At 37.3% G+C, this 71,244-nt stretch overlaps 4 protein-coding genes across 8 annotated transcripts; 3 read left to right on the top strand and 1 right to left on the bottom strand.

The window, feature by feature from the left end:
- The first annotated feature begins 14,715 nt into the window (after positions 1–14,715).
- Positions 14,716–18,582, top strand: LOC104879303 (28 kDa ribonucleoprotein, chloroplastic). Its single transcript, XM_010651854.3, has 4 exons — positions 14,716–15,255; positions 17,516–17,617; positions 17,801–18,073; positions 18,210–18,582. Exons 1-4 carry the CDS (start codon positions 14,833–14,835, stop codon positions 18,261–18,263), a joined length of 852 nt encoding a protein of 283 aa, XP_010650156.1. The 5' UTR covers positions 14,716–14,832; the 3' UTR covers positions 18,264–18,582.
- A 2,555-nt stretch (positions 18,583–21,137) lies between these two features.
- On the top strand, positions 21,138–37,216 carry LOC100261382 (nuclear transport factor 2). Of its 2 annotated transcripts, XM_010651857.3 has the most exons (10): positions 21,138–21,530; positions 21,615–21,749; positions 31,955–32,261; positions 32,804–33,069; positions 33,180–33,369; positions 33,618–33,739; positions 33,823–33,891; positions 35,201–35,282; positions 36,656–36,748; positions 36,794–37,216. In XM_010651857.3, exons 1-10 carry the CDS (start codon positions 21,492–21,494, stop codon positions 36,916–36,918), a joined length of 1,428 nt encoding a protein of 475 aa, XP_010650159.1. In that variant the 5' UTR covers positions 21,138–21,491; the 3' UTR covers positions 36,919–37,216. The 2 variants fall into 2 exon arrangements, with proteins under 2 accessions (XP_010650159.1, XP_010650157.1); XM_010651855.3 differs by having other exon boundaries at positions 36,656–37,216.
- Positions 37,217–38,929: 1,713 nt separating this feature from the next.
- LOC100261301 (uncharacterized) lies at positions 38,930–42,768 on the bottom strand. Of its 4 annotated transcripts, none has more exons than XM_010651859.3 (7): positions 42,657–42,768; positions 41,610–42,464; positions 40,991–41,163; positions 40,668–40,752; positions 40,328–40,570; positions 39,769–39,941; positions 38,930–39,337 (listed from the first exon to the last, which is right to left on the bottom strand). In XM_010651859.3, exons 2-7 carry the CDS (start codon positions 42,399–42,401, stop codon positions 39,208–39,210), a joined length of 1,596 nt encoding a protein of 531 aa, XP_010650161.1. In that variant the 5' UTR covers positions 42,402–42,464; positions 42,657–42,768; the 3' UTR covers positions 38,930–39,207. The 4 variants fall into 4 exon arrangements, with proteins under 4 accessions (XP_010650161.1, XP_010650162.1, XP_010650163.1 ...); XM_010651860.3 differs by having other exon boundaries at positions 41,610–42,457; positions 42,657–42,755; XM_010651861.3 differs by having other exon boundaries at positions 41,610–42,457; positions 42,537–42,671.
- Positions 42,769–43,579: 811 nt separating this feature from the next.
- On the top strand, positions 43,580–45,800 carry LOC100256206 (uncharacterized). Its single transcript, XM_002282108.5, has one exon. The coding sequence runs from the start codon at positions 44,003–44,005 to the stop codon at positions 45,485–45,487; it is 1,485 nt and encodes a 494-aa protein (XP_002282144.1). The 5' UTR covers positions 43,580–44,002; the 3' UTR covers positions 45,488–45,800.
- The last annotated feature ends 25,444 nt before the right edge of the window (positions 45,801–71,244 follow it).

Genomic DNA, 71,244 nt, shown 5'->3' on the forward strand with positions numbered 1-71,244 from the left:
AATATGCCCCGGTATGACATCAGATGTACCCGATCTGTCTTGATGACCCGAGAATAACACCAATGGGACGCGTAACAGATCTGATATGTACCCCTCTGAGATGATAACGGGGGAAATCCAAGCACCAGAGACAACTCCATCCAGGAATCGCGACTATATAAAAGAGTATGAATCTGGCTGAATGACTCAAGAGAGGCTCCTCGGAGTATTCGGACAAAATGAAGTCGAACATCGACCTTACGCGTATCCCATAACCGTGGATGATCATGTAAACCAATGGGGATCTATAAATCTCGATCAATGATGGGGAATATGCCCCAGTGTGGCATCGAGAATGTAACATGTCGGAAAATCAGATGAGCTCAGGTCATCCATGCCTGGCTAGATGGCTCTCGATAGGCTCCACTAAGGAATCATCGTGAGGATAGCGAATATATCATCATCTCTACATACATCTCGCCAAATAAGGATAGGCACGCGACTCCCCTATGATCTGTAAATCTCATCCGAACCGAAATATGCCCCTGTATGGCATCGAAATGTATGATAGGTCGGAGATCAGATAGCATGGGATCATCTATCCTCGAACATGTGACCTCTGCGAAGATCCATAAAGATCCTCCGAAACGGAATATGCCCCAATATGGCATCAGGTGCGCGACAGGTCTGAAGAACAAATGTCATGAAATCATCCATCATCGCACATGTGACCTCCATGAAAGTCCGTAAATATCATCCGAAACGGAAAATATGCCCCAGTATGGGCGTCGGATGCAAGACAGGTCAGAAATCGAGTGACGTGAAATCATCTGTCATCAAACATGAAACAATGGTCGTCCGAATCCATAACTGAATCATGCACACATATCCAAGATGTACCTCCCAGATGGAGAGGCATGATGGAATCCAAGTTTCGAGAAGTGCGGAACTAGCTGGATGGATCTCAGGGGCCCCGTAAGGTAACGACCATGTCCACGTCTCAGTGAGCATCCAGTAAGTGATAATGATCGTGCAGATCTGTGAGGATCCGTAAACCTCCAAATGAAATGGGATATGCCCCAGTGTGGCACCAGAGGTATGATAGGTCGAAAATCAAACATCATCAAACTCACGATCCTGGTAATCCGAACACAACTGAATCAGACCTACACATCAAAGAGGCGACCCCCAGAAGAAGAAGCATGACAATATCTAAATATCAACCAGATCTCAATCACCTGTCCAAGTAGAGGCTGCTGAAGACGACATCTGATCCCATGGCCTTAGGGTGGTCTTAAGACACGGGACGTAACGTAGGCCAAGGTGATAGGGTGATAGAAACGAAAGAAAACTAGGCTCAAATACCCAATGATCAAAACTCATGCCCTCATATATGAAATGCAACATGTATAGTGAAACCCATGAGCCATGGACCTGAGAATGCCTAACGTGAATATGATATCGATAAAGAGACAAATGAAACAGGATGAACTGATAGTGATATGTGTAATGATGATGAGAAATGAGCATCGAACCTGAGATGGGTCGCTGTAAGGAGAGAAGAAGACGCGAAGGGAATGAGATGAATCACAAGCAACGATAAAAACGATAGCAAAACAATGAATACGTGAAGAAAAGTGGTGATCGACTCAGATCAAACATGAAGTGAAGTCACATCAATAATGAATGTAATGATGGAAAGGACAATGACTCGGAGTCCTTAGGAGAGGGTCACTCATCTCTCTCACAAATAGATATGACGAAGCAATACAAATAACATGGGATCTCAGAGAGTTCACATACGAACTCCCAATAACGAACATACTTGATAAAAATGACCCCCAGACATCAATATACATACTCAATGATCGAAAACACTATGCACATACACACATGTGCTAATAATAATTATTATTATTTTTTTTTTCTTTCATTTTTTTTCATTTTTTTTTATTTTTTTTATTTTTTTTTTTTACATATATACAAATACACATACCCTGAACATGAACAAACGAACCCCAAAGATGATATGAATAACAAATGGACACACTCCCAAGTGATAAGGTAATAAACAAACTCTCTCTAACGAGATGACCTTCTCAAACCAAGGATCTCTAAACCAGTGTCCGTGAGATAGATGATGGGAATGATGTGACTATCCTCCATGTGATGAACTGAGGAGGCTCACCACTCCGGGTGGAGAGAATATGAGACAAACAAATAGTAGATAGGATAAGGAAGAAGAGATGAATAACATAACCAATAAGATGAGATGAAAATGCAGAGGTGTAGTGATAGGAAAAGATAATGAGAAAAACATGCCTCTAGGTCCAAAGCTCATGAAACTACCAAACAATGCATGCATACATTAAAGGGCCCCTATCCCGGTGTGAAAATGTGAGCAAGGCGATAAGAAAGACAGACTATAATACGCATGTGAGGCTCAATGGGCTAGCAACGGACTATGTATCACAAAGGAATAACAAGGTAATAGCTAACCGAAATGACGGCCACCCATCCTGCGACCATGGTCTCAAACATAGTACCTCTTTAGCTGATCCACATTGGTTGGCTCTGAGAATCGGTTTCCGTCTAAATCCATCAACCATGCAGCGCCCTCTGGGGTCAACTCCCTGATGAAATAAGGTCTGCTCCAGTTGGGTCTGAACTTCCCTCTAGGATCTCTGATCAATCCCCTAATGACTTTCAAAACTAAGTCACCTACATGCAGTGGTCTAGGCTTGACCCGCTTTTTGAAAGCGCGGGCCATCTTCCTCTGATATGCACGAACATGGTCTGCTGCTCTCAATCTCTTCTCATCTAGGAGATTGAGTTGATCAAATCGAGCCTGAGCCCAATCTGCCTCGGGAATCTGCTGCTCTAGTGCTACTCTCAACGAACCCATCTCAATCTCAACGGGTAGCATCGCCTCCATGCCATATACCAAGGAGTAGGGTGTGGCACCTGTAGAGGTGCGAAAAGAAGTCCGATAAGCCCACAATGCAAATGAGAGCTTCTCTGACCAATCCCGAGAAGTCTCGACCATCCTCCGTAATATCCTCTTGATATTCTTATTCGCGGCCTCTACTACCCCATTCGTCTGCGGCCTGTACGCAGACGATCTATGATGTCGGATGCTGTATCTCTGCACTAAGGTGTCAACCTCTGCTCTGAAATGTACCCCTCTATCCGAAATCAACTCATAGGGGACTCCATAGCGACAAATAATGTGTGATATGATAAAACTAGCAACTCCAGCTGATGTCAATCTCGCATATGAGGCGGCCTCCACCCACTTGGTGAAGTAATCGATGGCAACCAGGATAAACTCATGACCACTGGAAGATTTTGGTGAAATCTTCCCGATGATATCAATACCCCAGATGGAAAATGGCCATGGTGAAGTCAGTGCGTGCAGCTCGGAGGGCGGCACGTGAATGAGATCTCCGTGTATCTGACACTCGGGACACCTCTGAACAAACTGGCAGCAATCTGTCTCCATGGTCAACCAGAAGTATCCTGTCCTCATGATCTTACGAGCCAACATATGTCCTCCCATATGTGGTCCGCAGACTCCCGCATGAACCTCTCTCATCACCCGATCGGCAGAGGCACGGTCCAAACACAATAATAGCACCCCGTCAGGTGATCGCCTGTACAGTGTCTCGCCGCAAATCACGAATCGAGTGGCCAACTGTCTCAATGCTCTCTTATCCTTGGTCGTGGCGGCCTCAAGATATACGCAGAGTCTCAAAAAGTGATATATGTCGTGATACCATGGCAAACCATCATCTGGCTCTACATCATCGATCAGGCAACAGTAAGCGGGAGCAGATCTCGACTCGATCAACAGAGGTCGAACAGTGGCATCAACGGGAATATCGATCATGGAAGCTAGAGTAGCTAAAGCATCAGCAAACTGGTTATGCGCTCTAGGCAGATGGGTATATCTCAAATCATCAAATCTCCCAACCAGTAGCTCCAAATATGCATGATAAGGCTTAAGCTTCACATCTCTAGTCTTCCACTCGCCCTGAATCTGTCTCAATACCAGATTGGAGTCACCAAACACTTCCATCTGTCTAATCCCGAGCTCAAGGGCTGTCTCTAATCCCAAGATACAAGCCTCATACTCAACAATGTTGTTCGTGGCCGGATGCCGATCTGAGAATGCCAAACGAACTGATCTGGGAATGTGATCACCGTGAGGGGATATCAACAAGACGCCTATCCCATATCCAGAATGGTTGGTCGCACCATCAAAGTACATGCGCCACCCCGACAGACTAGTCACAGCAGCGACATCCTCGTCTGGAAAATCATCGTCAATAGCTCTGGCATCAGAAACTGGTAATGAGGCTAGATGATCTGCTACAATGCTCCCTCTGATGGACTTCTGAGTGACATAATGGATGTCAAACTCAGTCAGAAGTACCAACCATCTCATGAGGCGACCGACTAGGGCGGGCCTATCAAACAAATATCTCAAAGGATCTAGACGGGATATCAAGTGCACGGAATACTTGGTCATGTAATGTCTCAATCGGCGAGTGGCCCAAACCAATGCCAAACAATAACGCTCAATCATGACATACCTCGTCTCGTAGTCTAGCATCCTCTTACTCAGATAGTAAATGGCTCGATCTTTGCCCGAATCATCGAGCTGAGCTAACATGCAACCCAAGGCCACGTCTGATACGGACAAGTATAAGAGTAGAGGACGACCTGGTGTAGGAGGCGCCAAAACAGGAGGTGACAACAAGTACTCTCTGATCCTCTCGAAGGCACGCTGGCATTGGTCATCCCAAACAGTAGGTTGACTCTTCTTCAAGAGTCGAAATATGGGCTCGCAGATGTCTATCAATCTGGCTATGAATCTACTGATGTACTGAAGTCTGCCCAGGAAGCCTCTGACCTCTCTCTCTGTCCTCGGCGCAGGCATGTCAAGAATGGCTCTAATCTTGTCCGGATCTACCTCTATGCCTCGCTCACTGACCATGTATCCCAAGAGTTTCCCAGAAGTCACTCCGAAAGTGCACTTCTTGGGATTCAGTCTCAATCTGAACTGTCTGATCCTCTCAAAGAACCTCTCAAGAGCTGCCAAATGATCTAATCTATCTCGGGATTTCACTATCATGTCGTCTACATAAACCTCGACATCCCGATGCATCATGTCATGGAAGAGTGTGGTCGCTGCTCTCTGATATGTGGCTCCTGCATTCTTCAATCCGAATGGCATGACTCTATAGCAATAAGTACCCCACTTGGTAATGAAGGACGTCTTCTCCATGTCCTCTGGAGCCATCAAGATCTGACTGTACCCGGAAAATCCGTCCATAAAGGACAACATCGAATGACCTGCCGTACTGTCAACTAGCATGTCGATGTGTGGAAGAGGAAAATCATCCTTAGGACTGGCCTTGTTGAGATCTCGAAAATCAACATAGACTCTCACCTTGCCGTCCTTCTTGGGAACAGGGACGACATTGGCCAGCCACTCCGGGTACTCAACCACTGATAAGAATCCTACACTGAGCTGCTTCTGGATCTCCTCTTTCACCTGCAAGCTCCAACGAGGGTGCAATCGTCTCAACTTCTGCTTAACCGGTCTGGCTTAGGGCAGAAGTGGCAAACGATGCTGGACGATAGATGGATCAAGGCCTGGCATGTCCTCATAGGACCATGCGAAAACGTCTAAGTAGGATCTGAGTAGCTGGATGAGGCTATCTCTCTCATCTGTAGACAAATCCGATCCGATCCTCAACTCCCTAGGCTGATCTGCCGTGCCAAAGTCAACAATCTCGGTGTCCCCTACAGCAGGCGAAACTCTCTGATCAACGGGGTCTGAATCGGAAGCAGGAGATGAGTCATCATCTGAATCATGCTGTGCAATCTCATCATCAATGTCAAAAATCTGTGATGTGGGTGAAGATGGTGCAGATAAATCAATAACATGAGAAACAAGCAAATACTCAAAGGTGCTCAAATCCATAGATGAAAAGTCAGAAACATAGTCATGACGGGAGACAAATCCCGATAAAACATCAAAGGGGAGAGATGGGTCCACAAGGTCGGACGCTCCCTCAACTAGGCCAACAGGGCCATCAAACAAATCAACAGCAACTACAACATCCTCGACGACCTCTGGAGTGGGGGCAACCTGGATCTCCCCGGCGATCTCGAGGACGGACACCCCGAAGAGATCAAATGGTGAAGCGAGCCCCGACAGGGCTATCTCCTCGGTCTGGCTCAAGCTCATCGCGAGCATCTCATCAACGTACTCGTCATGCGGCACGGCTCCATCCACCATGTCTCCAATCTCGGCAAAAGTCCCGTGATCATCGATCTCATCCGGGAAGCAAAGCGTCATAAGGCTCGTGCGATCTGGGGAGGGAGGAGCAATCAACACAGAAGCCGAAGGGCCAGGGGCTCCGTCACTCAACTGTAACTGCTGGACGAGGCACTGAAGCTCGGCCTCCTGAGTGGTGCTGAGTCCTCCGATGATCCCATCAGATGGTGCATGTGGCTCTGATGCCCTCACAAAGTAATCGGCTAGGCTCGTGGTGTATGGGCGGACAGGATAATAAAAGGGCGTATGAGTCAAGCGAGCCCTCACCCTCTCCCTGCGCAGCCGCGCCATATGACGATAGTCAGCCTCAGTGGGAATGAATCCGAGCCCGAATGGTACATCGCGGTCCGGAAAGGTCATGAACTCACTAGGCCCGTGCTGACGCCGCCCCAAACCCATACCAGGAAGATAAGACATGCTCCTCATAATATCGAGTACCACCGTGCTGCTGTGCTGGTCGAAGGACAGGGCTACAAAGTCTCGACAGAAGTCCTCCATCTCCAGAGTCTGCACCTCATCAAAGGTGAATCCGGTCAGAAAAAGATCATCATCAGCGTGACTGATCTCAAGTACGGGCTCGGCCGAAATGAACATATCCCCTACAGACTGTACCACGACGACCCGACCATCATGAATAAACTTCACCTTCTGATGAAGGGAAGAAGAAATAGCTCCGGCTCTATGGATCCATGGTCGACCTAGAAGCAGGTTAAAGGATGTAGGAATCCTCAAAACTTGAAACACGGCGACAAAAGTGGCTGGACCAATCAGTAGCTCAATCTCTAGTGTACCCATGACCTCCCTCCGAGTGCTATCATACGCGCGAACAGTCTGAGTGGACGGGCCGAAATCGGATAGTACGTATCCAAGAGCGATGGCGGTGGCCAGAGGACATACGTTCAGGGCCGAGCCATTGTCCAGAAGGACAGATGGAACTCGGCAACCTGAACAGCCAACAGATATATAGAGAGGACGCGTATGGCCAGAACCCTCTGGTGGCAAGTCGTCATCGGAAAAGACGATACAAGTGGCTCTGCCAGCCGTCATCATATGAATGAGTCCCTCAGGAGTGGTCGTGGTATCAACTCTGATCTGGCTCAAAGCTCGAGTCAGTGCATCCCGATGAGTACTGGATGACGCTAAAAGGCTCCAGATAAAAATACGAGCCTGAGTGCTCTGCAACTGCCTCAAAATCTCGTCATCCTCTGCTCTGACCTCCTCTTGGGATGACGTACCCCCTAAGGGTCTAGCGGCAGCGGCTGGAGGTGGCTGTCTCATCACTCTACCTCCTCGAAGAACATACTGAATGTCCAGAGTCTGAGAATCATCAACGTACGGAGCCTGAACCCCCGCAACATCCGGGATCAAGATGAAAGGCGTCCGGACACTGTAATGCGGCAAAATCAATGGCTCAACGGTGGCAGCCTGCACGGACGCCGCCTCGGGAACTAATCGGAATGGAGCAGGCATCCGAGGACCTAGAGTCACCCCACTCGTCTCATAAATCACATCTGGCATGATAGGCTCTGGGTCTGAATCATCATCACTCAGCATGTGGATGTGGTCATCGATTACATCAAACTCTAAGAAATGAATGCCATCGGCTGGTGGAGGGACTGCATGTGTGGTGTGAGCAGGTAACGGGTTCGTGGTCACACTCGGCTGACCCAAGTGTACCAAACCCTGGTCGATCAAATCCTGAATGGCATGCCTCAAAGCAGTGCATCGATCGGTCTCGTGTCCAGGCCCCTGATGGTATGCACAGTGTAGATTCATCCTGAACTGAGGTGGAATCGGTTGAGGCAGTGGCCGAGGGGTGAGAGTAGTCAATAACCCAGCCTCTGTAAGTTTCCGAAGAGCCTGGCTCAACGGCATGCCTATCTGTGAAAACTGTCTCTGCGTCCTCAAAGCAAAAGGTGCAGAGGTCTGCTGAGCTCGAGGCCTAGGGTATGAAGGTGCGGGCCTCGGAGTGAACTGTGCAGCGTAACATGGCTGTCCAGTGGCCGTGTATGAAACAGGAGGCCTCTCAATGCCCTGAGTGGCATAGTAAGGTAGAGCCAATGACTGAGCCTGATATGTCTGATCAAAAGCCGGGCAAGGTGCCCGTGGCCTGAACTGCTGAGGTGTGTAAGATGGATGAGTCTCTAGGAGCTGTGGGACCGGCTGATGACGCCTAGGAGGCCTCTGACTGGAAGAACCGATAGCGCTCACATCTACTGGCCTCGGTCCTACGAAGGGCTTCTTCCCCTTAATATCACTAGGGGAAGAATCTGTCCATAATCCTCTCGAGATGCCGTCCTCGACATCATACAGAGCCATAACCAGAGACCCAAAATCTGTGAACGGGGCCCCTACCACATGTCTGGCGATCCGCGGCTGTAGGCTCCTCAAAACCATCTGAATCTGGTCCCTCTCTGATGGTCTATCGATAATCTCAGCTATCTTCCCGCGCCAGCGAGAAATGAAAGAAGAAACAGACTCCTCTGCCCTCTGTCTCAAAGCCTCGAGCTCCCTCCTCGATACATCTACGACAGTGTTAAACGAAAACTGTCGTAGGAACTCCTGGGCCAAGTCGTCCCATGTGCGGCGCCTCGAGGCCTCCAGAGATGCAAACCAACGCTGGGCCGCCCCACTCAAAGATAGTGGAAAAAGAGTAATCATCTGAGGCTCGTCCAGTCCATGAGCCCTCATCACGGTGCTGTATAATCGGAGATGGAGGCGTGGACAACCAATGCCGGTATACCTCTCAATGTCAGGCATCCTGAACTTAGCCGGTAAGCTAGCTACCGGCACTCCATCAAAACCCTCCCAAGTAGTGGCTCTGTCTAAAGTCCTCAACTGTCTCAAACCCTGCTCAAGCCTATCCATGCGAGCATGTGGGTCCTCTGAGGTCGGGGTAGGCACGGTGATGGGAGGCGGGGCAACCCCGGTCTGACTATGCAGAGTGAACGGCATGGCCTGTGGTGCTGACTGACTGGGTGGAGGGGGTGGTGGCACTGTATGGTCATACTGGGCACCATCCGGGGGCGGGACCTGCTGGGCCTGCTGCCCATCTATCCTCCGGCCAAGGCTAGCTATAGCCTCCTGAATCGAAGCCATGGCCTCAGCGAACTGATCGACGGTAACTATCTGTGAATCCATATCCCTCTGATCTGATCTCTGGTCTAACTGGTCCGATACCCTGATCAATCTACCCCCAACTCTGATCCAAGAAGTCGAACCTAGACTGAACGTATCGGTACTCCTGAAATAGTGGAAATACTAGATAAGGTGCGGGGTAAAGGAAACTTCACAAAGAATGTCTATCAAATGTGTCAAAAGGTAGCCTGGAAGCAAACAAACTGATATCCAACCCTGAGCAGATATATAAGAGACTACTGTGAAGGTAACCAAACCTGTTACTACTGAACCGGCTCTGAAGGCCCACAGATGCACCCACGTGTAGGGAGGGAGTCCTAATCGGAGGATCTACGGCTCAACCTACAAGGTGAAGGCAGAAGCGATCGTACCCTCCGGCGGTACGCAACCATCTGCACGCCTCAAAAAGAGACGGGGTGCTTCCATGCAAGGTGGTCATCACCTCCACACATGCACTACCTCGACATCCCAGGGGGTTTCCTATGGTGAAACCTCTCAAACTCTCGACGTTCAATGGTCAACTAAAGTGCACAGTGAATGGTGTGGGTGCATCCGAAAACCCTAAGAATCTAGAGCAAAAGAGGAAACACACTGGTCGCACGACTATCCATGAAACCTAGCTCGGGGCTATACAGGTCTTCAATGATCGGACTCCAATCGACATCAAAGTGTCGCTCTCCTCCAGAATGCTCCCGTGCATCGATATAGCCCGTCGCTAGACCCTACTCCTAATCTCTGGCTCGGTCAAATAGCAAGCACACAGAAGGTCTCACACTTGTAATAGTGAGAACCGAGATGAAAGGAATGACCGAGACCAAGAGATTTGGAAGTAAGAGGATAGAAGTGAGACCCACATAGACAAGCGACATGCAATCATGTAGAGGAAGGGCAGTCATGCATCATACAATCAGGCAGAGCAGAATATATCACTCATGTACACACAAGATAAGCGAGAATACGACAATCAAGACGAATAGTGATACAAACATCATGCTTAAAGACGATCAAAATAGTATACAAGTCAGAGAATCAACATGTCAAGCTGAGTGATATACAATGGTGAGTGTATGCATGTGAAGTGATCAGAACAATCATGCCAAAATCAGAATCAATACGCTAAGTGATGCAATAAGATCAATCATCAATAATCCAGCATGTCAAAATCTCAAATGAATACGACATCTAAGCATGCATCAAGAAATCCTCAATGTACAATCAAGAGATGAGCATCCACTGATCGTCCAATCAAATGCCACGTTTGCTTCACTCTAAGTTCAAGCTTGACCCTCTAAAAAAAATCCCCAGTGGAGTCGCCATTTTGTGGACCCCGCATTTCGACTCAATGCGTTTCCCACTCGATGGCAAGCTCGATTTTTTTTATTTTGAAAAATGACTTATTAATTAAGAAAATGACTTGGAGTCGCCACTTATTTTTGTTTTATTTTTAAAGGGTAAACAAAATAAGAAATAAAAACCCTAAGTGTGACTCCTTGTTTTGGAAAAGGTGGTCTGCAAAAAAAACCGGATCGGGTTCGGGGGTCAGGTTACTTATCGGGAAGGTACGGTAAAAACCGTAGCACCCCTCTAAGTCCCTAAAGTCGGGTCTCTACTAATAAAATGAAACTGACGTGGCAATCGAATAAGAAAGTCAATGGATACTCACATCAATCATGCATATATGAGAATCAGAATATGTATAGTGAATGATCAGAATGAGTGAATGCGTACCTAAGCAGCAAATAACAACGCGCTATCATGGAATGAGGTTAGTGAATAAACGCAAAATGATTATATGTATATCAAGGAACAGAATAAATCGATCACACATGACAAATGAATCCATCAATCAGTCAATCAATCATGAAATCTCATATGTGGGGTCCCCACCAAAGCCCAATTTATGGTTCATGAATTAGTGTTACAAATTTCGTGTCCTAGAATTATGAAGAATTTATTTTTGTTTATGTAGAATCAAGAAGATCAGAAGACTATTTAAGAACCGAAATATAATTAAAACTTTTCGAGTGAAAACTGGATTCTTGAAGTTTATTGGAAAATTGGAGTCTTGGGAATTAAATTTAAAAGATTAGAGCTTCGGTAATTAAAATGAAATTTGCCAAAGAAAATGAGAAATGAACTTTAGGGAATTAAACTGCAAGGATATAGATTTTGAAAGTTGAATTTGTAATAATAATAATAATAAGGGATGAACTTTAGGAAATTAAGCTATGAGAATATAGATTTTTAATAATAATAATAATAATAATAATAATAATAATAATAATAAGAAATGAACTTTACGAAATTGAACTGCCAGAATATAGATTTTTTAATAATAATAATAATAATAATAATAAATGAAATTTAGGAAATTAAATTGCAAGGATATAGATTTTTGATAATAATAATAATAATAATAATAACAATAATAAGAAATGAACTTCAAGAAATTGAACTGCTAGAATATAGATTTTTTAATAATAATAATAATAATAAGAAATGAAATTTAGGAAATTAAATTGCGATGATATAGATTTTTAATAATAATAATAATAATAAGAAATGAACTTTACGAAATTAAATTGCAAGGATACAAATTTTTAATAATAACAATAATAATAATGATAATAATAATATTAGGAAATTGAACTGAGAAAGAGTATATATTTTTAATAATAATAATAATAATGATGATGATAATAATAATAACAATAATAATAATAAAAATAATAATAACAATAATAATAATAATAATAATAATAATCATAATAATAGAAATAATAATAATAATAATAATAATAATAACAATAATAATCCCTAGCAACCCTAGTCATAATAAAACCCTAGTCCGGTCCAAGTCCATCAGCAAACCTCAAGCCCATAATAATAATAACCAGCCCAAGTCCATCAGCAAACCTCAAGCCTCCAAGTCCATCAGCAAACCTCAAGCCCAAATCCAAGCCCATCATCAAAAGGGCTTTGGAAGTGGACCAATGATGGTGGCCCTGCATCTTATCTACAACTTGGGCTCCCAAGTCTCTAGCCAGCACCACGAGACATTGCCCCACCTGCTGAAATCCCCCTGATCTTCACTATCCACAACGGAACCTTCCAATGTCGCGAGACGCATGCGCATGTCAGAGGAAAACTCAAACTTAGGGCAATGGAGCCACCTAGTCGGGCGTGTGTTCCAGTCTCATGCTCGGGCCTATCAGGGAGCACGACAATGGCATCCCTACACCTTGCAACCGTGACAATGAAGCCTTGATTTTTAGAGTGAAAACGGACAGCACTCATCCTTGCCATTCTCCAACTGATTTAAGCGCTTAGTCCATCTCTTCTTGATGAGACAACTTGCAATCCAGCACACGGAAAAAGTCTAAGTCTGGGGAGAAAAAAAAAGGTTGGCGAGCATGGAGTGTAAGGAAATGGGTTTTGGTGGATATAGGAGGCATGGGATAGGTTAATGAAAACAGGCAATAGCATGGGTATAGAGACATGAAACGGATGAGTTAGTGTACACGGGTATGGAATGAAGAGGTGAGTTGGGCAGTGGGCATGTGAAATGAAGGTGGATGGTGGGTTTCATGGGATCGATGATGCATGGCAGGACAGGTAAGGGGGTGTCTTGAAGGGTACGTACATGCATGGATGGCATAGAGTGGTGTAAATTAATGAGAAAACCATGAGTGTGAAGGGTTGTGGTGTAGAGAGAGAAAAGGTGGCGAAATGTTTTATGGGTATTGTGAAGGTTTAGGTGACATGCATGAGGGGTATAGAATGAGAATGGTGGTGAGAAGAATGGGTAAGCGGGTTTGGGATGGTGAAAACGGTGATGAGAGAGGTGTATAGTGAGAGGTATTGGGGAAGTGGATTTGATATGTATGGGTATAGAAGTAAAGAGTGAGAATAGTGGTGATGAGCATGGTGGATATTGGAAAAACTGATGGTGCATAGCTATATGGTAATGGGTGTGCGGGTAGTGATGTCGGCTTGTCAAGCTAGGCAGAAAACCACACCCCAGGAAACTCTTATACGGCCTCCAGAAAAAGACATCTCTACCTAGACTTCTTAGGTAGAAATGGGAGAATGGACACGGCTTGGATCAAAAACCAAAGACAGGGAAAAACAACAAGGAGAGCAAAACAATGGGAAACCAAAATGGAGCCCCGCAAACCTCATTTCACACATTAATCAATGAGCTCAGGAATGGGCTGAAGTAAATTTCAAATGAGCCTTAAAACGAGACTAAAACGTGAATGCCAATGTTCCATATGAAATCCCAAAACAGAGGATACAAAATGGGCTAGAAGGCAAGGATGAATCAAGTGAAAGCAAACCCGGATACCATAGAAACAAACTAGAGATACAAATGAACAGATCTGGACATCAAAACAGAACCTAATGATACTAAAAAAAAACTCAACAAAATGATATGGAAATGGAAAAACCGATAGCTTGTAGGAACACATGCCTGTATCGATTCCTATCAATGTGATCCTTATGCGCGTTTCTCCTTCTCTCTGGCCAGTTATCTCTTCCTAAGCCCTCCAACTCTCAGCCGATCTCCCGTACCTCTCCAGAACCTCTTTTCCGCTGTTTCTATCTTCCACAACCAGCCACTACCAGCTTCACTATTCCTCCATCAGCCAGCATGGCTTCCCTCACCCACTAGCATGGCCGCCATCACGTGTTTGCCGTGTCTGTGAAGCTACTCTCCTTGCAGAAAGGGGTCCCCCCACTTGCCTAGGGTGCTGCCAGCTGCTGGTGATGAGGAGGCCCCCTTCCAATGTCATAAAAAAACTAAAGGTCCCCTGGCTCCTGAAAGAGGGGTCTACAGATATATATTAAAATAGCATCAAATTTTAATAAAAAAATATAATTTATGATTTTCTTATAACATTCATTATTTATTTATAATTAAAAAATATTTTTTATTTTTAATAAGATTTATCTTAATTTTAATTTAATTAATAAAATAAAATGAAAAAAATTATATTTTTAAAAAATAATTAAAATTTATTTTTTCAAATATTTTAACTTGTGTAACACCTTTATTTTTACTCTTGAAAATGAAGAGGAAAAAATGTTAAGTCCTAGGGAAATATATAAAATTAAAGAACACAAAAGAAAGTCATAAAATAGTGGGAGAATGCAAAAAAAGGCCCATAAAAAACACAGTTCTGGGATGGGAAGGCCCAAACAAACCTTATCCATCAAATCCGTCTTTGGATCCTATTGGACAACAGCTTCCCACATCAGCTTAGATAACAGCCTTCACACACCCACCCTCCCTCCCTGCACTTCACCACACCACCCCCAACTGAAAAAACCACCACCATCTACCACCGCGCTACTCCGGCGAAATGGCTGCCACCGCCGCCGCCGCCATCGGATCTTCTTTCTCCACTACCATGCACACCCTCAAGCTCTCCCGGTCCAAACACTGCCCATCCGATGCTCTCCTCAGAATCATTTCAACCCCCATATTTAAAGTACCATCAATCTCTCACTCTCACGTGATCGACCCTCCTTTGTCTCTGCCCATCTCGCACAAGTGGAGGGCCCCCAGAATATCCGCTGCTGTTGCACAGGAAGAGGCGGCAGCCACGGCTCCGGTGGAGGAGGAGCAGCAGCAGGGGCAGGAGGAAGGAGAGCAAGTGTTGAGAGAAGAAGGAGCCGAGTCTCCTGTCAATACTAAGCTCTATTTTGGGAACTTGCCTTATAGCTGTGACAGTGCCCAATTGGCTGGAATTATTCAAAACTATGGCAGTCCAGAACTGGTTGAGGTATGTATAGTGTTGTTGTGACCAATCTTTTCGATCAGAGTATAGAGACAGTTGCTCTTGTTGTTGATTTTCCCTTTTCCCCCCCTCTTGTTTTGCTATATTTGATTGGCCATAGGGGTTTCAGACTGAGGTTCAATGAATTGAGTTGGTGATTTTTCTTTTACCATTCTATCCTTCTGGATTGATGATTGATTGAAGCCTTTTGTTCTGTTCTTTGCAATGAGCTTCTCTTTATTGATTGATTGAGTAGATTTTTGTATGTGGGGTTGCAAGATCCTATGGTTTTGGTTTAGTTGATGGGGATCAAGCATTTATTGGCATTTTGAAATCAGCTTTGCCCAACAATTACTCGTGCAAGCTCATTGAGTACTGTAATTTAAACTTGATTGATCACATTTCAAGCTTGAGCATGCTTGTTTAGACTTGAGGATGGCTGACCTCAGTATAATGGGGCTTTGGTAAAACAATCCCTGTAGAAGTTCTTCATTCACTCTCTTTCCCCACTTTCCTCACTTCTTCTTTGCACACAAAATGGGGATTTTCAAAATGAATACCATTTTCCTTCATTTCCATCACATTTTCTTTTTCTTCTTTTTTATTATGATAATAAAATAAGAGAAATTGAATAATCTTTTAATTTTTTTTCTCTTGTTGGCCCGAAAGGACACTTAAAAAAAGAAAAGAAAAAAAGGTTTGGGTGCAATTGATGGTAATGAAGAATGTCATGGTCCGAGAAGTGATTTCATCTTTTTGAGAGTAGCTCTATGTTGCATTTTCCTTATTCAATCTTAGTTGGCATAGCAGCTTTGCTGGAGCTGATTGTAGAAGGATCTGGAGGTTAATGCCTTTGTGTCAATATGGAAAGAACACAAAGCAAGGAAAAGGGAAGTCAATTTTAGTGATAAAAGTGCATTCCTAAAACCATGTTGATGTGGTAGATGGTCTCACATGGGGAATGTGAAACTTTCTTTTGTTGATTTTATGGATAATATGTAGGTTGGCTTGGTGTGGGGTTGCTCTAGCTAGGTTTGGTTTGAACATCCTTTGTGTGTGTGTGTGTGTGTGTCCAATATGCTACATGTGTTGCGCCCTTTTAATTGGCCTATCAAAATAAAAACAGTGTTAAATAGCTTTTGAACCTAGCTTGAACAGGGGTGGTTGAGCTTGGATGAAGAGCTTGAGGACAATCACAATACCCAGCTTGCCTCACAGCTTTAAGCCTCTAGTTGTTCAATTTAAGGTCTCTGCAATTCCTGCATTCTATTTCTATAATTGGAGCCAAAATTTTCCAGACAAGGTTTGTGTTTCAAATCAAATAAGAGTACTGAGGGGATCCTTAGCAAAGCATTCTCTGTTCTCATTTTCTCCTTGGGTAGAGATTACTCTTACCTATTGGTGCATCCATGCCCCATTTTTTTTATAGGCTGCTTATCCACACAATTAAGAAGGAATTTTTCTATTTGGATTTATTTATTTATTTTAGTTCTTAGGTTTTTTAGGTTGATTTATTTTGCTAGAATTTCAAATGGTTGGCTATGTCTCATTCCAGTAACTCAAACTGCCTTCATGTTGTTGCATATATTGCTAATGGTGCTATGAAGCTTTTAAGTTGCATAAAGAGGTTGCACCAAATATATCCATTTTTGGCTATGTTGAAATAGTGTTTAGAGAGCAAAAGCAGGGCTGAGTGTGATAGCAGCATCTTCAAGGATACAATTACTATTATCATTTTTCTTTTGGGAAGGGGTATTATAAACTCAAACCTACACTTCATGATCAAGATGAATTGTGGTATCAACAGTGGGCAAGCTAAAATGTTGTATTGTTATTCATGCTATGCTCAAAGTTGTGGTAAGGGTGCTTGAAATTGTGGGTTGCACTAGCAGCATTTGTTCTCAATCTTCTCAATCTGCTTAGGATTATCAATGGGGAAGCATCTGGTGTTCATTTTTCCTTTTTCTTTTTTTTTCTTTTTTTTTTATGGGTTTAAGAAAAGGCATTTTTGAATTTCATGTTGTTTGTGTTGGGTCTCTTTTTCTTTCACCCTTCCTCCGAAACAGTCTTATCTCTATATCATTATTTGCACATTTTTACATCATTAGGATTACTTAAACAGTTCAGTAGAAATCTCAATGTATGCTGCTCCTGATGAAATGCTTTCTTTTGCTTGAAGGCTGATTTTCACAGAATACAGTTACACTATCCGTTGTTGTTTATTTCTTAAAGGGATTATTTTACTCACTAATTCAAATGGTTTCAGGTTCTTTATAATAGGGATACTGGAAGAAGCAGAGGATTCGCATTTGTGACAATGAGTAGTGTCGAAGATTGTAATGCAGTCATTGAAAATCTTGATGGAAGTGTAGGAAATTTCTTCTCTTCATCTTGTATATGTTGCAAATCAATAGCATGCAGTTAACTTAGAAAATGATAAAATAACTTGATAAATTCCTTTTTGGTACTTTTTCCTAGCACATGACCAGATATGCAAACCATTCTAGTATTTATTACAGGCTTTGGATCTCATTGAATTTCATTATTTCAGGAATATGGTGGTCGAACCTTGAGGGTGAATTTTTCAGACAAGCCTAAACCTAAACTTCCATTATATCCAGAAACTGAATACAAGCTTTTTGTTGGAAATTTATCCTGGTCAGTCACATCTGAAAGCCTAAACCAAGTTTTTCAAGAATATGGCAATGTGATTGGAGCAAGGGTTTTGTATGATGGAGAGACAGGAAGGTCCCGTGGCTACGGTTTTGTATGCTATTCAACGAAAGCTGAGATGGATACTGCCCTTGAATCTCTTAACGGAGTGGTATTACCCAAATCTGAGCCCCACCCCTTTCTCCATGCCCTCATCCTTTTGTGTGATCACATGCTTAAATGCATATGCATGCCAATTTAATGACTACTTAACTAATTGTTCTTTCTTTTTTCTGTTGGTTCTTCAGGAACTAGAAGGACGGGCAATTCGTATTAGTTTAGCTCAAGGAAGACGATCATGAGATGGAAAGTCCAGTGTAAATTTGAGAAGAGTTGAAGTCACTGTGAATCACAATGAAGAGAGAAAGATATTCTTTTAGCCATCACAAATGCAGCCACTTGAGTAACTAGGAATTTTCTTTGGTCTCTTCTTGCGTCTATAACTCATTTCCACTTTCCTTTTTTCTTTTGAGTAGAACTTGTTTTTTTTAAGAAAATTAATCGCTTTCTTGTGATAATGATGGTAATGAGTTTATTTATCTTCACCATCAATTTGTTCTTAAACACACTTTTCCATGACGTTTGGGTTTATTCAATCCCTTGGTAACATTTTCTAGTATAGATTGAGGCCTTAAACAAGTGAAGTTGATGAGCTTTGCCCAAAAAAGTTTATACTTTTATTATTAATTCTTATGCAAATTTTGCAGTGTTATATGGCTTTTAATTGGTATTAAGCAGAGTGGAAGAGCACCTTCACTTGTCATAGGATTCGATTTCCATATAGCCATGAGGGTAACACATTGTTGTAATATGTGGTTCATATTGAATGAAATACATATGGAGAAAAATGGACAAATGCTGGAGCGAAGCGTCGCTCTGGCATTTGTCATTCAAGCTTATATTTTTATTGTTGTGGGCGAACAATAGGTTGGGCATTGCCCTCCTGCAGTACGGTTCAGGGGTATTTTTGGAATTTCATTAATTGAGGCTTAGTATGTAGGCAATCTATCGAACCATATTAAATCTATATGTTTTTCCTTTCGTTTTCTCTAATTTTCACCATAATATCGTTGCACGAAAATCAACACACATGCATGCCAAGTTGTACGAGCTAATGTCACAGAATGTACTCGAGCCACAAGCCATAGCCATCTGCTTGAATCCTGAGCCTTGTGCAACTCTCCATTTTCTTAATGTTGAGACAATCTCCATTTTTATTTTATTTTATTTTTTTTATGGGTGTCCTTCTGACAGTTATAAGGGAGTAGTGAGAACTGGTTCCAATAATTGGCATTGTCTGTGGGGATCTTCTTAAACTAACCTGTTGGAAATGGTCTGCACCAAGACAACCTTAGCTATTGAAGGAGCCTCCACTTCTGTCATAGAGGAATAGTTGCATGCCACAAAGGAGCAGTACCACACGCAGTAGGCAGACCAAGAAACATTTTTGAAAGCGATCGATCGATTAGTTATGTAAGGAAAATATAGTTTGGAAAGCTAGGGTCCAGAAACAATAAGTAGATTCTAACAATCCTCTCTCTCGTGAGCAATTGGATGTTCAAATCTTTTTTTACTTTGGATAAATTTTAAGTGAAAAACTGGTTTTCTTTGTTTTTTTTTTTTTTAAAATAGAGTTATCATTTATTTTATTTTACTTTTTTCAAATAAAAAATAAAATAAGAAATAAAACTTTAAGAATAACTTTTTATTCGGAAAACGTGTTTTTGAAAACTCGAATCTAAGTTCAAAGTCAAGTTACCTATGAAGAAGAGATCATAAAGTAGGTAGCACCATAAACATAAATACAAAAATATACCCGAATGAAATATTTAAAGTATTATAATGAAGTAAAGACACACATACCTAAAATGTAAAACATTCCCCGGAAATAAACCAAGATTAAAAGAACTCGCAATTGTATATAAAAAGATAGAATTTTTATTCTCAACATCATGTATTTATCATGCAAATAATTAGCTATGCATTCCATTGATGTCTAGTATCATAGAAAGTGAAGCACATTTTAAATTTAAGGTAATTATTATAATGGTCATATCTTTTGTTTCCAAAAAGCAGAGGGCCACCCTCTAAAACTTAAATTAAGTAAAAAGGATAATAATATTTATGAATTGGTTATTTACATTTAAAAAAATATTATTACAATTTGAGAAAAGCGCAAAATCTTTATCATTCACTTGCTTAATGGCCTTGTTAAAACCCTATCAATAATTATTATTCCTACTTTTCAAAACAAGCATTATTGTAATACTTTAGTACCATAAATAATAATTTTTTTTGGTAATATATAGTAAGAAGTTTTATTTTTTATTTTTAAAAAAAAAAGGAAAAAGGAAAAAACCCCATTAATAGATTATACCCTTCTAACTTGATAAATGTAAAAATATAATAATGTGATATTGAATTTATTTTGTATAAATATTTTTTGTATGAATTTATTTTATAACAATTTAAATGTGATGAAATGATGATAGAAATAATTAAGTTTAATATCGTTCCTTATAATAGCATTAAAAAGTAAATTAGAGTTTGTTTGATAACTATTTTCGTAAATAATTATAAAAAATAGTTTTTGAGAATAATTTTAAAAATTATTATATGATTTTTATAGAACAAAAGTCTATTTGAAAATCTAAAATATTTTTAATTTATTTTTAATATTTTAAAATATATTTAATTTTTTATATAATATTTAAATTTTAATTATTTTATATTTTTATATAATTATTTTTTAAAACAACATATAAAACAATTAAAAGATATTATTTGAAAATGTTCCTTTTTTTCTTTAAATAAAAAATATAAAATAATTTTTAATTATTATATATTTTCTATATTTTTTTGTTTTAAATAATAAAAAACTGTTTTCAAAATCAGTCTTCAAAGATGCTCTAGACAAATTTCCACCTAATTTTATTTATGCAATTTATTTTAAAAAAATTATTAATCGATGAAATTATGACTTTGACCACTGTAATAATACCCAAAAATTGTCCCATCAAACCACGTGTATTATTATTAATAAAGAAAAAAATTAAATAAGGGAAGAGAATAATGAGACAGAAAGAGAAACTCTACACCATAAGCGCACATTAGCAATAACATGATGGGGACGCGTCCTGTAGCCTCTTAAAGTGCGCCCGAATCTGATGATAGCTAAGACAGGCACAGGCGTTACAAAAAGAAGCCTCAAAAATGAAAAATAAAAAAATAAAAAAATAAGAAAAAATGGAAGGCAGTGGAGAATAGCGGAACACAAATCTATCCATCCCATAGGTTTCTCCATTTTCTCTCTCTAGATTCCCTTTTATCTCTCACTGTTATTCCATATATTTATATATTTATTTCTATTTATAAATATCAAATCTCGGATCACTTTCTTTGAATACCAACTAGCAAAATTAAAATCCCAGCTTTGTCTACGAGCTCTATAATCTGATTAGGGTTTGGGGTTTCAGATCTAGGGTTTTGATTGACATTTTTAGGGTTTAGGGTGTCGAGCTGGGTTCGTAATGGCGACTCCGTTCCCCTTTCATGTCACTGCTGCTCAGGTAATTTCTGTTTTTTTTTTTCCTTTCTCTCTCTCTCTTTTTCTTTTTTTTTTTGACTGAAATTTTGGGGTTATGGTGTTTCAGGTTGGGGCATACTTCGTGGGGCAGTACTACCAGGTTCTTCAGCAACAGCCAGACTTTGTTCACCAGTTCTACTCTGATGCCAGCACTGTGCTTCGCGTTGACGGCAACACCAGAGAGACTGCTTCGGCAATGCTGGTAATTCTTCTGAATTTTGTGTCTATTGGAATGGTTGTATGTATAGGGTATTGGTTTTGATGATTTTTCCAGAATGAAAAATTTTGGGACTTGATTTTGCCATGTCAGTTTTTTTGATGAATTATATGATGTAAAATTGGGATTGAGTTGGTGTTGTTTTAGATGCCCTGTTTTTGTAATTGAGTTTTCTATTTTGATTGATTTTAATATTTTGTTAGGATTTATGTTATTTATCTAAGCTTTTGCCAGCTTATTTGAATAATGTGTTAATGTATCATTATCTTGGTTGGTTTGTCAATGTATTGTTTAGTTTTTGTGTGTTGATTGATTTTAATGTTTTGTTATAATCTTAAGTTTTTCATCCAATTTTTGGTGAGCTCATTTGAATAATATGGGATTCGCTAGGCATCCACCGTTATTAATTGGGTTATCACTGTATTGGTTAGTTTTTGTATTTTGATTGATTTTAATGTTTTGTTCAGATTTTATGTTAAGTTTTTGTTAGCTTATTCGAGTAGTGTGGGATTCTTTAGGCATTTATTTTTATTAATTTTATTTTTCAGGTTATCACTATATCAATTGGGATTTATGGGGTTGATTGGGTGGTTAGTTGGAACAATAAGCTTGTATCGAGAGTAAATGGGGTGATATAGAATGTGGAAAAATTGCCGTGTAATGAAACATTGGGTATGGATTTGCTTACTGTAATTGCTAGGTAATGAAGAAGTAGACACGAATTTTAGTTGTTGGCACATTCACTTATTTATTGCTTTGTTTTTCTAGAATTCTTTGAAAATTAATAGTTTTTAATTTTTTGTTTTAGATCCTTAATGCATTAGGTGGGATTTAAGTCTTTGATAAGTCACTGAGTTGAAATGTTTAGTGCATAGCAAAAGTAAATAGGATGATTTAGAATGTTGGTGTAATTACACTATAATCAGGTCTCATTAATTGGACTGTTAAATTCTTTAAATAGATTGTTGCACTCTTCTATGCATACAACAATCAACATTGGTGGAGAATGGTTTTAGGCCAGGTTTTGGCTTGATAAGTGGATTGGGAATTGCTTTCTAAAGGAAGCTTTTTCACCTCTTTATAGTCTTCCGGTGGTCAAGAATGCAAGAGTGGACATATGTGTGGTGGATGGAGACCAAAGTCATTGGAACCTCTATTTTTAGGTAGGCCCTTTCAGGATTGGGAGCTAGAGATGAAGTTCATTTTATGGATTGCATTCATTCAATGGGAGTGCTAGGGATGAGGGTGGACATGATGCTTTGGAGGGAAGCAAAGGAGTGGCCCTTTTCAGTTAAATCTCATTGCATTTTTTTTATAAATGGCAAGAGTGAATGTTTTTCATACCAAGGAGTTATGGGGTTCTAGTGCACCTTTGAGGGCTTGTTTCTTTGTGTGGGAGGATAGAAGATTCTTATTATTAACTAGTTGATAAAAAAGTTGGTCCTTGGTTAATAGGTGCAGTTTATTTATGATGGCTGAGGAGACATCAAACTACATTCTTATTCATTGTTTTATTTTTGCCTATGGGCAAATAATGAGTATGTATTGACGAGTGCCAATCAAAAAGAAGGGGGGGGGGGGGGGGGGGGGGCACATCCCTAGTACACAAGAGTATACAAATGATGTCAAAGGCCAAAATGGTAAACAAAAAAGCTAATGGGACCCTATACAATTAATGAAGTAAAACAAAGAAGAACAATCAGCTACCAAGGAGCCTCTTGACTACATAAACAAAGAATGGATAAAAACATCTTTCAAAACTTGTATCAAATGCTCCATCCCTAAAAGGTCCTATGGTCTTGCTCTAGCCAAATGTTCTAAAACAAACAAAGAGGGGTCATTCTCTGTACTTCTTTTATATCCAACAACATTCCTATGCCACCCCATTAACTTTTTATTGACATTGGCAACATCCAAGTGACTCCAAAAACTATAAAGACTATTTGCCATAAACTTCCTTCTATGCCACAATGAAAAAGGATGTGATTGATTGTTTATTGTTTCTACACTTATAGCACTAGTTAGTTAGAGGCCCTTCTTCTCCTCCTTAGATTATCCATTGTTAAGATCTTCTCCCAAACTATCTCCTATGCCACCAAAAAAGAAAAAAACACTAAAAAAACAAAAAAAAAACAAACGAGTGCATGCTCACACACACACTTTTGTGGGGTTATCAAGTTCCATATTTCTTTTTCCAGGAAAGCAACTCTAGCACTAGTTTCCAAGGAGTTATAAAAAGATTTTACAAAGATATTTCTATTCTTTGAGCCTTTCTACACCAATCTATCCACACAAGCCTTAGACACTACCACTACTTGAATTTGCTCTAGAAAAGCCTTGGCAATGGCCAACTTCAAGTCATGGAAGTTCCTTACAAAATAAGGATTCCAATACCCATCATATCCCTCAACCTCCTAGGCATCAATTGTCTAAGCATCTTTTGATGTTGCAATAAAAACAAAGTGGGAAAAGATTCTCTTAAAGATTCTTTATTGCATCACAAATAATGTTTAAACCTCAATCTCCTACCATCACCCATTGCAAAACTAGATCTAGTTTGGATTACCTCCCAACCTTTCCTAATTGCTTTTAGTAGCCCAATTCATACCCTTCCCTTCAATCCCCAAACACCCAACTTCCTCCCCCCTCACCAAATTTACCGCATTTAACAATTCTAGGTTGTTGTGAGATTTTTCATTTACAATTTTTGGGTTTTAGTTGGTTTTTCTTGGGATAGTTAGAGGTCTCCTTCTAAGTTGGCATGTGAGGGGCTTGGAGAAAAGGAAAAAAGTTTGGAGATTGGCTTTGATTTGTCTATTCTGGTGCTTGTGTAAAGAAAGGAAAGGTGGTATTTAAAGATGAGTATTTTTGGGATAAAAGGGTGAAAAAGTTCTTTGTTAATCATTGTTATAATGGTCTAGAGCTCCTATAGGGTTTAGGGATGACTAATAAAGGTCCCTACTGGGATTCACTCTTAATGGGGTGGGTTGGGGATGGACCATGATAATATGGGTTGAGAATAGGAATGGGGAAAATTAAACAAACCTAGGGCAAGGACATACATACATGTATACATGAATGATAATATGGGTCAAGTCCTTGTGTGGATCCGCCTTTAATGAGGCGGGGGTGGGGCATGATAATATTGGTTGAGGTTAGGGATGGGGAAAATTAAACAAACCTAAGGCAAGGACTTGAACTCGCTACAATTAACAAAACAATAAAATATGAATCCTATTTTTTCACACAAAAAACTCTTTAAATGAAGTCCTCATAAACCTCAAGCACCAATGATTCATTAATTTTTTTCATCACCATCATCATCATCATTATTATTATTATTATTATTATATTTTCTCATTTTTAAAAGTAGTTTTAATAGATTATGCTTCATTTTAATTTAATTGAAATGATGATCTTGTTATTATTTAGTAAGAATAAAACTTTTTTAAAAAGAATTACTTATTAATTTATGTTAATTACTAATTGGGTTCAAAGAATGACTCATTAGCAAGAGAAGGAAAAAGAAAAAATCTTGCACCACCCGCTTCGAAAGAGAGTTTTAAAGATTGGAATGCTCTGTCAGCTATGGGGGGACATCAGGGATAACAAAAAAATCAGGCCAGAGCTCCAGGGTTTTGATTTCAGTTGATTAATGAGAATCAAAATTCTCTGTTGGAATGTCCGTGGGCTTAATGATTTTGAGAAAAGAAAGCTAATCAAGGGAGTGGTGAGGAATCAAAAACCAGATTTGGTTTGCCTCTTAGAGACGAAGGTGAAAGAAATGTCTCTGCAAATGGTAAAAAGTGTGGGTGTAGGAAGATTTCTTAATTGGGCGTCAGTGGACGCTAGGGGTGCGGCATGCGACCTCCTTCTCTTCTGGGATAATATAGTCCTGGAGAATTTGGAGGTTGAAAGCGGGGGGTACTCCATCTTTGTTTGATTTAGAAATTGCGCTGATGGCTTCTCTTGGATTTTCTCTGGAGTGTACGGGCCAGTGATTGGCAGCGAAAAGGAAGATTTTTGGGAAGAACTTGGAGCCATCCATGGCCTCTGGGATGACCCTTGGTGCGTAGGAAGGGACTTTAACTTTGTAAGATTCCCAGAGGAAAGAAGGAATGCCCCTAGCCTCACAATTGAAATGAGGAGGTTTTCAGAGGTGATAGGGGAGCTGGGGCCGAGGGATTCTCCACTGACCGGAGGTCCTTTCACTTGGATAGGGGGTTTGAACTCTCAAGCTGCCTCTAGGTTAGACCGTTTCCTGATTTCGGATCAATGGGAGGACCACTTTTCAGCTATCACACAATCAACTCTACCTCGTATGGTCTCCGATCACAACCCCATAGTCCTAGAAGTTGGAGGTTTCTCTTCAGGAAAAAACCCCTTTCGTTTTGAAAATATGTGGTTGAAAATAGATGGATTCAAAGACCTAGTAAGAAGCTGGTGGAATGGGTATTCTGTCGAAGGCTATAGCAGCCACTGCATTGTTGAGAAACTCAAAGCGCTTAAGAAGGACCTGAAAATCTGGAACAAGGAGGTGGTAGGCAACGTCTCTTCCAATAGAGCAGAGGCCTTCGCCCACCTGTAGTGTTGGGAAGCCAAGGAGAAGGAGAACCCTCTTAATCTTGGAGATATGAAGGCTAAAAATCTGGCTCTTGAGGACTATAAGAAATGGGCCCTTTTGGAAGAAACTTCTTAGAGGCAGAAGTCGAGAAATCTGGTTAAGAGAAGGCGACAAAAATACCAAATATTTCCACAAAATGGCCAATGCTAGGGCAAGGAAGAACTTCCTGTCTAAAATTAGAGTGAATGGGGTGACTCTCTCTTCCATTGAAGATATAAAAGATAGTGTTTGCAGAACCTACCGGTCCCTCATCTCAGAATCTGGGGATTGGAGGCCTAGTATCAATGACCTTAATTTCAAGGAGCTGGGAGAAGGAGTGGCTAGCAGCCTGGAAGTTATGTTCTCTGAGGAAGAAATCTTTGCAGCCCTTAGTAGCTGCTGTGGGGACAAAGCCCTAGGCCCGGACGGCTTCACAATGGCATTCTGGTTGTTTTGTTGGGATGTTGTTAAACCAGAAATTTTGGGTCTCTTCAGGGAATTTTACCTCCATGGAACCTTCCAGAGAAGCTTAAACTCCACGTTCCTCTTGCTCATTCCCAAAAAGGAGGGGGCCGAAGACCTAAGAGATTTAAGACCAATCAGCCTGGTAGGGAGTGTGTACAAACTGTTGGCCAAAGTCCTAGCAAATAGGCTGAAATCAGTGATGGGGGAGGTGATTTTTGATTCTCAGCAAGCTTTCGTCCAAGGGAGACAGATTCTGGGCACCGTTCTTATTGCTAACGAAACCCTTGATTCTAGATTGAAAGACAACAAGCCGGGTCTCTTTCTTAAGATGGACATCGAGAAAGCTTTTGACCATGTCAATTGGGACTTTCTCATGGAGGTGATGTCCAAGATGGGATTTGGGCATAGATGGATTAATTGGATGAAATGGTGCTACTCTACGACAACCTTCTCGATCCTCATCAACGGGAGCCCTTCGGGCTTCTTTCGTAGCTCTAGGGGATTGAGACAGGGGGACCTCCTTTCCCCTTATCTCTTCCTTTTTGCCATGGAATCCCTTAGCCAACTGTTGTCTTGTGCAAGAAATGGGGGCTTTATTTTTGGCTTCAGAGTAGGAGGAAGAGGAAGAGAGGGACTGATCGTGTCCCATCTCTTGTTTGCCGATGACACCTTGATCTTCTGTGACGTCGAAGCAGATCAGTTGCAATATCTTAGTTGGACCTTCATGTGGTTTGAGGTGATTTCAGGATTAAAAGTCAATCTGAGCAAAACTGAGGCCTTTGCAGTGGGGGAAGGCATTCCTATGGAGACTCTCACCTTGGTACTGGGATGTAAGATAGGGAGTCTTCCTACCACCTATTTGGGTCTCCCCCTTGGAGCCCCCTACAAATCCACTAGGGTGTGGGATACAGTGAAAGAAAGATTCAGGAAAAGGTTGTCTCTCTGGAAAAGGTAATACCTCTCCAAAGGTGGCCGTCTTACCTTGTTTAAAAGCGCCCTCTCCAGCCTCCCAACCTACTTCCTTTCCCTATTTGTGATCCCTAAGAGGGTGTGTGCAAGGCTTGAAAAGATCCAAAGGGATTTCTTATGGGGCGGTGGTGCCTTAGAGAACAAGCCTCACTTACTAAGTTGGAAGGTTATCTGTGCTGCTAAAGAGGATGGAGGCTTGGGCATTCGCAATCTAGCTATTTTTAACAATGCCCTTCTTGGGAAGTGGTTGTGAAGATTTTCTAATAAGAATGAGTCCCTATGGAAGCAAATTATCTTTAGTAAGTATGACCTTCAAGATGGGGGATGGTGCTCCAAAGGTGTAAGAGATCGTTATGGGGTGGGGGTTTGGAAGGCCATCAGAAATGGTTGGGAGAGCTTCCGTTCTCACTCCCGCTTCATTGTAGGGGATGGCACTAGAGTGAAGTTTTGGAAAGACTTGTGGTGTGAAAACCAATTTTTGGAAGAAGCTTTCCCCACCTTGTTTAATCTCTCCGTCAACAAAGATAGCTGGGTTGCTGAGGCTTGGGAGGAAGACAGAGTTGGGGGTAGCTGGGGGCCTCGTTTTAATAGACACCTTAATGATTGGGAGGTGGGAGAAGTTGAAAGCTTGTTAGGCAAGCTCCTCCCTATGACCATTAGAAGAGGTGTGGATGATTCGCTCCGGTGGAAAGAGAACAAGAATGGAACCTTTTCAGTTAAATCATTTTATAGCTCTCTCTCAAGGGGCATCAAAACCCCCTTCCCGGCCAGAACTATTTGGACGCCTTGGGTCCCAATTAGAGCTAGCTTCTTTGGTTGGGAGGCGGCTTGGACTAGGCTGCTCACCACTGACCGTCTGAAGAGATTTGGTTGGAGCATTCCCAACAGGTGCTTTTTGTGTAAAAATGAGAAGGAAACCATAGATCACTTTATTTTGTTTTGTGAAAAGACCAGAATGTTATGGCTTTTGATTCTCTCCCTCTTTGGGGTGCAATGGGTGATGTATTCCTCTGTGAAAAGGAACCTCCTGGGTTGGCATGGTTCTTTTGTGGGCAAGAAAAGGGAGAAAGCTTGGAGAGCGGCCCCCCTTTGCCTGATGTGGATCATTTGGAAAGAAAGGAATAGGAGGGCCTTCGATGATATTGAGAGGAACGACCAAGATATTAAGTCCATTTTTTTGTACACTTTTGTGAATTGGGCTAGGGTGTATATAAAGGAACACACTTTCTCTTTGATAGATTTTGTAGATTGGCTAGCCACCAAGTAAGGGTGAGGCTTGTTTGCTTTTTAGTGTTTTACTTCTTTGTATCTTGGTATACTCCGTATATACTCTCTCCTTTGGCTTTTGGCCTTTAATGAAATTACTTTACCTATAAAAAAAAATAAAAAATGACTCATTAATTTTTTTGGTTATTGTTGTTATATTTTCTCATTTTAAAAAGTACGTTTCATGGATAACATCACATTTTAATCTAATTAAAATGATAATCCATCTCATTGTAATGAGAAGTATCATCAGTCATAATAAATTCAATGATCACTTAGAAATAAAAACCTCTCTATTAATTTTTAAAGATGCGATAATTTACACTAGGATAATACCTTTCTTTAATATGTTAATTTTTCTTTATTTTAAGAAATAAATAATAAATAAATTAATTTAATCTTATATATTCTATTGATTTTGAATATCTTTTTAATTATTCTAACATTAAAAAGTTTTACAAATATTAATTATTAATCTAATTCAAATATCAAATAAAAAATATTTTTCAAATGCAAATACTATATATTGCTGCCTTTTCATAAATAAGTTTTTGTTCTAATCCATTGAAAAGAATCATTTAGCAAAATTAAAAACCTCAATGTCCAATTGGATACGTTTCTTATTTTCTCTTTTTAAAAGTAGAATGTAGTAATAAATTCTATGAAGAAAGTAGAATATCTTGTTCAAACAATATAGATTTATCTTAAATCTTTAAAAATCAGTGTTAAATTTTTTTAAATTTGATAAACCTCCATAGGAGTGTTTAGGTCCAATGTGATGGTATAGTACCATGACCCAAGAATGGATTTCATCTTTTCAATGTCAACATATAAAAATTTCTAATATCTTATATAAAAGTCAGTACTATTTTCTAATTTTAAAAATGGAAAACAAGAAGTAAATCGAAATAGACGCTCATTAATATCATATTATATTAATCATTCACTTAATCTTGAATATCTTTTTTAAATATATCACATTTTCTAATATTAAAGCGTCTTATAAATATTAATTATTACTCTAATTAAAATATTAAATAAATAAAAAATTGAATATTTTCAAATACATATATTATATAGTTATCTTTTCATAAATAATTTTTTGTTGATTGAAAATGATAATTTAATAAAAAATAAAAGCTCAATCAATAATTTGTATCAATAACTTAGAAAACAAATTATAAAATTTAATAATAATACAGATTAGGCCATGATATTCATTTCTTTTTCTATGTTTGTATATTATTAAATATATTTAATAAAAATACTTGTGAAAATGCTTATTTTTACATGTGTGAGATAGAGGCAAGGATCGCGATGGGGGCAGGGGGGCCACACCCAACCCACCTTGCTTTTTTTAAATCTGTAATGGGTTTGGAGTCTTGCTCTTTTTTAGACTTCTTCAAGACTTCTCTCTCTTTTTTTTTTTTCATATATATATATATAATCTTATTATTATTGATATAAAGTTATCAGCTAAGGCTGTCTGTTGCTATTTCTGTTATTTGTCTTCTTGTTGTGGAGCTTTTCTTTATAATTGCATATGAGTTCTGCCATGATATTGATCTAAACAACTCGTGAGTGCCAGGGAATAAAATCTATCCCTGCTTTCAAACTCACATGCTTGGTGCCTACATGAATAAACTTATTTCTCGTCAGTTATCGTTGCCCCTGGATAACCAAAAGGCTAAAGAGTGAAAGATTTGCAGGTTTAGGAATTCATTAGAATCTTGGGAAGCTTTTTATGTTTATATTGAATGTGTTGATATATAGTGTTCATTAAATACTGTATAAGAAGTGTATGTCCAGTAAGGAACATATATCCATATGAAGAAGCCAAAATAAGATAATGACTATTCTCTGTGTTTCAAGGTTTGATGACTAAAATGTCTCATTGTCACCCAAAGTTCTGACCCCATTATCCATAGTTTCAAAGTAAGCGTAGGTGTTTGTGAGTGTGCACATGCCTTTTTTATGTTGGAGGTGAAGCAGTAAGAGTTTGGTGATACCTACTCGCTATCACACCTTTGACGTAGCAAAGAATGGAGAAGAATATGCCACAAATCATGTACATTTGAGGATTGCGAGTGTGGTGGCACCTTGTTTGGAGGATTAGTTAACAAGTTTTTTCCTGAGCAGCAGCCATAGTTTATCTGTGAATGGAAAGCATCTCTTTTTATAGTTGTTACTTTCGTAACATGGCTTATGTTTTTCAAAGGCTTTAAAAAGAAATGATAGGCTCTTAATATGACTTATGTTGCAAACACTTGTCTAAGTTCTTAACCAAATGGTGACGCTTCATTTTGAATCCATGGCAGGAAAAGAACAATAATTTTGAGCAATATGAAATGAAATGCTAATTATGAATCTACTACACTAGGGGAAGGCCTGTTTTTACTCTTTGAAGCAGCTCTGCCATGTTGCTTTATAATGAAGGGTTACCTTCATTCTTATTTAATTTAAAAGAAAGTATCTGGACTTATCCCAAAGCATGTGTGCATTGCTAACACATTTGCAGGTTAAGCATAATAAGTGCCCACTTTGAAAGTGATTGTCCTTAATTCTTTGATGCCAGTGAACTAGTAACTAATTCGTAGTCAACCAATCTTGATATAACTTATCATATCTACTTCGTTCTAGTTGTCTGTAGCAATTTCACATCACTTCTTATCATTATGCATGCTTTAAAAGAACACACTTTGTATTTGTTTCTTGTTTTGTTTTAAACTTGTATTATTCTGGTTTTATAATGCTTTCATTGCATGGGTTCATTTCATTTTTGCTCCTGCCATGTTCTGGATTTTAAATTAGCTAAACTATAATATTTGTGTATATTCAATTGATAAGCCTCTTGGGTTCGTCTTTTGCCCTGTTTTTCTTTTCACAGCAAATCCATACACTTATCATGTCGCTCAATTACACTGGCATTGAAATCAAGACAGCACATTCCCTGGAATCTTGGAATGGAGGTGTTCTTGTGGTGGTTTCAGGTTCTGTCCAAATTAAGGATTTCAGTGGCAGAAGGAAATTTGTGCAAACTTTTTTCCTTGCACCTCAGGAGAAAGGCTTTTTTGTTCTTAATGATATTCTTCACTTCATTGATGAGGATCTGATTCAGCAGCATCCAGCAGCTTTACTAGCTCAGAGTAGTCTTGATTCCAGGTTGAATGCTTCTAACACTATTCCAGAGCCAGGTATTATGATTGTACCTGAATTTCTATGGCTGCAATTCCCATTATCGCTGTGCAAAATATTAACAGTTCTGTAAACATCAAATTGTCCATTAATGTATTTTCAGATGTATAAATGACCAATATGTTGCCATGGAATCTGTGTATTGACATGCAATTTCAAAATTCAATCAAAAGAATGGAACTTTTTTTTTTTTTTTTTTTTTTCCCTGATAGGCATGAAGAGAATGGATTCTATATTAATGGACTTCAAAAATTATTATCAGCAATGAACATAGTTTGACGTAGTTTTTGCTCTTCTGGTCAGGAATACAGGATATGACTGGAATTTAGCATAAAATTGGAAACACATTCATGTGTGCTTAAAATCTGATATTGAAATTAGCTCTTGCTCTCAGAAACCTACTTCTTTAGAAGTTATAAATAATAAATTATTTCTTATTGGAAAATTGTATGGATAGTCAATTTTTGAAAAATTCAGGTGATAGTATTTATATATATGTTCTTTGTCCTGATAGTGTGATACAAAATAATGACTTTCACAGTATCCAACTACATGCTGGGTGGAGAGATCCAAGCAAGGGAGTTTGTGGCTCCTGTGAATGCCATGGAGAATGGTCCAGTTGACAGATACGGTTTTCCAGAGCAACGGTTGCAGCAAGTCACTGAGACTGACAACATTCCGGAGGACAATTCTGGGGAGGATTCAAATGGTTCGCTTCAGAATGTGATGAACACTTTACAAGACCTCCCTCCTGCTCCCGTTGATGAACCTGTTGGAGAGCCTCAAAAACACACTTATGCTTCCATTGTATGGATTAATTCTTTTAGTTCTATTGGTTCACATGGGCACACACACACTGAGTGAGTCATTTATTTAATTGGAAGTGATTTTTTTTTTCTGCCTGATTTTATTTATAGTTGAGGGTTGCTAAAGGACAATCTGTGCCATCAGTCTCTCCTCAGTCGTATAATAACAAGAGCATGCCACCTGCTTCAGAATGGCATCATATGCCGCAGCCCAGTAATGAACAATCAGTTGCATCATCGGTTATGTTTGAAAAGCCTGCATCAGAGGTAGCAGAGGAGGTTTCAGGAGTAGAAGATGAAGGTTAATTTTCATTCACTTTTTTTATCATGTGTTGCTGTTATTTTTCAGGGAGCGATAGTTTTGTTAAATCCAACAAGATATATGTATCTTAATTTTGGTTAGATTGATGCATCTTCTGAAATTGTTAGTACTTGCTATGTTGAACAAATATTTTATTCACTTTCCCTTGGATCTTGATTTTATTCTTTTTAAGTCAATAGTTTTGGAGCATCTATATGATCCTTGATCCTACATATGAATATCCTCAGGTGAAATAAAGTCTGTCTACGTGAGAAACTTGCCATCTACTGTATCTGCTTCTGAAATTGCTAAGGAATTTAAGAATTTTGGTAGACTCAAGCCTGACGGTGTGGTAATTCGGAACCGAAAGGTGCATTCCCTTCTCCTTCTTTCAAACTTTATGCTTGAATTTTTGCTGAAATGCAACTACACTAATACATATGACATGACCAGGACAATATTGGTGTTTGCTATGCATTTGTTGAATATGAAGACATTTCTGGTGTTCAGAATGCAATCAAGGTCTGTATACATCTCTGAGAACTTCTGGGCAACGCATTAACTTCTAAACTTCTGATAATAATTTAATTTTCAAAGTAATTATTATGTTTCCATGTACTAACTAGGCTTTACATATCTTCCTGTCACAAATCATTTTCTTCCTGTCACAAATCATTTTTATCTGTTGGGAGAGCAACAGATAAATGGATGACCATTCTTCTTTCTAGCCCTGTCTAAATTTGCATTAGATCTTATGTTGCTTATTTGTGGATCTCCTTGTTATTGTCTGATTGTTTGAGGTCCTTGTCCCATATGATTTTGCTCCTTGACTATATTGTTCATGGTTGAAATTATTGGTTTGGTCTTAGATTTGGTAGAAACACGATTACTGATTAACAATGCTAAAGAAAATTGAATAGCTTTATAAAATAGAAAAGAGTAGGATAAAGTAATTGAAGCAATAACTTGAAAGACACAATGTGGTTCAAAACAGTAAACTGCACTTGTTGACAATAGAGAACTAGAAATGCACAGCAATGGGTATTAGGCACCCAATAGATCCGTATCTTAACTGTTAACTGCACAAGCATGTCTCAAATCATGCAGTTTTGAATTTTTATTTTTTTTGAAGTTAATTAAAAAATGGAGTACAAAAAAATAAGAGAATTAAAAAAATGGATTTTTCAGGGAATGAAAATCAAAAGATTAGACTTACTTCTAAATTGATATGTCTTGTTGATCCATATGAAATAATGTGCACTTACCTTTAAAAAAAATGAAAAAAAATGAAAAATTTGAGAAATTATCTCAAATATACTTCCATGCTACATCACAACAAATGTGTATTATGGTGGTATATTTTATTTTACCTATCAAACAAACTTTGAACATTTGTTGACTTTAATAATGTGATGCAATTGGTACAGAGTTTGTTTTATTGTTGACAGGGTTGAAACTATAGTGTTGTGGTGGACACCTTGGTATTCTTGATTGGTATATTGGCTGGTGTTGATGGTATGCATACGTTTCAGATGAAAACTTAAATTTTCAGGAAATGTGTTTCTGCTGATTTTTAGCAGTTTTGGATGAAAATTTTGAACCAATCAGTTCTAGGACCTCTGCACCCAGAATCCAATTCTCAAGTTCACATTATCTATTCTGCTGGTGGCATTTAACTATAGCTATTCTCCTGCACTGATTTTTCCAAGTTTGAGATTTAGTAACTTTTCCAACAAAAGTTTCATGTTTTTGATACTAATTTACTATGGTACTTTGATCATGCTTGGTTGTTGTATTAAACTGGTCTTGTGTTCTCTTGATTTCTGTATAGGCATCTACCATACAGATTGCTGGACGACAAGTACACATTGAGGAGCGGAGAGCAAACAACAATAGCTTATCTCGAGGAGGAAGTATGTACTTTATTCCCCTCAATTTTATCAATGTCTATGAAGTTTGCCTGAATTCTCTTATATTTAATGTAGTGTCTCAATGATAGGAGTATCCTTTTAATGTTGCATCATTTTAAATTATAATGATCTCATCATGTATTCTGGTGGCACTACTGTAGCATATAGCCTTTAGATAAAGTTTTTCTCTGGTTCAAACCCATTAGATTTTGCTTTACAGGAATTCATATCCATGAATTCCTCATTAGTGCATACTTGTTTGACCCCTGCCTTGAAGAGTATGATTGGCATTGATAGTCAAATTTTAAGCCGATGTAAAATTTCTATCACAAAAGAAAAAAGGATGGCGCAGAATTCAAGGTGGATTCTAGATTATGTTTATTGATGAACTCTTTGAGTAGGGATCCTGGATGCTGCCCATACAAAAAACTTAAGATCATTTTGTTCTGTTCTTTTTGACATTGCAACAAACTATTTAGCCTGTTAGTTTTAAATGTTTTGATATTTATACTTGGATCAGCCTCATCAGGAAATCAGTTAATTTTTGTTTAAAGGTTGCTATTGCATAAGATACTTTAGTCATCCTCATTCTGTAGCTTTATATCCCTATCTAGCTTCATCTAAGTCTAAAGCAGAGAGCATTTTCTCAGGAGTAGCCAAGGTTGCTTAACTAAATTGTGTGATATTCCTGTACCATTCGACTCCATGAAGGGATTTCTTTCTCCACCAGCCTTTTGAATCTCTTCTAATATCCGATAGCGCCTAAAATAAATTAAACCCATCCTTCCTATATTTCTCAATTATATCTGGTGATCAAGACAGTTCTCAAATTAGAATCATGATGTGGAGGAGAATTTGACTGTGTTCTAGACCTGCTGCCAGCTTGTTGTGATCTTATCTTGGCAAAACCATGCTGCTTCACTCTGGGGGGACATACTATGTATTCATATTGCTTATTATGATGTAAATATGCAGACAGATCTGCACAGAATCTGAATCACTTTACTGTTTGCAAGATATGCTAAATGAGACCAAAAGTATGCACATACCATCTTTGGGTTTTTATCATTCTATCAGGGAAGATAGATTCTAGCCCAGCACTTTCCTAGATCTGGATTGTTTTCTTCTGTGAGATTTTGCATAGTTTTTCTTTACTACATTACTTGCCGCTGACTGATGAAGAATGGTAATCTGTAATAAAATATTCCTGTAAACTTTGCTCCTCCCTGTGGGTATGCCTACTATGATATCAACATTGGCTCTTGAAATATTTGACCTTTGTTCAGTTAATATAGCATCATAGGGCACCAATTCTTCCATGTTGCTTTCAAACGCTCTTTCTTGTAATTCTGTTCTGATTGATTCTTCCTGAACAGGAAGGGGAAGAGGCAGGGGGAGCTACCAGTCAGAGGCACCAAGGGGGCGATATGGTGCTCGGACGTTTGGTAGGGGAAATGGTCAAGATGGAGGTGACCGAGACTATAACAGACCAAGAGGAAATGGTCAAGATGGAGGTGACCGAGACTATAACAGACCAAGAGGAAATGGTTTCTATCGGCCTAGTGCGCGACAAGACAGAGGGTTCTCAGGGAACCAAGTATCAAGAGACAGTCTGAACATATCAGAGTTGTCAACTTAGACCTTCCTGTTAATGGGGTTTTTTGGGCCAAGTTCCCTCATCTGAGCACATTCACCTTTTATTGTCATGAACTTCAATATTGATATTTTTACAATGTTTCAGTTAGATGCGTTGGGAAGAGGCAACACATCTTTTTTCGGGTTTTCTTAGTGCTTTATTTTCCTAATTAAAGAGGGAATGTTTTTGCAATTTTGAGCCTTCCATGTCTGAGGTCAAATTTATAATTGTCCTGTTCTGTCTGATGAAGTCCTGAGTTGGATATATAAATTTTATTTATGCTAATTTTAAATTCAATGTTTAACATTTCAAGTTTTTTGGTCCTGAGCCAGCTAGTTTTGAGTTGTCAAATTCCCAGAAGAAACATGCCTCAATAACAACCCAACCCCCCAACCCATGGTGATTCTTTGGAGACTGTGGACATCGTATATTGGCCCTATGTAGGAAATCTTCTCTTGGGTGTATATATCAAGCTAGGATTAGTTTAACCTGTATGAAAGGTTGGACTTTGGAGAGCCCAACCAGTCCTAATCCAAATTGTATGCAAATTATTGGGAAAGTGCACTCTTACCTTTTGCTCGATTATACAGCTCAGCTGCAGCGTGCCCCTTGATTTGATCGAACATGAGAGTCGGGGTTCACTCTGTTCTCGTGTGCTTCATGAGGTGTTTCATAGCTGATTTGAAGTTGCATTGCAAGCTAACTCTGCAGAGGATCAGAGTACAATCTGCTGTACGCGAACAGCAGGGGCTCATAACATGAGTCATCATAGTCGCAGAAATGGTAACCTTGTGATCCAGTCCTCCAGCACCTAAGGTTGTGCAATGGATCTTTCAAAAGCATATTAACTATTACAATAGCAGCAGCAAAAATCAGTTGGATTTGCGGGATATCAATTTATCAGTTGGAGATTTTCCCAGAATCATCAAAGGCCCTTCAGAGTTAATCCTCGTGCCTTTTCGAAGTTAATCCAACAAAATTTCAAAGGTGAGAAGGCTGAAGCGGTTGATGCAACTCTGGCCAGCAGAAGAGCTGAAGTTTCTCCTTTAGTTGACAAGTTGGGTGGGGCCCCATCATAGTCCCCTTGCAAGGAGATGACTCTCTCATTCAAGTTTTGTGCATGCGCAGAATAGGTAAAGAATGAGGCAACAATAACAAGAGGAATGACTTACATTTATAGCAAAACGTAGAAATTGAAAACAATTGATGCAGGGAATTAAGTGCAAGCCATAGGTTTTCAGGAACTCAGAAGTATTATAGCATTCTCCCCTGAAAAGAACAGTTAACTTTGGAAAATTAGAATCCAAGCAATGTCACAGAGCACTCCTGCTCCCCTTGTCATAATACTCGTATGCTAATAATACAAGGCTAGGACGCAAGTAAACATGATGACATCTTAGCCAATAACAACACAACTAGGTAATCATGTGTTATAAGGCAAATGACCATGTGGTTGTGTAGGCCCTGGACACAACCCACACGTGATCGGGCTTCTAAGTTTGGATGGATTGCAAGATTCCCATTGATAGAATTCTTTTATGAGTGTAGAGTGCCATCTTATATGTTTGAAAGGTTGTGGCTCATTGGGTGGGTTCATGTAGCTCCTCTATGGTGCTTGTTCACTCCCATGGAATGGCTTGCTTTGCCTGCAAATGTTTAATGCACAGCTTACACATGACACCTATTAAGAAGTAAGACCCAAGAAACCACCTGACTTGGCACTCAACATCCAAGAACCAAATCATGGAGGGCTGAGGTTCATAACACCCTGCATCTCATCTATCATTTCATTTTTTTGCAATAATTGGAAGCTACCAAAATGATGATGGGACTATGCATTTCTAACTTTACTCATTCAAACCTATTGAAAATATGCCTCCTTAGGTAGTTCCACAACAAGAGAGAGACCCTGATGAGAGTCATACATGTATGCCCATCCTATTTGAATGTAATGCACTTCATCCCTCACTCTCAAGAAACCTTAGTCTGATTGCACCCTGTAAAAGAAAATACATGATTTTGAATTACTAGTATCACTTCTTTTATTCATAAAATACTCCCACCCAGTGTGGGGAACCCATAAAAACATTTTACATTCTTCACTTTCTGAAATTTCTACCCATATCTGATTGTGTATGAACAGATGTTTTATTTTATTAAATCTGGAACAGGTTAGAAGCACAACCTGAAACACTACTAGATAGTTTTCAGTCTTCTGACCGAGGGCAGGGAATGGTTTTCCCAATTTTAGCACTTGTGTGGCATTAGTGGTTGAATATTAGTTCAGCCGAGTTAAGCATTTGCAGAAGTAGCGGCTTCATGGAAAAGGGACACCTGGATGTGATCCTGCATTGATGCATTATTTTCCTCTTCCTCCTCATCTGTTTCCCAGAGGAAACGGGCATATGCTGCAAGTACATGACTGAACACAGAAAATAGGCCAAATAATTAGGAATTGTAGGTATATAAGCTCACAACTTCCTCAAGAACAATAATATAGAATCTGCTAAAGAGAGTCCATAGTCTGATTAATATGGGATATGCACCTACATTTGGGAAGTGGGTTCCAATGTAGGGAGGAGACTTCCCTGGGAACATGGATCCAACCTCCAACATTACCAAACCCCCCATTCTCAGTTGCATTCACAAGTTAATTGATTTCTCTGAAGAGATGTCTATGATCATCCAATATATGATGGATTCTAGCAAAAAAACGAATGTCTTCAGTGTGCCAAGTGTGCAGTGTGACCCTTACAGGACCATAACTTTGGTTTGCAGTAGGGACTTTTTTTTATTTTTCATTTTTGTTCCTTTTTCATATTTGATATGCTTTTATTAAGTAAAAGTTTGTACCTATCTCCTGGAGTAGCTTGAACTGCTTGCTTAAAATAAGACAAGGCTTTATCTCGATCATGATGAAGTTCCCATGCTAGTTTAGCATACTGTGACATGATTTCACCGTCTCCAGGATCAGCTAGTATAGCACGAGAGTAGTATTCCTCGGCTTGCTGGAGTTCTCCCTTTGTCTGCCATTCAAACGGGTGTGGTTAGTCAAGTAAACAAAAGAATGATCCAACATACATCAAATGGACTGACATGATCTGGCACGTTTGCTTTAATTATGAACTCAATCAGCAATATTGAAAGAGAAGCTCCATAGATGGTACAGTCTCATGTTTTAAACAATCATCTATGACAAAGGTTCTTTATCATGGAGAATATTCTCATTTAGAAAGCTGCCTATTTTAAGGTAAAGGATTTGTCATGTAGGTTTATCATGGAGATATCTCTACATTAAAACTCAAGAATTGGTTTGTCATGTAGGTTTATTTTACCTTCTTTGTAAATAAGCATTTAAAAACTATGATCAGCTAAGCATTAGAAAAGATAGGGCAGGATATGGAGATCTTACCTGAAACAAAAATTGAGCATAATTCCTTAGGAACAAGGGGTTGCAAGGATTTTCCTCAACCATCTTCTTGTAATGCTCCTCCACTTTGCTGATCTCACTGGCGTTGATTGAACTAAAATCAACACAACCAACACTACCACAAGCTGCCACATCAATTCCAAGACCAGCTGCAGGATGCAAAGAAGGGCTTGCTGGTTTGTTTTCATCTTCCTGATCCAAGTTGTGAAATTCACTCAGGCCTTCCTGTTTGTCAATATGTGATTCATGAAAGATTAGTGGCTTTCCAACAATATATGTTGTAATTAAACATTCACAAAAGACACCACTCTTGGAAAAGCACCTCCACAAGTCCTTGTTCTGCAGTATCATCTTCCCCCTCATCCTCTATGTCCCAGAGGAAACTGGCATTTGCTGCAAGAACATGGCTGAAACAAGAAGTGAAAGACCAGTTAACTTTTCAGATGTTTTGGATACAGGTCTTTGAGCCATGTTGATAAGGCTAGACAATGTTTTCTTTCCAACAATCTGTAGTAAATCATTATAGAATAATGCGGCATAGAAATCAAACCAACCCAGTGAAAAGGCTTATCAGGCCAGTGAATGGGACAAATATATGAGAGCTTGTTCTAAAAAATGTAAGAAGAATGGGAAGAAAGTATTCACCTATCATCAGAAGCAACCTTGGCAGCACGTTCAAAGTAACTCAAAGCTCTAGCTTGGTCACGATGGACATCCCAAATCAATTTAGCATATTGCATCAATATTTCTCCATCTTGAGGATCTGCTAGCGTGGCACGTGAGTAGTACTCCTCAGCTCTTTGAAGGTCTCCTTTGGACTATCAGTGAAAATTTAGAATATGTTATATGAGGAAGGTTCATTCTTACTCATCAAACAAATCAAATTAAGCATTTTATTCACACACGCATACACAGAGAAAGGTACTCAGGAGAAAACAACCACCAAGAATATTGACTAGTGTACAATCATTACTTGAAGGCTGATCTCCCCATATATCTTCAATTAAGTGCTGGCAGCCCAGAAAATACAGTCAATGGGATGTTAAACTTTCCCTTTATTCCATTAGAGAAACTGGAATTGGGTGTTACTCTTCTAGGATCCCCATCCTAGAAGCAGCCTCTCAACCCAAATCCATTCAACTGATAGCCCTATGAATTGGTGTTGTTATAATTGAGCTCGATTTTATTACATTCGATGGCTTCCTGCCCCACTACCCGACTGACCAATGTAGAAGAAAGCAGAGAAAGTATGGATAAAGCTCACCTGCAGAAGCTGAGCATAGTTTCTCAGAAACAGAGGGTTGCAAGGATCTTCATTAACCATCCTCCTATAATACTCCTCCACATCGCCACTCTCATCAAAATCTGCAGCTGCAAAGTCAACACGACCACCACCAAACCCAGCACCATCCATCCCAAGCCCTGTAGCAAGATACATGAGAGGACTAACCGGCTCAACTCCATCTTCAACACCCAACTTCTGAAAACCATTCACATCTTCTTCCTCCTCTTCCTCCTCAATCAGCCCCATAGTCTTCCTCCCAAAGCTGAATTCACGACTGGTTGTACCTCTTATACTCTCTTCAATTGTAATAGTTCTCTCCAACACGAATACCTCTCCCTCTATCTCTTCTTGCTGACTCCCTTCTTCACCTTCAACTCCTTGTGTCAAATTATATATAGAGAAAGACGGGGTCGTCTCCAACATTGCTTTGTGGGTTTTATCAAAATACTTCTTGGATGTATTTGATTCTGATCTACGGAACTCTTCTAAATCAAAAGAGCTATGGCCCAAACCCTCCAAGTTTCCCTCAGACCGTGACCTCCGAAAGCCTTTGGGGTTAATACTACTATTGGGTTCCTGATCAAAGGAGTGGGGGAGTGGAGATGAGTTGCAGGAGAATAAGGGGAAGCTGAGGTGCCCACTGTGAGAGAAGGTGATTTTGGTGGTGGGGTTGCCGTGGCTGCTACTCTCAGAGTCTCTGCTGGGACTCTCAGAGAAAGGTGAGAGGAGGGTGGTTCCAAGAACTGGGGTTGACGAACTTCTCAGTAGCATTTCGTACAAGCTTTAATGGAGATCTTCTGCTTGCTTCAAATCGTTGAAGCTCCGATCTGGAAACTTGAAGAGGACAAACAATTAATTTAATAATTACGAACTACATTTTCATAAAAAAAAAAAATGTATAATAACCTTCAATTCTTGATCTATTCGTATTAAATTGTAACAATTAAAAATTAACTTTCAAGCATTCACTGATCTCAAAAATGAAGGAAAAAAAGAAAGAAAAGAAAAGAAAAAGAAAGAGGCTACTTCCACAGCAAGATGAACGTGACTCCTTTTCCCTCGCATTATAAAATTAGTCTCCTTCGAGTGTTTTCTAAAGTTGGTATGCATGAGCTTCGTGTGATATTTTGCCTCTTAAGCTTTCATTTTACCATAAAGCAACTCTCTCTCTCTCTCTCTCTCTCTCTAGGAAGGCACGTGTGATTGCTGGGACGTGACGTGTCTTCTCCAGATTCACTGCAGGCCCCACTCGGCGACGTGCCTCGTCATGGGAACACTGCAAATCCAAGGGTGGCCCATACTGGGGCATGGGCCCTCTCACCATGATTCAGGCCCATTTGTTTCTACGCTCTCAAGTCACAACCACCATTGAACAAAATGAGAGAACAAAGCAACCGTAGTCGTGGTGAAGAGGTCGTTTAGGCCCATGGGTTTTGGTTGGGCCTCACATTGTGCTTCTATTTGACATAAATTGAAGCCTACAAAGTTTGATTCATTTCGCCAATACAATTCAAATTTGACATATTTTTTTTGTAGGTTGAGCATAATCATGAGCTAAATTTATACATAACCCATTTAATAAACAAATTTTTTAATCAAACTTTATAAAAATATTTTGGTCCAAATTAAATTCGTATTTGACTAAAAGCACGTTTCTAACATTTCTAAATTAATACTTGAATGATAAAAATTTTCTAAGTATTAAAAATATTAAAAATACTTTCTAAAATCATTACCAAACGAGTTATAATTAAAATTTGATTTTGATTAAGTAGGTCAATTGAATTATAAACATATTAGTCTTAGTGGTTAATCATATTATGTCAAATATGATTTAATTTAACTTGATTATTAAATAAATTATACGAGAGACATGAACACACGCTACGAATTGCCGTGGCTATTAAAGGTATTCACTAGTATATGAAATGTTAGTTTGCAATAAGCATGGATGACGTTATTTAATTGAATGGGCATTTCCTTCCACCACTAGTTAATAAGAGATCGTAATTGGCGGTGTAAGGGATTATTATTCATTCATATATTTAGGAGGTAGGAGGTGGAGAGATGGAGAGAAGGAGGGAAGAGTGACGTGACAAGTGTTGTAACGCAGCTGGGTCCATGGGAAACGGCCTCATCGACGGAGGACCATCGACTCAAACATTCCGAAACCCCGAGAATAGCAAAATCCCAATGGATTACTTCCCCATATATCACAAATTCCACCCCCCACACCTTTCTCCTACCAGGTCCCAACCTATTTCCATCTCTGGGTTTTATGCCCGCAGATCCACCGTCGTCCTTCTCTCGGACGGCGAGTGGGCTCAATTAACTCCGCCACAACCCAGTCGCCACTCACTTTTTATTCTACAATGTCTCGCCTACGTCCTTTGCAGCTCCTCGAAATCAATCTCATCTCCGCCCAGGACTTGGCCCCCGTCGGACGATCCATGCGCACTTACGCGATCGCTTGGGTCCATCCCGATCGCAAACTCTCCACCCGCATCGACTCCACCGGCCACAACAGTCCCACATGGAACGACAAGTTCGTCTTCCGGGTCGACGACGAATTCCTCAGGGCCGACACCTCCGCCGTCATGATCGACATCTATTCCCAGCATTGGTTCCGCGACTATCACGTGGGCACCGTCCGGATTCTTGTAGGGAACCTTATTCCGCCCTCGGTGCGGCCGGGCCACCGCACCCAAATGGGCATGCGGTTCATGGCGCTCCAAGTGCGGCGGTCGTCGGGCCGGCCGCAGGGGCTTTTGAACATTGGTGTGGCGCTGCTTGACAGCTCCATGAGGAGCATGCCTCTCTACAGTCAACTCAGCGCCTCGGCCGTTGGGTTTCATGATTTGGTAGGGGAGGATGACCCAAAAAAAATAAATAACAATAATAATCAAAATCCGCCCCTCGAAAAGATAGTACTCCGACGTTGCAAAAGCGAACGCAGTGACCGCCTGGTTAGTGAGGCAGAGTTTTCCGATTTTCCTGCGTCGTCTGTCAATGGCTCAGAAGTGAGCGGGCCACGAAAAAGGAATAAGACAAGTGGAAAAGCGAGTTCGATGATAAGCGGATCGAGTGCAGGAGGGCGAAGTAAAGGGAAGATGAAGAGTGGAAAAGCGAGTTCAGTGATTAGCGGGTCAGAGTTTGTGGATCTCCTGAAGAAGAAGTCTGGTGCAAAAGCCAGTTCAATGCTAAACGGGTCTGAAGTGAGTTACCCAGTGATCAAAAGCAAAGGCAGTATTTTGTCAGCGGGCAGCACTGATTTAGGGGAACCCCTGATGAAGAAGACAAATGGGAAAGCCGATTCGTTAATCAACAGCTCGGAGGGTGGGGAATTCACCAAAGGAAAGGTGGGAACCAAATTTATCGGGTTCGACTTCGGATCAAAAGCAACTCCAAAAACGTCCGGATTAGAGTTCTGGGGCCCCGGGAAAGGAGGGTTAAGATCCTTCAAGCTCAACGATTACGGAGGCCCCAAGAACATCACAACCGGATCCATGTTGTCGGAGTCAGAGGTGGGGCCATCGCCGTCGGAGGTGGCGGCAGCCATCGCCCACGATAGATGCCGGCAGGCGGAGGATGGCAACAACTCCGCACTGGACGGATGGAGCTTGAACAGCAGCGAGGAAGGATTGCGGTCGAAGCTACAGAGGTGGCGGACGGAGCTGCCGCCGCTGTACGACAGAGGGGCTTACGGGATTTACAGAACCCCAGGCGGACACGTCCGGAGACACACGGAGGGTGACGAACCAGACGGAAGCGGATTGTTTTCGTGCTTTGGGAACATATGCGGGTACGAGTGCTCCATAGTATGCGGAGGCAACCCTAACCCTTCCTCCAGGAGGTAGCAATCCAGTAGCGTTCGACCCCTCTAGGCTCTCCCACAATCTCCAACTCTTAGCCCCTCCTCTTTCCAATTTTCCTTTTTCCTTTTTAATTTTTTTAGGACACCCCACTGGAGTGAGCTCCTGCCTACAAAGTGAGGGAACCAGGACTGGGTTTTGGTTAGCTTCTTGTTTTGTATTCTTATTTTTTATTTTTTCATTTTTGTTTTCTCATTTTCTGCCAGAAAATGATTCCCAAGATGGAAATCCAACGACCAGAATGAGTACATGGTTGGTGGCTGTAGAATCTTTCATCTCTATGAAAATATTTTTTCAATTTTCCCCTCTCCTCTTTGTTGTTTTTCCTCTTTGGGATTGCTTTACTTTTACCATATATTTGGTTTACCAAAAAAAATAAAATTAAAGAGGTTTGTTATTTTTCAATATTTGATTTTTTTTATATATAAAATAAAAAAATAATATAATTAAAATTAGTTTCAAACTTAAAATATTATTTTTATTCTAATTTATTTTTACAAATAGAAAAACAAAACCATATTTAGGATAAGAATTAAAAGTTTAAGCGCCAATGAATATACTTTCGGATAAGAATTTAAAAATATTAATTATACTCCAATTTATTAATTATTTTTGAAGAAATTATTAAATTAATTAAGTTTAAGGTTCATATTAGTTGTACCGTTACGTAGATATGCTAAAAATGCTCGAAAATTTGATTGAAGCCCAATCCATGGCCCAGCCCGTCTAACCAGGTGTGGACCTGGGCCCTAAGTAAGGGCCTGCGAGGGAAGGAGCATTACTTTCATTCCTTGTGTTGGGTTAGTTTAACGTATCCACCAAACCACATTATAGTGGATTATTTCTAATTATTGTCCATTTAAAAGTATAATTATTAGGTTTCACTTGGGGAGTTAATGATTTGTTTGAAATCATATTTAAGTAGCGCCATCATGTGTTATGTATGGGTTAATTTCCATATTATATACATGCCGTTGGTATAACTTACTCACCTCCTCTAATACTAATCAATCCCTTGTACAAGAACCTCAAAATTAAACTATGCCAACTAATTCACAATTTCCTTGCATAAATACTTATTTATAAAAAATTAAGCTTTATCAATAATTTCAAACTTTGATTAGACAGAAGGGTCTCACTATATTATTGATTTGGTACTAAAGCTAATAACCTTCGATGAGTGAGGTCCTATTTCGTAAATGTTTTTTAGAATAGTTATAAAAAATGGTTTTTAAAAATGTTTTTTTTGAGTTTCTAATATTTTATAAAGTAAAAGTTTGCTTAAAAATCTAAAATGTTTTTAAATTGTTTTAAAAAAACAAGTGAAAACAATTAAAAATTGTTATTTAAAAATATTCTGTTTTTTATTCTTGAGAAATAAAAATATTTTATTTTTTGTTTTTGATAATAGAAAACAAAAGACAATTTTTTAATTATTAAACTTGTTTTCCAATTTGTTTTTTTGAAAAATATAAATTTGCTCTAACCAAACAGTTGCCAGCATAAGGCCCTAAATTTTTATTAACAATTTCGATAAATACAAGGGAATTTAACAAAGGAGGAAGATTTGTCATTTCCTTAGTTACGAGAGAGTATTTGTAAACTTTTCGAACATGAATTTTCATGAAATGATTTTCTTTTATTATTTCTTCTTTTTGAAGGCTTTAATATAAACATAAATTTTATAACTCACTAACCATGATATTTTAATCTTTTTCTCTTTTTATAATTATTTTCGAATACCGATTTTTATCAAAATTAGGAGAGAAGTATGTGTAAAGACGCTTTCATTCTACTCAATGAGATTAATCGGGTCGTCTAGTATAAATTTCAAGTCTTATTGTTTTATATATTAATTTAATCTTATTATTTTATATCTATGAATATTTTTTTTATATAGATTTTTTAAATTTATTTGTTTTTTAATTTCATATGATGTATATTTCTTCGTCCAACTTTAATGATTCAGGTTATATTTTCAATGGATTAGTGGTGTGGTTGTGATGGATGAGCAATAAATTATTATTATAATGATAATAATAAAAGGAAAAGGAGAAGAAGGTAGGAGTGGAGGGGGCGTGAAGACACACAATGATAGTGCGTATCCAAACATTTCACCCTCTAATTATTACCAATATCCCATTCTTTAATTATTTACACTACTCCTTTTGTCGGACAATTTCCCACATTTCTCCCACGCGCTCAAATTCCCCCGTCTTTCAAAAAGTGGACGATTAAGTCGAGAATAAATGTTGTTGAAGTGAAAAACATATTTAATTGAAATATTTAGGTTACTTTGGTTTTGAAAAATGATAAGGAAAGGAAAAATAGTATTAAAGAAAATGATTTGTTTTTTTATATATGATTTTATTATGAAAAAACTTATATAATTGAAATTTGTTAAAAATTTATATATTTTAAAATTATTTAATTTTTATATAATAAAGAAAAATAAGTAAAATAAATTTAAAGAAATATATAAATATAATTTATTGAATTTAAATTTATTTTTATTTTATTTCATATTTTCTTTTCTTCCTTTATTTTCTTACCCTTAAATTTTTTCTCAAAATTTTCAAAATCAGATTATGGACCTCGCATTTCAGTTCATGCATTTTCCTACTCGATGACAAGATAGATTTTTATTTTGAAAAATGATTTATTGTTATTTTTTTAGAAAAATGACTTGGAGTCGCCACTTATTTTTGTTTTATTTTTAAAAGGGTAAACAAAATAAAAAAGAAAACCTTAAGTGTGACTCCTTATTTTGGAAAAGGTGGTCTGTGAAAAACCGGATCGAGTTCGGGGGTCAAATTACTTATCGGGAATGTACAGTAAAGACCGTAGCACCCCTTTAAGTCCCTAAAAACGGGTCTCTACTAATGAGATAGAGCAAGCATGTCAATTGATTAATCGAGCATGGATACCAAAGGAATGTCACTCAAAACAAAATAACTGAATGAACAAGAGAGGCAAAGAATGTACCCGAGTGATGAACCAGTTTGCTTCAGGGGAAACAAATGTTAGCAATCAAACACGGAATAATTGCATGCATGTCATAGAGTCGAATAGAGTAAATCAATCATGTATAGTAATCAAATCAATCAATTAATCATAAAATCACATATGTCGGGCCCCCACCAAATCCCATTTATTTTGCATGAATTAATATCACAGATTCCATTATTCTAGAATTATGAAAAATTCATTCATGCTTATTAAAATCAAGAGGAGTAGAAGATTGTTTGAAAATCAAAGTGGAATTAAAACCGTTTGAGAGAAAATTGGAGTCTCGAAGATTACTTGAAAGAAATTGGAGTTTTAAAAATTAAATTTCGGAAATGGAATTTTGGAAATTAAATTCAAAAGAAATTGGATTTTGGAAATTAAATTTGAAAGAAATCAGAATTTTGGAAATTAAATTTGAAAGAAATGAAATTTTGGAAATTAAATTTGAAAGAAATCAGAATTTTGAAAATTAAATTTGAAAGAAATGAAATTTTGGAAATTAAATTTGAAGGAAATCGGAATTCCAGAAGTTAAATTTGGAAGAAATTGGAGTTTTAAAAATTAAATTTAGGAAATGGAATTTTGGAAATTAAATTTAAAAGAAATTGGATTTTTGAAATTTAATTTGAAAGAAATCAGAATTTTGGAAATTAAATTTGAAAGAAATGAAATTTTGGAAATTAAATTGAAGAATTTGAATTTTGGAATTAAATTTGAAGGAAATCGGAATTCCGGAAATTAAATTTGAAAGAAATTAGAGTTTTGAAAATTATTTGCGATTTGGAAATTTGGAAAATTAAACTTTGATATTAAAATTGGAATTTTGAAAATTATTTAAGAATTGGAGTATTGAAAATTAAGTTTGAAATGAAGTTTTTAAAAAAACATTTTTTTTTCTTTTTAAAAGATCAATTTTTTTTTTATCATAAAAAAATGGATTAGGAGGATGACACGTGGCCTGGGGGTCTCCACGTGTTCATCCTTGTTCTCAACTTTATTTATTATCTCAAATATAGTAGCAACAAACCCCATTTTCCATCAACCTATTCCACGTGGGGCCTTAAGTCCAAGTAAATGAAATATTTTTCCATGTTTGTATATTTTGAAAACAATATACCTCCTATAGGAACTTTCATGACTACTTCATTCCACCACCCATAGAAATCAAAGATACATGGAATATTTTCACAAAACAAATGCCCATTTCAACTCCTCATTAAAACTTCCCTTTCATATCAATAATAGGCTAATAGGGCAAATGCAAGAACTCCATATTTTTAAACAACCCAACAAGCTGGATTGAAAAATCAAATAAAGACAAAGCAAGTATACAATAAAAAGAATAAACATATGTAAATCGTTTAGACAATTAGGATCCCAGAAAAATCAATGGAAACCCAAGAATAAGATTATACCTAAAAAAAAAAAAAAAAAAAAAAATCAATGCAAACACTAATTATGAGCAAAGCCAAAAACTGGAATCTTCAAAACCACATAAAACTCAAAGAGAAAAATTGAAGAATAAAATGTTGATTAGCCAAATGGACATCTCAAAAAATCAATATGAGGACTGAATAACAAGAAATTCTTCGTGGAGTCAAGCTTTTCAAAATGTAGAAACCAAAACAACATAAAACACACACCTCGGCGACATCGAGAGGGTTAACGAGGATGGCCAAGAGGACAGCAGCACCCGCGTCAGCCTCTCTCTTCCAAGCTTCAGTTTTTCAGCTAAAAAATGTCACCCCCCATTCTTTTCTCTCTCACTCTCCTAAAATCCTCCCCCTCGAAAAGCTCCTTCTCTATTCTCCTCTCTTTCCCAAAATGCCCTTATTTTTCCTCCTCTTTCCTTCATGTTTTTGTTTTCTTTTTCTTTTCTTACCCAACTGTCAGCCCTCTTAGAGAGAAAAAATGGAGGGGCCCCTCAAAATTGGAAAAGTTGAAAATCTGTAGAAAGAAGAGAAAACCAATAAAAAAAAAAAGAAAATGATGGAAGAAAGGTGAAGGGGGCATGTCTCCATGACGTGAGAGGGATGGGGGGTAGGTGAGAGTAGATAGGGAAGAAAGAGGAGGGAGAAGAGAGAAATGAAGGAAATAAAAAGAAAAAAAAGAAAAAAAAGAAAAAAGAAAAATAAAATAACAACAACAACAACAACAACAACAACAACAACAATAATAATAATAATAATAATAATAATAGTAATAGTAATAATAATAATAATAATAATAATAATAATAATAATAATAATAATAATAATAATAATAATAATAATAATAATAACTAATAATTAGATAGTGAGTAGGCCAAAAATATCATATGTAATTGGGGTTTAAAAACCAAGGACAAAATTGAGCTTAAAATTAATGTAAAAATAAAAGTGGGACAAATTTTGAGGTTTACAAATATGCCCCTCTTTGGTAGAGTCCACGAGAAAAAGTGAGTGTATACACAAGCGAAACAAAGTGAACTCTGCCAAAGAATAAGAAAGACCACCAAATTTATCCCAATATGACATAGACTCTCTTAAACCAAAATAAGAACAAAAAGACTCTGAAACCCAATAAAAAATGGCAATAACAAAAACTCCTAAGGTGCCCCTAAAGATACACTATGGATCTGGACTTCCTCATAAATGTCTCTAAAAGTGACTTGAAAATCGATGTCGAAGTCGAGTAGCAAGTGAACCACCGAGGAACACATGAATAAATGTGTATAAAGGAAGAAATCACTCATCTACTATACGAAAGTAGGATGGAATATGAAGCTGTGAGGACGAGGTGTGCAAAGACTAGTGTCACCTAAATCTAAAGAAAAGAACGAGACATGGTCGTAATGACCAAAATCACTAAACCAAAGGAAAGAATGGGACGCAATCGCAATGACCGAAAACACCTGAATCATATAGGATGCGGTTGCAATGACCGAAATCACCTGAAACATAAAAAAAAGGGGACGCGGTCGCCATGACCGAAATCACCTGAAACATATGGAATGTGGTCACAATGACCGAAATTACCTGAAACATAAAAAGGATGGGATGCGGTCGCCATGACCGAAATCACTTGAAACATATAAAGGATGGAACGCGGTCGCCATGACTGAAATCACCGGAAACATACAAAGAACGGGACGTGGTCGCAATGACCGAAATCACCTAAAATATATGGGACGTGATCACAATGACCGAAATCACCTGAAACATAAAAAGGACAGGACGCGGTCGCAATGATCAAAATCACCTGAAACATACAAAGGATGGGACGTAGTTGCCATGACCGAAATCACCTAAAACATAAAAAGGACGGGACGCGGTCGCCATGACCGAAATCACCTGAAACAAACAAAGGATGGGACGCGGTCGCCATGACTTAAATCACCAGAAACATACAAAGGACGGGACGCGGTCGCCGTGATAGAAATCACCTGAAATATATGGAACGCGGTCACAATGACCGAAATCACTTGAAATATATGGGACGCAGTCACAATGACTGAAATCACCTGAAACATAAAAATGACGGGACGCGGTCGCAATGACCGAAATCACCTGAAACATACAAAGGATGGGACTCGGTCGCCATGACCGAAATCACCTGAAACATACAAAGGATGGGACACGATCGCCATGACCGAAATCACCTGAAACATACAAAGGATGGGACACGGTCGCCATGATCGAAATCACCGGAAACATACAAAGAATGGGACGCGGTCGCCATGATCGAAATCATCTGAAATATACAAAGGACGGGATGCGGTCACCATGAATGAAATCACCTGAAATATATGGGACACGGTCACAATGACCGAAATCACTATAGGTGCGGCCCCGACTCAAATTGAACATAAATTGATAGGAATACGACCGATCGATATGGGTGCGCCCCCCAAAACACAAACTCATACTAACAAAATGATGACCGATCGATATAGGTGCGGTCTCGACTCAAACTGAACGAAATGGATAGGAATATGATCGATCGATATAGGTGCGGCCCCAAAACTCGAATTAACAGGAAAAATGACCGATTGATATAGGTGCGGTCCCGAATCAAACTAACATGGAAATGATAGGAAGATGACCGATCAATATAGGTGCAATCGCAACTCAAACTGAAACAAACTGACAGGAATATGTCCGATCGATATAGGTGCGGCCCTAAAAAACTCAAACTAAACTCAAACTGACAAGATGAATGATCGATTAAGTGGCCCAAAGCCAAATGATAACTTAGATAATGATGCAAACAAACTCAACCGGAGGGGATATGCCCCAGTATGACAACTCACGAGGATTGACAATAACTAGATCGAAAAGGTGAATGAAACCTGTGGAAGGTCTAGTGCTCTCGGAGAAGGGGGTATGCCCTAGTATGTGATGATGAACAGACAGAGATGCAAAATGCCTCCAAACCACTGTACTTTAAAATATGCTCATCCATCATATGATGAAAATGTCCAATCTTAGATAGGTAATGCCAAACAGGACCATGTATCGTGACACCATGCTGACAAAACAAAACTAACTGGTGAATAACAACAATAATGATCTGTGCTCAAAATGCAAAGAGAAAACAAAGCAACACTCAACATGCCAACTGTCAAAGTGAAAACATCGTCACTAATAAATCAACAATCTGTCAGACCCTACCATCATGGAAAATGTTGAACCTAAAGTCTGAAAGATGTATGAAAACACAACCAAAGTGATCGAGGACTGATCCATGCCTCCTCTTAATCGAGATAGGGGTGAGGTCATGTGTCACAGTGGGATGTGTAGGATAAAATAAGGTGATGATCAGGCTCCAGTATGATAGGAGGCATGAAAGTATCCAGGGTGAAATGTCTAAGTACGAAATGAAAGGTACGTAAGTATCTGAGATCATCCAAGTATGTCGAGAAGACTGAACCCAAGGTGGCAATAGCTCCATAATCCATTGAAAGCATAATCACAAACAGAAAGTCAAGTCTCGATGCCAAAACATCCGATTAAGTGGCTATGCCCCAATATACAATGAGGACAACATGAAATAATCCAATGATCTCCATATCACTCGTCAAATGCTCCAACATCAAGAATCAATCTGATCTCCCTCCAAAAGATGGATATACCCTAGTGTAAAGGATCGAATAGTGCAACTATGCTCCAATGAAAATACTCTCCATCTTGGTTATGCCTCAATATATCCAAGTTAACAACTATTGAGGGATCATGCCTAGTATACGTCAACAAATCAATCAATCTCAACTCCCACTGCCAAAAACGAAAATATCTCAATATAATCCATATGAATCAGAAACCTCGTGCTACATGAATGTGAATGAAGTGGCTATGCCCCAGTATAAACCATCTGAAGTGACTATGCTCCAATGAAAATACTCTCCATCTTGGTTATGCCTCAATATATCTGAGTCAACAACTATTGAGGGATCATGCCTAGTATACATCAACAAATCAATCAATCTCAACTCCCACTGCCAAAAATGAAAATATCTCAATATGATCCATATGAATCAGAAACCTCGTGCTACATGATTGTGAATGAAGTGGCTATGTCCTAGTATAAACCATCTGAAGTGACTATGCTCCAAGATAAATCAAAGTCCATCGCCAACTAGAGGGCTATGTCTCAATACGTGCAATCTCTTAAGCAACAGTGTCTCAAAATGAACCATCATCTCAAAAATCAATCATCAACGAGTGGAGTGTCTCAATGCAAAATATCGAGTGGGGTGACTGTATCTCCAATAAAAGTGCTCTCTGGAATGGCTATGCCCTAGTGTAAGGTCATCCCATAACTCCCAATCCATCATAAACTGAGTGAAGAAGCCAACTGACTATGCCTCAGTGCAAAGCGTCATCCCACTAAGAAACTGTCATCGATGAGCGGGGTATGCCCTAGTGTAGATAATGTCGCCTCTGAAAATCCATCACTGATAAGAGGGGTATGGCCCAGTGTAAATCATCATCTCAATTCCCCATCCATCATGCTCCTAGAAATAATCTCTGACCAAGCTCGAGTATTGCCCATGTGTGAACTGTCAAACACAATGTGACGTAATGACCTCAAGGTGGTCTTCAGACACAGGACGTAACATAGGCTAAGGTAATAGGGTGAAAGAAATGAAAGGAAACTAGACTCAAAGATCCCAATGATATAATCCCCATACCCCTCGTGCATGAAATGCCATGCGTAGAAAACGTCATGAGTCTCGGACCTAGGGGTCCCCACACAAAAAGTGATGATAAAGGAATGAACACATCGAATAAGCAAGAATAAAGTGTGGACATTGAACCCAAATCAAACATCGAGCAAGATGAGAAAAGAAAAAAATAGATGAGGTAGAGTGAAATGGAGGAATAGAATAAAGATAAAAGAAGACAAAGAAATAGAAAAGTGAGTGATGGTCAACCCGCATCAAAGCATGGAAAGTAGTCACATCCGAAATAGATAGAATGATGGATAGAGCAAAGATCCAGAGGTACTAAAGAAAAGTCACTCGCCTCTCTCACAAAAATCGAATGGGTGACTCATACTTTCACCCAAAATATATCAAAATAGAATCTCCGAAAGAAGCTCTCATATGAACTCTTTTTAACACATGAACTCAATGAAGCAAACTAGCACGTCCATACACATGCCTAGTAGAGAATAAGAAAATGAACAATGCGCTATTTTTTTTTTGCGCATTCTCTAATCAATAATGAATGAACTCCCATGAAAATACATACCCAAATGATCAAACCCTCTCCGCATACGGATGTAACATGAATCCTTACTAACAAGACAACCTCTCAAACTGAAATCTCTGAACCACTGCTCATGGGGTGAACGGGGGGAAAGAATGTGACAATCCTCCATGCAGTGACGTGTGAAAAACCACCACTCAAGGTGAAATAAGGATAAAGTCGAGTAAGCAATGATGAGAGAAAAGACAGAGAACGAATATCACAAGTGGTGATATGTGATGCCGGAAAAAGTGATGAGATGGTGTCAAAAAGGAAAATATCACAATGAATAGTGAGGAATGAGGCCTGAATATGTATGTTAGGTCTAGAACTCATGACGTATCCAATCAAAGCATGCAAGCACTATAGGGTCCCTAAACCGGTGTAATAGGTAAATGAGGTGATGAAAGAAAAAGCTATGGTGCTCATGTGAGGCTCAATGGGCTAGCAACGGGTAACTCTATACGTAAGAGTGATAGGGTTAATGGGCTCATGAAATTATGGCCACCCATCTTTTAACCATAACCTCGAACATCGTGCTTTCAAGATTTCACATGGCCAATACTAAAGATTGGCATCTTCCCAACATAGTCGTATCAACTCCTTTGAAATTGTGTGAAAGCTCCTACTCCGGATGCTCTGTGATAATCATCAATGTCCTCTGAAAATCGCCTCACTCTATCATCACATGCCACTCACCATCATCTCATAAAATCACCATCTCTAATCATCTCAACTTTCTGAAGTCATGTGCAATGGCTCAAATCTGGATGCTCCATGATAACCCCTCTGCCTCAACAATATCATCAAGCAGTCAAGCCACTCTCTTATCGTGATCTGTCTATCATCATACAAAGCTCACCTCAAGTCAAACCATCTCGGACTCTACTTGGTCAGATCAAGGAAATGATGGAAAGAATAGGCAAAGGTACTGTAATATACAAAGGTGAATAAGGATGGTAAAGGTCGTATAATGGTACCAAGGGGTGGTGTCATGTCAGACTCAAAATGGATAGGTCATCAAGTCTAAAAAGTTAAGATATGGATATAGATATGGTATTGCTCTGATCAGAAGGTGAAATGCGTCACAGTCTCGAACTCTCTAGGTCGATCCCCTAATCCTGGGTCAATGGGCTCAAAATCCTCCATGATAGGTCAAGTCAAAGTGATCATGATGTATAAGTGAAAATATGTCTCATATTGAAAACATAACACACATCAAGGCAACATATGTAAATCGTACCCATGAGAAAGAGAATAACACATACTCGGAATGAAAAGATCATATCACTAAGTGAAATAATGAGTACATCAAGTGTAATGATAGAGGACTACAAACAACAGGACTACAAACAACTGGACTCTCAACATGGACTATAAACAACGACTCTGAACCAAACTGGACTCAACAAAACCAAAATAACCTTGGTGAACTAAAATCTGGACTCAACAAAATGGAAATGACTCCGATGACGACCATAATCAAAATGAGAAGCGCTCTGAGCTGAACTATTGCAAAATGATGTACCCATGTCGCCTGAACTAAGTCCTCAACCCGGGATATCTCAAAATACCATACGACCGTCAGTACCATCAACATCCAAATCAATCCACTGAAGACTAGGAGAAGGGGTACTGCATGTGTAGAGTGTGTAGGCAAGGGAGTGATGGTCACACTTGGTCTAGACAAGTTGACCAACCCAGCATCAATCAAATCTTGTACGGTATTTCGGAGTGTCGAGCAGTAATCTGTTGCATGTCCTTGAGTCTAATGAAATGAACACTGCTCATGTGAGCGGAAATAAGAAGGAATAGGATGCGGCAAGGGGCGTGGTGCCAAAGGAACATTCAAACCAGCATATATGAGCTTCTCAAAAGCTCTAGTCAAAGTCATGCCCAATGGAGTGAACTATCTTATGGGCCTCTATGCATATGACCTAGGTGGCGGATGAATAGTGGCTCTTGGATGTGGCGGTCGTAGCTGCATGCTAGTCTGAGCAATGTAAGGCTGCTGAACATAAACCGGCTGATACTGATACTATGGATGAGAAAAATGAGCTTTGACTGTAGGAGGCCTGTAAGATGAGTGATGCATGGGCCTCTGATGCTGATAGCTAATAACGCCAACCTCTTCGGATCTATTGGATGATCCAATTGGCCTCTTTCCCTTATTGTTAGGGAAAAGAGTAGTATCTGTCCATAATCCTCGAGCAATGGCCTCCTCAAAATTGAAAGTTGCATGAATTAGACTCTTAAGATCTTGAAATGGAATGCCCACAAGGCGCCTAGCAAGCCTCGGCTGTAGGTTCCGAAGAACCATATCAATCTGATCCTGCTCCTTAGGTTGGTTTATCATACCAGCCACCTTTGCTTTCCAACGACTGACAAATGAAGAAATAAACTCATCTGACCTCTGTCTAGTGGCCTCCAACTCTCGTCATGAAACATCAATGTCGACACTGAAAGCGAACTGAGTCAGGAACTCGTGAGACACATCCTCTCAAGTGCGGACTCTTGAAGGCTCAACTGAAGCAAACCATCTCTGACCTACCCCACTAAGTAACATAGGGAAAATGGCCACCAATTGTGCATCATCTATCCTGTGTGCTCTCATGACTGTGCTGTATAGTCTCAAGCGGATCTTGGGACAACCAATCCCACTATAACGCTCAATGTCTGGCATGCGAAACTTGGCGGGCAAACTAGCCGCTGGTATGCCATCCCTATCATCCTAAGTCAAAATTCCATCCTCTAATCTGATCTGCCTCATCCTAGACTCAAGCCTCTCAACCCTGGCTTCCTGCTTGACCAATCTAGTATCATCAGTAGTAGTAAAAATGGGAGGCAACACCGTGGCAGCAGGTGGTGGAACAATCTCATAATGATCTGATAGATGGAATGGAACGCCATGTGAAGTCTTAGGTGGAAGAACCTATGCTGTTTAAGATGCATGGGGAACTGTCTCGTCAGTGCTAATGTCGACTGGATGATGATCATGGCGAGAACTCTCTATCTGATCCAAGCGTCTACTAACTCCTGCCATGAACTCCTAAATAGAAGCAAGTGTGGAAGCTAGCTCGTCCAACATCTCAACTGAATTGTCTGAACTCTTATATGAATCTGCTCTGATCAATCGACCTCTAACTCTCTTCCAAGAAGGTGACCCCAAACTCAACCAACTCCTAAACTGAATCCCTACAATGTAAACAAAAATGGATGAAGGACACGAGATAAAACCCTAAAAGACAACCGTAGAACATGCAAACACATGGTCTTAAGGTGGCAATCCAAAATCTGGATGTATGATGAGAACTCTGGAGTCATAAAGGTGTCCACTGCAAGATGACTACAAATGTGACTAGAAAATTCCCATTAATAATCTAAGATAAAAGAGGTGTGAGGAACACACTATCACGAGATCAATATTTCATTTATAACCACATATCCTTAAATCAACCTTCAACTCGAGCTCTATAAGATAAAGATGATAAGGTGATTAATGGGACTCTCTCGAAAAAGGTGTGAATGTAAAAACGTGTCTTTCACATTTTTGTAATGAAAATATGAGCATCGAGTTGAAAATCAAATCAAGTATCCAACAAAGTATGAGGTACTGAGCCCGTGATAGGTGTACAATGTAAAAAGATGATCAATGAACATATCTCAAAGCATCGAGTAAGTGACAACAAAGTGAAAGGATGTGTCGAGCTAAGGAAGAAAAACGAAAGCCCTAAGAACAAAACATGCTAAACTCATTGAGTGAAAACAACAAACTAAGGCGACATGACAAAGGGGATCCAACCGATACTCAAACTCATACCGATCTTTGAGTACTTTCAATTGGAGACTAAAGAAGGAGTGTTGAATCCGAACTATGACCACAGAGGCTCTAAAAGCCCTCAGATGCACCCACGTGTAGGAAAAGAGTCCTAATCGAAGGATCTACGGCTCAGCCTATGAGGTCAAGGTGGCTCTAAATGGATATGGGTGGACTTTTAAAAGATCCATAGCAGAAGCGATCGTACCATCCTGTGGTACGCAACCCTCTGCACGTCTCCGAAAAGACGGGGTGTTTCTGTGCAAGGTGGTCATCACCTCCACACATGCACTATCTCGCATCCTAGGGGTTTCCTATGGTGAAAGCTCTCACAACTCTTAGTACTCAGTGGTAATCTAAGGTGCACAGTGAACAGTGTGGGTGCATCCGAAAACTCTATGAAGCTAAACAGGAAGAGGAAACACATTGGCCGCACAAATATCCATGAAACCTAGCTCAGGGCTATACAGGTTTTCAATGATCAGACTCCAATCGACATCAATGTGTTAGTCACCTCCATAATGCTCTCAAACATAGATATAGCCCATCGCAAGACCTTACTCCTAATCACTAGCTCGGTCAAAGAGAAAACAAAGCAACAAGTCTCATATCAAATACGATATCAAAGGAAACTAGTTCGACCGAGACTAGGGAATTGGAAATAAGGGGATAGGTGTGAGACCCACATAGACAAGCAACACATGTATCATGCAAGATAAGAGAGGTCATGCAACAGGCAGTCAAGCAAACCATAAGTATATCATCTAAGTCTACACACAAGCTAAGCAAGAAATATGATAATCGAGATGGATATATAACAAGGATAGCATGCTCCAAGATGATCAAGATAATATACAAGTAGGTAAATCAACACTAAGACAAACATGATATATAACAATATGAACATACATGTCAAACTAAACAGGATAATCATGGCAAGCATAGAATCAGTTAATATCATTAGCATGCCAATGTTGCAAATGGATATAGCAATCAGGCATAGACAATCACCACATCAAAATCCTCAATGTGCTATGATCACTCAAGCATAGAGAAGCACAAAGGGAATGTATGCATAAATCGACAAATCAAATGCCACATTTGCTTCAACTTGAGTTCAAGTTTGACCTTCAAAAATCCCCAGCGGAGTCGCCATTTTGTGACCCCGCATTTCAGCTCATGCGTTTTCCCACTCGATGGCGAGATAGATTTTTATTTTGAAAAGTGATTTATTGTTATTTTTTTTTAGAAAAATGACTTGGAGTCGCTCCTTATTTTTGTTTTATTTTTAAAAGGGTAAACAAAATAAAAAAGAAAACCTTAAGTGTGACTTCTTATTTTGGAAAAGGTGGTCTGTGAAAAACCAGATCGGGTTCGGGGATCAGATTACTTATCAGGAAGGTACGGTAAAGACCGTAACACCCCTCTAAGTCCTTAAAAACGGGTCTCTACTAATGAGATAGAGCAAACATGACAATTGATTAATCGATCATGGATACCAAAGGAATGTCACTCAAAACAAAATAACTGAATGAATAAGAGAGGCAAAGAATGTACCCGAGTGATGAATCGGTTTGCTTCATGGGAAACAAATGTTAGCAATCAAACACAGAATAATTGCATGCATGTCATAGAGTCGAATAGAGTAAATCAATCATGTATAGTAATCAAATCAATCAATTAATCATAAAATCACCTATGTCGGGCCCCCACCAAATCCCATTTATTTTGCATGAATTAATATCACAGATTCCATTATTCTGGAATTATGAAAAATTCATTCATGCTTATTAAAATCAAGAGGAGTAGAAGATTGTTTGAAAACCAAAGTGGAATTAAAACCATTTGAGAGAAAATTGGATTTTTGAAATTTATTTGAAAAATTGGAGTCTCGAAGATTACTTGAAAGAAATTGGAGTTTTAAAAATTAAATTTCGGAAATGGAATTTTGGAAATTAAATTCAAAAGAAATTGGATTTTGGAAATTAAATTTGAAAGAAATCAGAATTTTGGAAATTAAATTTGAAAGAAATGAAATTTTGGAAATTAAATTGAAGAATTTGAATTTTGGAAATTAAATTTGAAAGAAATCAGAATTTTGGAAATTAAATTTGAAAGAAATGAAATTTTGGAAATTAAATTGAAGAATTTGAATTTTGGAAATTAAAATTGAAGGAAATCGGAATTCCGGAAGTTAAATTTGGAAGAAATTGGAGTTTTAAAAATTAAATTTAGGAAATGGAATTTTGGAAATTAAATTTAAAAGAAATTGAATTTTTGAAATTTAATTTGAAAGAAATCAAAATTTTGGAAATTAATTTGAAAGAAATGAAATTTTGGAAATTAAATTGAAGAATTTGAATTTTGGAATTAAATTTGAAGGAAATCGGAATTCCGAAAATTAAATTTGAAAGAAATTGGAGTTTTAAAAATTAAATTTGAAAGAAATCAGAATTTTGGAAATTAAATTTGAAAGAAATTGGAGTTTTGAAAATTATTTGAGATTTGGAAATTTGGAAAATTAAACTTTGATATTAAAATTGGAATTTTGAAAATTATTTAAGAATTGGAGTATTGAAAATAAAATTTGAAATGAAGTTTTTAAAAACACATTTTTTTTCTTTTTAAAAGATCGATTTTTTTATCATAAAAAAATGGATTAGGAGGATGACACGTGGCTTGGGGTCTCCACGTGTTCATCCTTGTTCTCAACTTTATTTATTATCTCAAATATAGTAGCAACAAACCCATTTTCCATCAACCCATTCCACGTGGGGCCTTAAGTCCAAGTAAATGAAATATTTTTCCATGTTTGTATATTTTGAAAACAATATACCTCCTATAGGAACTTTCATGACTACTTCATTCCACCACCCATAGAAATCAAAGATGCATGGAATATTTTCACAAAACAAATGCCCAGTTCAACTCCTCATTAAAACTTCCCTTTCATATCAATAATAGGCTAACATGGCAAACGCAAGAACTCCATATTTTTAAACAACCCAACAAACTGGACTGAAAAATCAAATAAAGACAAAGCAAGTATACAATAAGAAGGATAAGCATATGTAAACCGTTTAGACAATTAGGATCCTAGAAAAATCAATGGAAACCTAAGAACAGGATTATACCTAAAAAAAAAAAAAAAATCAATGCAAACACAATAATTATGAGCGGAACCAAAAATTGGAATCTTCAAAACCACATAAAACTCAAAGAGAAAAATTGAAGAATAAAATGTTGATTAGCCAAATGGACATCTAAAAAAATCAATATGAGGATTGAATAACAAGAAATTCTTCGTGGAGTCAAGCTTTTCAAAATGTAGAAACCAAAACAACATAAAACACACACCTCGGGGACATCGAGAGGATTAACAAGGATGGCAAAGAGAACAGCGACACCATCACCCCCCTCAATTCTTTTCTCTCTCACTCTCCTAAAATTCTCCCCTCCCCCCCCGCCGAAAAGCTCCCTCTTTGTTCTCCTCTCTCTCCCAAAATGCCCCTATTTTCCCCACTCTTTCCTTCACATTTTTGTTTTCTTTTTCTTTTCTTACCCAGCTGCTAGGCTTCCCAAAGAGAAAAAATGGAGGGCCCATCAAAATCGGAAAAGTCGAAAATTTGTAGGAAGAAGAGAAAACCAATAAAAAAAAAATGAAAATGATGGAATAAAAGGGGGGGGGGGGGGGGGGGGGGGGGGAAGGGCATGTCTCCATGACGTGGGAGGGATGGGAGGTAGGTGAGAGTAGGTAAGGAAGAAAGAGGATGGAGAAGAGAGAAATAAAGGAAATAAAAAGAAAAAGAAAAAGAAAAAGAAAAAAGAAAAATAAAATAACAATAATAATAATAATAATAATAATAATAATAATAATAATAATAATAATAATAATAACTAATAATTAGATAGTGATTAGGCCAAAAATATCATATGTAATTAGAATTTAAAAACCAATGACAAAATTGGACTCAAAATTAATGTAAAAATAAAAGGAGGACAAATTTTGGGGTCTACACAGATATAATCTTAATATTTTTATTCTAAATAGTGTTTAATTATCAAGAAAATAGAAGTATTATATTGATCAAAATTTTGATAAAAGTTGCATAAATAACAAAAATTGAACAAAGTGATGTAAAAATGATAGATGAAATTTTGAGAAGTAATTAGATAATTAATAATATAAATATTAAATTATTTTTAATAAGATTATATATATATATATATAATCTTATTAAAAATAATTTAATATTTATTTATTAAAAGGCATGAATAAAATTTAGTTTGGTGGCAAGAGCACTTGTTTTTAAGAAAGGCGAGATTGGCTTCTTCATGTTCATTTCAAATCCTCTATACCACCAAGAAATCGTGAGTCTCTCTAATAGATTTTTTTTTAAAAATATATATTTAAAAAAAAACTATTCTTGATTATTTTTATAACAAAATTTTATTTAATGGATGAAATATGAAAAATAATTTTCTCAATCAAAGTATTACATTTTTATGTATAATATAAATTTTTTTTAACACTTTTTTCCATCTACATTTCATAAAAATAACTAAAACTACTTAAAATTTATTTTAAAAAATAACCTGTTTTAAAAATAAATTACTAAAATATTATTTCCTATCAAAAGTAAGCAATAAGTGTTTTCTAAATTAAGAAACTATTTTCCATTTTAAAGTATAAAAAAGTGTTTTCAAGAATAGTTAACCATGTTTTTAAGACTTCAAAACCATGAACAAAAAAGCAACCTTGACTTTTCGCATTTCCTTCTTTGTCCTTCACTTTTAAAAATAGCTTCTTTCGCAAGCCCCTTAAAGAGTGGCATCCTTTTCAAAAATACCATTTTCAACTACTTTATAAACAATCTAATTTGCTAAATGCATTTGTTTTGAATTTTTTTTTTATAATTATATCTTTCATAAAAAGTTTCTTAAATTGTTAAATTTTTAAACAAATACTAAAATTATGTTATCTAATAAAAATAAATAATAATATTTTTAAAAACTTATAATATTTTACAAATTCACTCAAATTTTAATTTAATTTAAAATAAAATAAATATTTATACGAATATATATAATTTTTTAAATTAGTAATATAATGAAAAATTTCATAAATAATGATATTGATGATATAAATGCAATCATATATATATATATATATTAAGGGTTATTTGGTTAAAGGGGTTAAAATAACCCTCATATTTTCAATAATAACCCACTTGTCAAAAAAAAAATTGATTGAGACAAAAATCCCTTCCTTTTATTTTCCTCCAACACTAACAACTTTTCCTCTTCTACTTCATTTATAGAATAAACTCCTCATTTTCTTTTTCTACTTCATTCTCTTCCTTTGGTGTATAAAATAGAAAACTCATATTTTCTTTAAAAACCCTAGAAATTTTCTTGTCTATCATTCTCAAACTCTAGAAAATTTCACCTCTCATTGAAGAGTGATAAGAGAAAAAGGTTTAAAATAGTGGAAAAAAAAGTAAAAATCCCAATTATGGATGAAAGAAGAAAGTGAGGAAAAATTCCAATTACCAATAGAAGAGAGAAATGAATCTGCTAAACCGGTGAGTGTAGCCTTCACATTTTATAAATTTTTGGAATTTTAGAGTTGTTATATAATAGTATTTGAGTAGGGTTAGGTTTATTAGTTACATCTTTTTTAAAATTTAGGAACTATTGAAGTGTATTCAAAATATAAAATTGTTATATTTATAATTTTTTTTAGTTCTTCATTGTTATTAGTTATGTATTTAGAGTGAATAAATTTAGGTTTGTTAGTTGATATTTGAAAATATTTGAGAACTATTAAAGTGTGTTGAAAAATAATAGATTGCATATTAATATTGTTTTAGTTTAGAGTGAATTAAATATATTCAATATAGTAGCGTCTAATTAGGGATTAATTTTTAGAGAATTTATAAAATTTTAGGGTTTTTTGAACTTTTTAGGGATGTTATGCAATGGTGATGGGGTTAGATTTGTTAGTTAATGTTTTTAAAATTTTGGGAATTTCTAGAGTGTGTCTAAAATAATAATTGCTATTAGATTAATCAATTATTGTATAATATTTATAATTTTGTATTAAATATTTAATAACTTGATTTTATTTAATTTATAGACTACTAGTTCCTTGACATGTTTTATAGTTAAAATACCAATAGAAGAGTACTTCCCATCAAATGCTGCATGTCTATCATACCTAATTGTAATAGAGAATATTAAAAAGAAGCTCAATAAGGAACAATTAGAGATGTTCAAGAATTCTTGCTTTGAATATTTTTTGTTTATGCCAAAACTTAAATTTTCAACTCAAATTGTGCACCACATGTTAATCACGTCAATGTCTTATAAAGAAGGATGATGAAATGTGGTTTTTCGTAAACTCGAAGGGATTAAGATTTGGTCAAAATGAGTTTGGATTGATCACTGGTTTAAGTTTTGGTCTCATCCCTCAACATAATCAAACATCATTGAGAATAAAAGATGCTTATTTTAATGGTGAAAACAAAGTGGGTAATGATCATTTGGAGAAAGTTTTTCTTTCTTTTGGTGAAGTGAAAAAAATGAAAAACCAAACGAAAAAGCTTGATAATCTTAACGATGAAGACTTGGTGAAACTAGCCTTATTGTACTTTCTTAAACATGTTCTACTTGGGAAAGAAAGGAAAAATCTAATAGACATGCAATGTGTTGTTCTTATTGATTGTTTGGAAGTTTTTAATAAGTATCCATAAGGTAAGATTTGTTATGAAAGAACATTTTTTGGGTTGCAACGGGCCTTGGAGAAACGGGTGTTAAAATACTAAGGTAAGAAACAAAAAAAGGACAATATAGCATAAGAGGCATCTAACTTAGTTAGATTTCCATACATCTTCTAGGTTTGGGTGTATGAGGCTATTCCAATTATCAAAATGAAATATGCTAATCATGTTGTTGAGAGTTGCCCACACATATTAAATTAGAGTGTTACTTCCACACCGAGGTTCACTAAGCTCCAACAAATTTTTTTTAGACTCCAATGCGAGTAAATTTTTTACCTTATATTTTGATAGTGTTGTCACTTATATACTTGTATATGTTTATGTTTATTGATTAAATTACTTAACTTGAATTTGATAGTTATCCTTGTGTTTGCTACTTAAACTTACTTAAGAGGAATGTCAACAAGATTAGTACAAGTATTTGAATAAGTTAGAGTAAGTGGATGATGCTCTTTTAGAAGTTTTAAGCCAATCAACAACCCCATAACATGATATTATGGGTAGCCTAAAAAATGAAGTGACACAGTCAAAGCTAATGCATATACTGTTGCTGCAATAAAAAACAAGAAGATGATCATTTTATCCTACCTTCAATTGAGGTAACTTCACTATTATACATTTATTTATAAATTTAATTTTTAATATTTCAATTGTAATACAAAGTTTAGGTGAATATTCAAATTGAAAACTTAACCTCGGTTAAGTTATTCGTCAATGAAACTTAACCATAGCCAAGTCAAGGTGGATACTTTGATGAACATAACTTAATTATCATAAGTACACATCAATTTTGTAATCTCAATTATAATATAGTCATGCCCCAATTTTTTATTTTTATTTTTTATAATTATGACTCTAATTTTGGTGTATAATGATGTATGATGAGTTGAAGTTTCATTTGTTTATAACATGTGTAGAATCTATGGATAGAGTTCATGAAGCATATAGAAAGATCTTAATCAAATTCAATTATCTAAAGAAAGAATTGAAGGAAGTGAACACAAAGATAGACGGCTTAAGGCAACTTTTATTGGATGTTAATGACATATTTATTGAATTTTATATTTTATTGAATCAAAGTATATGTTGTGTTTTTGTATTTGTGTTATCTTATTGTATGGTGCATATATGATTTTAGGTAAAATGAGCCATGTGCTACAAATAATACAAGATTTTCAAAATTTGGTCCAAAGGGAAAAGATATTGATATGGACTTTGATTCACTATATGACAAGTTTGAGAGTGTCATGAAAGATAAGGAGGATAAGAACCATGGCCATATAGATGTGAAGACCATTACAGAAAAAATAGCAAATATTGTAGCTACAGAAAACACATAATTGGGATGGAGAAAGATGATGATGTGATTCTTGATCCAGTTGTTGATATTACCAAACTATATGATACCTTTAGTGTATATCATACAACTTTTTGATTTATGTATTTCCAAAGCAATTGTCCCCTCTTATATTTAAGCAAAGGTTTGAGTTGAAAAAATCGTATTTTTTGTAACCTCCTTTCACAAACCCTACAAAAAGAAGGAAAATAAGAAAGAAAGGAGAAACACCATTTGACTTTAATATTTTACAATCTATTTTCGAAGAAGCAAGAGAAGCCTTTCATAAGTGGTTGAGTCTTGAACAAGGGTAATTTATTTTTAATTCAAACTTGTGATAGTTTCTTTTTGGCAAGTTCTTTGCTTGACCATGGTTTTTTGCTATATTAATACAATGAGGTCTATGGTTAATATTGATTACTTGCATGTGGACCAAGAATGGTTTGAATCACTACTTCAACATGGTTCATGACTTAAAGACACGGTTTGTAAATGTTCTTATTGTGTTTTCTTTTACTTATTAGTATATTGATATTATAATGAAATAATATAACTAATGTTTTTTTTTTGTATATGTTGTCTAACATATTGATATTGCTTTCTACTTTTTTCTAAGTGGAGAATAGAAAAGCCCCATGCATTTTCTTAAAATTTTACCACCATAGACACAATGTTTTGGCTATATATATATATATTACTAGATAAATTATGTTAGTTTAACTGTTTTTTTTTTTTTTTACATTTTCTTATATAGCAAAATGTTAAAGTAAGGTGGGAAAAACATCCTAAAAAATGGAATCAATTCCAAATGCAAGTAAATGATGTTCTTATTGACTATGCCAATGGGCTTCACCTAGTTCCTTCCATGAAATGGTTTGAGGTGGACATTGTTTATGTCACTATTAATGTTCGAATCATGCACTGGGTATTGGGAGTAGTTCATCTTACTTAATGGAGAATAATTGTGTATGATTCCTTGATAGACATTAATAGTGACAATTGATTGAAATACACTATCCTACCTTTAACTAAATTGTTACAGTGTATTTTGTATGTTGCATCATATTATAGGGAGATTGGTGATCCTAAGAGTGACTAATAGTGGGATATTGAACGATTGCATGATGTTCTTCAACAAGAATATGAACAAGTAAACAAATATCTAAACTTTCATCTTGTCATTTCACCTTTATGTCTTATACATAATTTTTTTAATGATCTTAATTTTGATTACTTGTGTTTTATGTAGTTGTGATTGTTGAATGTTCCTAATTAAATATGCAGAATACTTGATGCATGGTCATCCATTCAACTCATTGACTAGCGTCCGTATGGATTAGTTTTGATAAAAAAACACCATAAAATTTATTTTAATAAAACTTAGAAAATTATTTCAATAAAAAATCCAGAAATTATTTTATCAAAAAGTTCAAAAAATTATTATTTTGAAAAGTCCAAAAAATTGTTTTAATAAAAAAAGTTCCACAAAATGCTTTTGATAAATCCAGAAATTTGATTTTTAATCAAAACTAAGAAAATTGTCTCAATAAAAATTCAGAAATTTGTTGGTAATAAATTGTTTGATTTTTTTTCAATGAAATTACAAAATCTTTTTAAATAAAATGGTAAAACTTGCTTTTTATAAATAAATTGTATAGTCTTTTTATTAAATAAAAATAGGAAGCTTTTTTTTTTTTAATAAAATTATAAAATCATCATTTTCTCTAGAAAGTAAGAATTTCTTTTCACAAAAAATAAAATAAAATCCCATTGTGTTTTTCTTTACCTTAAATATTTGTTAAACTTTTTTTCTAAAAATAATTTAATCATCTTCTAATAAATTCTATTTTCTTCGTAAATTTTAGAATAAAGTTTGATACTGTTTTTAACAAGATTGAAGAACACCCCCCTCTTTTTTTATTTTTTTATTTGTTTAAAGGTTAAGTTCATTTTGTGAAATTCCTTTTTAGTGAAATTAAATAAAACTCTCTTCTTGCAATTGAGATTGGAGATATTTTTTTAATGATTTTTTTTTTTTTTTTGTAAAACAGTTTGTTTTAATAAGAATAGAGTGTGAATTCTTTTAAAATTAAAGGTGTAAAAATCAATTCCTTTATAAATAAAATTAAATTGGAATTATCTTGTGTAAATAAATTGTAAAATCATTTTTAAATAATTGGTAAAAATCACTTTTCATAAAAAAAAAATTGAATTGTTAAAAACCTTCTTCTTGTAAAAAACAATTTTCAAATAATAATAATAATAATAATAATAATAATAATAATAATAATAGTAATTTGATTGATACTTTCTAAAATCATCTTATGAAAAATTTATTTTAAATAAAATTTGATTTGAAATATTTCTTGAAAATAGATTTGTAAAATCTCATTCTTTTAGTAAATAAATAAGAAATAAAATGTTTTCTTGTGTAAATAAAATCAAATTTATGCATATCTTTTTAATAGTAAAATTGCATCCAATAAACCCTTTTAATAAAAATAAGAAAGTCTGTAAATTTCAATATGAATCAAATCTTTAGTGAATAAATTGAAACTTTGTAAATAAATAAATTATAATCAATAATTTCAAATTGTTTTTAATGTAAATAGTTTCTTCCAACACTTCATTAAATCATCTTGTGATATTTGGGATAATAAAACTCATTTTTCTTATTAATCAAATAAATCACTTCACATAATTTTCTCATTTTTTTGAGCTATATATTTTTGTAACTTGTCTTTATGTTTTCTTTCCACGTTGTATTATTGTGTACTTTTCCTATTATGCTCGCTATTTGTGATTGATTAATTAATTGTCATAATTTCTTCTATTTGTTTAGTAGAGACTTAGGTACATGAGCTTAGAGAGGTGCTATAGCTTATTACCATACCTTCCCATAGGTAACCTGACACCCAAATCTATTTTTTATTTTTTTTTATTTTGTACACTTGTCTTTTTTCCAAATAAGGAGTTATACAAGTTTTTTTTTTTTTGAATTTTATTTTCCTTTTTAAAAATAAACTAAAATAAGTAATGACTTCAACTTTTTTAGAAGTTCACATAAAAACAAGTCTTGCCATTGAGTGAGAACACACATGAAAAAAGTAGGTCCATAGAAAGCTAAGGAAAAAAAAATCTATATGGTTGTTGCAACCATTACCTATACTTGAGTGGAAATGAGATCATATTATTATGGACTTTGCGATAAGGTTACTAAGAATTAGAGTCAAGCAAAATAGAATTTGGGTTATTGTGGATCACCTCATGAAATCAAGTCATTTCCTACTTTGGCTAAGTTGTATATAGAGGAAACTGTGAGGCTTCATAGGATATCATTGTCTATAGTGTTTGACAAAGATCCTTATTTTTCTATTTTTTTTTCTTTTAGGAGATAAGATATAATATCCAAGTATTTTAGGCCACATGAAAATCGTGAGTTTTAAAATTTTATAGAAAAATGAAAATTGAACTAAAATTAAGAGCATATGTCAGATTTGGCTTAGAACATTTAAAGAACTTTAGTGGTCAAATAAGTGAATTGAATTAGTGTCATGTTAGCTTTACTATAGAAACTTTCTTAGGAAGTTAGATAGGTTCTACTTATTATTGATCAATAAATAACTTTGATTTTGGATGATTAATTATGTTAGTAAAAAAAACAGGTATATGATTTAGTATTACTAGAAGTTGAAAGTGGCATGAAAGCCACTTTGAAAAAAAAAAAGGAAAAAAAAAAAAGATGAAAGTGGTATGTGTTGTGCTCTGATATCAGTTTGTTGTGATAGTGGAAGCTTTCATGCAAGTAAGGTTAATTTAAGAAAACAATCACACATATGGAACATGAGGTTTTAACATGGTTTGACCAACCATGCCTATGTCCACGAATGAGAGATAATAATTCCATTATACAATAGAGAATATTACAAAGAAGAGAATCAGAAACAACTTCTGGGTTCTCAAAACATCCTATATTTCCCTACTCCTTGTATCCATACCCTACCACGAGCCTTGTTGCTCCATCGGGTACCTTCTGTTCTTACTCACATCTCCATCCACCTCGAGGC

Source organism: Vitis vinifera, chromosome 5, assembly GCF_030704535.1.
Source record: "Vitis vinifera cultivar Pinot Noir 40024 chromosome 5, ASM3070453v1".
Lineage (NCBI taxonomy): Eukaryota > Viridiplantae > Streptophyta > Magnoliopsida > Vitales > Vitaceae > Vitis > Vitis vinifera.

Coding starts and splice junctions, on each gene's coding strand:
- LOC104879303 (XM_010651854.3), top strand. CDS start 14,833: ATGGCTGCCACCGCCGCCGCCGCCATCGGATCTTCTTTCTCCACTACC. Junction 15,256..17,515: donor GCAGTCCAGAACTGGTTGAG/GTATGTATAGTG, acceptor AAATGGTTTCAG/GTTCTTTATAATAGGGATAC. Junction 17,618..17,800: donor TTGAAAATCTTGATGGAAGT/GTAGGAAATTTC, acceptor TCATTATTTCAG/GAATATGGTGGTCGAACCTT.
- LOC100261382 (XM_010651855.3), top strand. CDS start 21,492: ATGGCGACTCCGTTCCCCTTTCATGTCACTGCTGCTCAG. Junction 32,262..32,803: donor TAACACTATTCCAGAGCCAG/GTATTATGATTG, acceptor TGACTTTCACAG/TATCCAACTACATGCTGGGT. Junction 33,740..33,822: donor TGGTAATTCGGAACCGAAAG/GTGCATTCCCTT, acceptor TGACATGACCAG/GACAATATTGGTGTTTGCTA.
- LOC100261301 (XM_010651859.3), bottom strand. CDS start 42,401: ATGCTACTGAGAAGTTCGTCAACCCCAGTTCTTGGAACCACCCTCCTC. Junction 40,753..40,990: donor AAGGTTGCTTCTGATGATAG/GTGAATACTTTC, acceptor TTCTTGTTTCAG/CCATGTTCTTGCAGCAAATG. Junction 39,942..40,327: donor ATGCTCAATTTTTGTTTCAG/GTAAGATCTCCA, acceptor TTTGAATGGCAG/ACAAAGGGAGAACTCCAGCA.
- LOC100256206 (XM_002282108.5), top strand. CDS start 44,003: ATGTCTCGCCTACGTCCTTTGCAGCTCCTCGAAATCAATCTCATCTCC.